At 35.0% G+C, this 57,758-nt stretch overlaps 1 protein-coding gene across 1 annotated transcript; it reads right to left on the reverse strand.

Moving 5' to 3' along the window:
* Window positions 1-6,671: 6,671 nt before the first annotated feature.
* LOC128231286 (somatomedin-B and thrombospondin type-1 domain-containing protein-like) lies at window positions 6,672-54,167 on the reverse strand. The gene is made up of 4 exons (XM_052943911.1): window positions 53,675-54,167; window positions 34,257-34,466; window positions 19,237-19,363; window positions 6,672-9,501 (listed from the first exon to the last, which is right to left on the reverse strand). Exons 1-4 carry the CDS (start codon window positions 53,922-53,924, stop codon window positions 9,225-9,227), a joined length of 864 nt encoding a protein of 287 aa, XP_052799871.1. The 5' UTR covers window positions 53,925-54,167; the 3' UTR covers window positions 6,672-9,224.
* Between the last annotated feature and the right edge of the window lie 3,591 nt (window positions 54,168-57,758).

Consider the following 57,758-nt stretch of genomic DNA (forward strand, 5'->3'; position numbering starts at 1 on the left):
TTTTATCACGGACCTATTGACCGTTTAAACATTTCCGTGTATTTTTTATTATAATGATTAGTAGTGGTAGCAGCAGCAGCAGCAGCAGCAGCAGCAGCTTAAGTAGTAGTAGTAGTAGTAGTAGTAGTAGTAGTAGTAGTAGTAGTAGTAGTGGTGGTGGTGGTGGTGGTGGTGGTGGTGGTGGTGGTGGTAGTAGCAGCAGCAGCAACAGCAGCAGCAGCAGTAGCAATAACAGTAGTAGTTAATTAAATAAATTGTTTTCCCTCAATCGGACACCTCGGCCACTATCCAACATAATTATCTCGAAGCTTGCGGGAGATTTCCGAGGTGTTACGATCGGTTTTCCCTGCCTATCTGGCCTGTTATGCAACAGGAACCAGAACATTATCTCTGTTTGACCTTCAATATAGTGACGAACAAAACATCTGGCATAGTTTTGCACGATGACATAAGACATTAAGAATAAAGGACGAGTCGGTTGCGTGCAGAAGAGGATCAAAATTGGCGAAGGTCCTTGTTATACCAGACCCGGTTGGTTGTTCACAGATCATTCATTGTCGTCGGGCGTGGGACAGTCATTACGGGCCATGGCATGCAATCTTAACAACTCGGCCATCTCCGACAAGCTCGGGATATTTCGTGAAAAAGTCGGCCGTGTTCCGTTTGGGATCACGGCGGAGAAAGGGCTGAGGGTAAAGGTTTAAGCGGTCGGCGTCTGCTTGGTTAATGATCAAATTGGTAGTAAATCATGTAACGAACACAGTTCGACCACTTTGCTTGTCATAGTGATAAAACCCTCAAGATACCTAGCATGTTGTGTTCACTAACGGATCCGGGGGAGGGAGGGGGCACCCGGCGCGCCACTCCTAATATCATCCATGTTTACTTTAATTTCAATACAGGAGAGAGAAAGTATTAAAACACCCCAAAATGCATCTGTTCGTATTAGAACTTGTTAAAATTATCTTTGGGAGTAATCCCAACCCATCTGCCAACACTTTAAACAAAATAGTTTCGGTTCTGAGGAAGAGGCAAAAGTAGATTACCCCCCCCCCCCCCCCCACACACACACACACACCATGCCAACAATTTAAACACAACATATTTCGGTTCTGATGAAGATAAAAACCGTAAGTTACACTCCCTCTAACATCGCAATCTGGATCCGCCCATGGTGTTGATGCATCGTTGGAAGCCCATCCAAAAGGATGACTAGTGTACAACGAGGTTCTGTTCTGTTCTGTTCTATTCTGTTCTGTTCTATTCTGTTCTGTTCTGTTCTGTTCTGTTACCCCTCCCCGAACCCATACAATTTACGAGACATGCGTATAAACGTCTTCTGTGTGACAGCTATATTGAGCACTTGCGAAACATTTCTTCAATGGGAATTCACGGAATTCTTATGTTCCTGGCAATCTTCTATCTCATTCAAGTTAATAACTCTGCGTTGACGTCAGCAGTCAGTCTGAGAAAACCCGTAACAACATCAAAGTCGTGTTTTATGTCCCTACCCTTGTACTTTATGCCCCTTTGTAAAAGTCGGCATGTTTGTGGTTTGTCTGAGTGTCTGGGGCTGTATTCATGCATAATCATTCATCAGAGGTTTGATAAATTTCAGCATTAACGCCCTGGTGTACGAGAATATATTCATAAAACATCGAAATGAAAATTATGTGTTTTTTTTTCTAAGTTTAAGGTAAAGAAAACTAACAATGTCAGTACACCAAAAATATGAAAATGCGGACGAAAATCAGTGGTCGAAATAAGCACAAGCCCGTAAGCCCTGCACTGGTAAAATGTCTTCCAGGCTTGCTCAAATTCTGAATTTTATATAGCAGGGCTTGTTCAAAAATATGATTCCATGCAATAGTATAAGAATTCGGGCTTGTTCATCAGAAAGTCTAATTTCAATGACTGGAAAATAGAATTAATTATACATGCATATTATGAATAATTTCGATAAAAAGTAGAGGGTATTACAAATAATCGTTGTCAAATAAGAATAAGAAGATTTTCACTAAGTTAAAAATGACCATCAAGATGCTTAATGAAAATCACCCTCACCACCTGATATTCGTTCCTCTCGTTTCAAAATGGTTAACATCAAACGTTCAAAATAACTGAATATGTATTTTAAACACATTAAAAGCAGAATAATGCTCACGTTATATTTATAATTTATGTTATTTTCGCATATCATAAAAATGCGGACGTATATATTCATCATTCTCCTGCGTCAGTTCAAGTTCGAGGTCGCACTTTAGGGTTAAGGTCAGAAATAAAATAAAAATAATTGGCCCAACACCGACTCCTTTATGCACCAGTCAATTGTAACCATACCCCCCCCCCCAGGTCCGGGGAATAGCGGGGACTTTGACTTTCGGTCCCGGCTAAAATCCTCGTCCTGCGGGAATAAACTGATGGCGAAATCCACTCAAATGCCCCCGCACCCAAGGAATCTTAGGCTAGGCCCATTCCCCGCTATATTTTGCGCGAAGACAAAACCACCGCATTCACCCGGCACTGCGGGGCCACCTGAAAGGTAAAAACAAGACCCATTTCCCCGGCTATCCCCGGTATACCCCCGGACCTTGGTGGCCGTGGTTACAATCGACTGGTGCATTAGCTTAATGATGCACACATGATTACCATGGCGTGGTGACGTACTGTATGCATGTTTCAGACCGTTAAGTCCGTTTGTAGCTGTCAGATATCCGAGGGCTAGCTCCTGTGTCCATCTCTTTAACCACTTGAAGGATTCAAAATTAATTGCTACAAATGTTTAACGCTTTTGGCGGCGTGCAGAGTACATATTTTAGCTATATCCCCATTCAACCTTAATTCTCAAGACATTTCATATAGTAATTTGTTCGTTCTTGGACGACGCAAGAAACACAGTTTTAATTACATGTATGTATTCAAGGGTAGGTCAAGGAATGTCTGTTTTAAATTTCCAACATTAACTTAGGCTTCTCTTTCAATATTTCGTTTATTTCCACGAGCTGTCTGATCAAGACATCTTCGTCCGATGGCCGTCTGTAAAGCTTTTGTCATGACCAACGCGAGGAATATTTGTTCGAACATTTTTTACATAGTAAGGAACCCGACTTAATGTTTTGTTTTGTTTAAATAAATCAGTGTGAATGTCTTTCTTATTTTTTTTATCAACACCACACTTAAATAAGATGATGTTGGTTTGTTTCATAACGAGCACACAGGGTTATGGCCCTTGACCTCTTTGTATCAACACCACACTTAATTACGATGACTTTCAGTCATGTTGCTAAGGTTGATTTGTTCCGTAACGAGCACGCAGGGTTATGACCCTTGACTTTTTATCAACACCACTTAAATAAGATGACGTACAAAACTGTGGTTAACGTTGGTTTGTTTCATAACGAGCAGGCAGGGTTATGGCCCTTGACTTTTTATCAACACCACTTAAATAAGATGACTTACTGTACTGTGGCTAACGTTGATTTGTTCCATAACGAGCACACTAGGTTATGGACCTTGACTTTTTTTATCAACACCACTTAAATAAGATGACTTACTGTACTGTGGCTAACGTTGATTTATTCCGTAACGAGCACACTAGGTTATGGACCTTGACTTTTTTTATCAACACCACTTAAATAAGATGACTAACAGTACTGTGGTTAACGTTGATTTGTTTCATAACTAGCACGCATGGTTATGGCCCTTGATTTTTTTTATCAACACCACTTAAATAAGATGGCTTACAGAACTGTGGCTAACGTTGGTTTGTTTGATAACTAGCACGTAGGTTTATGACCCCTGGAACACCAGATTTAAAGCAGATGACTTTCGGTACTAAGGCTAACGTTGGTTTGTTCGCAACAAGCACGTAGGGTTATAGCTCTTGTCTTAGTAAATTACCATAAATTGAACTAAATGACTTTTGTTAACTGCTTGTTTTCGACGCCCCAAAGACAAACAATGCCCCCTACAGACAAGAAAAGTTTTCAAGCAAGCGTTCATGGTCTCCTAATGCCTCAATAGTTGTGGATGTCTGGAAGATATTACCATCATTATTCAATTAATGATCCAAAAACTCACCAACTATTTTTTATGCCATTTCCTTTGTCTGGTCGGATATTTCCTGACAATCGGCAGATACAGCGCAATTAGTAGAGCATGATTCCAGTTATTTCTGGTCTGAAAGTCAAGGTGCGTTTACCTTTTTGAAAAAGACCTCACGGTTCGGGCAGTTTGAATCACTTTCAGATTTAAATATCGGCATTCATCTACCCTCTTTGAAGATAGATTTGATTCTTACAGCGGATCTGAATTGAAATGAGAAAACTGCTTGCATGGCAATTTTTTGGTATTAACGTAAACATTGATTCCAGGTACACTATATGTACAAGTAAACACTTTTCAAGGTATATGTATACAAGGTAAATTCCCGATGATAGAAACTCCGATCATGAAGAGTTTGACGTTAGAACTTGTCTATACTATTCTCAAACACCCTTCTTGTCTGGATTCTTTTCTAACATAATAACAATATTAGGTGTTCCAGTAGTCATAATGACCTGTCACACACTACCAAAGTACCTCACCGGGTCTAAAACTATGGACACAATTAACAACGGCGAGAAAATCGGCGGAGTTCCGTCGAGAAATCACTTGAAAAATCACAATTGGGCGTAACAATACCGGTGTAGTAACACCGTTGCGCTGCCGTTGTTCTAACCGAAGCGCCACCGCGGAGTTATAGCGGAGTAATACCGTTGCGCTGTCGTTGTTCTAACCGAAGCGCCACCGCGGAGTTATAGCGGAGTAATACCGTTGCGCTGCCGTTGTACTACCGATGTACGGAAATAGTACGGTATCACATCTCTAAGAACGGTTGTACATCGTTAGTACCTCGGCAGGACTGCGGTATCACATCTGTACCAGTACGGTACAAATCGAGGCAACCGATCCATTACGGGGCGCTACCGGTGTTCTATCGACATAGACGAAGCCACAACAGAATGATGTCGTTGTACTGCCGTTATAGTCCCGTGAATCGCCCCGGCACCGTTACGGCAGATTGTTCTGACGAAGTCCTGAAGACGTACTACCGTCTTTGATACGATTTGATACCGTTGCGCTGCCATACTAGTACAGATTCACGAAAATTGACAAATCTGTGTCGACTTGTACCCTCATTATCTTTTAACTAAAAAGTAACGTAGTGTACCAGTTTGAATCTGTGCTCCAATATAGCCCTGGCGAACAAAAACAGTTAGTTGTTCTAGCCTGTTTTACCCCGTTAATAAAGTGAGATACTCCAAATGTATTTAAACCAGAGTGGGAGGTCTTTTTTTGTTTATGCATAGTATCAATATCATCATGAGAGTTCCAAGCATTCTGTACAAAATTACAAACTTATACATATTCAGACATTCTAGCCCGTTTCCCCGTTATTGAGCGAAAATACATGTAACTTCGCGTGTATTTAAATCAGAGTGATAGAACTTTCTTGGTATTTGCATATCGTCAATATCGACATGAAAGTACCAAGTATTCTGTAAAAAATTGTGTATATTCAGACATTCTAGCCTGTTCACGATACATATTCAGACATTCTAGCCTGTTCACGATACATTTTCAGACATTCTAGCCTGTTCACGATACATATTCAGACATTCTAGCCTGTTCACGATACATTTTCAGACATTCTAGCCTGTTCACGATACATATTCAGACATTCTAGCCTGTTCACGATACATATTCAAACATTCTAGCCTGTTCACGATACATATTCAAACATTCTAGCCTGTTCACGATGCATATTCAAACATTCTAGCCTGTTCACGATACATATTTAAACATTCTAACCTGTTCACGATACATATTCAAACATTCTAACCTGTTCACGATACATATTCAGACATTCTAGCCTGTTTCCCCCCGTTATCGAAGGGAGACATCTCTGCACATATTTACACAAGTGACAGGGCCTTCTTTGTGTGTGCATGTCGTCAATATCATCATGAGAGTACCAAGCATTCTGTAAAAATGATACATATTCAAACATTCTAGCCTGTTTTCCCGTTATTGAAGGGAAATAACTCCACATGTAATTAAACCGGAGTGAAAGGGCTTCCTTGGTGTTTTCATATTGTCAATATCGACACAAGGGTACCAAGCATTCTGTTAAAATATGATACATACATCAGACATTGTTGTCTGTCCCCCATAGCTGTTAATCAAGGGACATAACTCCATATGCATTCAGATCAGAGTGAAAAATCTTTCTTGATGTGTGCATATTGTGAATATTGACATGAGAGTACCAAGCGTTCTGTAAATATTGATAGTTTCAGACATTCTAGCCCCTCTCACAAAGCATTTTTTTTTTAAAATTGATACAGTTTCAGAATTCTAGCGTGTCTAGCCATCTCCCCTGTTGTTCGAAGGATATAACTCCATATGTACTTAAACCAGAGTGAATCGACTTTCCTTGCGCATGCATATTGTTTATGTTGACATTAGAGTACCAATGGTTTTGTAAACAATGATATGCCAGGTTTCAGTAATTCTAGCCTTCATATGGAATTACCAACCCCACTTATAACACAATACCGGTACTTTCACATTGAGATTACCATTTCAAAGATACCCAACAAATACAGTAAAGAATAACAAGAACAAAATAGTAAATAGGTATTTTATTGTAAAACTGGGCAAATTTTGTACAAGAAATAGAAAAAAATGCCAAGATTGCTTTGCATTTAAAAATGCAACCTTGACGTCAGATATAAAATTATCACAAAACAAAATGTCTAATAAGTAAAACAAAACTTTGGCTTTATCAAAGAAAAACAAAATGCTTTAATAAAAAAAGTGATTCTGCGATAAAATTACAGCTGATGAGTTATGACTAATGAAGTTTTCAGGTCACCTTAGTTGAAGTTTACACTAATTTCTCGTAGCTTGATTGTGACGTAAGCCGATAGCTTATAGATTCACATTTGAGTCTGTTTTTTTTTGTAAAAACCAGTAATTGTGTCCATTTTGAGAGGCCCTGAAAAAGTGCCCTGGTCGGGGTCGAACCCACAACGTCTTGGTGACCGTTGGACTCCTATACCAATAGACCATTCAGGCCATTTTATTCTCTGCAATTCAGCAGAATAATAAAAATAGATCTAAAAATTTGCAGAATTAACTTAATTTGGCATAGAATGTCATGTATGTATTTTCAAACATGCATTTACAGTCGTAAATAGTTTTCATGCTTGTTTATTGCTTGATTTAAATGTAATGTTAATAGACCTATTTACATAAATGGTACTTTAATATTTGAAAGCAAACCTATCAAAATGAGGTCTGTATCTATAAATACATTATTCGCGTACATATAAGATACTACATATTTTTTGCAAGCATGCACATTTAAAACCGAAAGATTTTTCCTACAAATAACATTACACAAAACTTTCAAAAAAAAGGTATTCTAATTCACATTTATATCTTCAATTTTACAGAAAACTGTATGAAACAATGATTACAGCGTGGATAAATGAAATGGAGTCTGGCACATTGATGCTGTACTTTTAATGTGGCGTAGGCATTGGCATTGGCATTAGCCTCGCAAAAATGTCCTCGGAGCTAAAAGCGGCAATAGCAGAAAAAAATGTATGTACACCAAAAATCTGAAAATCTGCATATCTGATAAATAGTACATGTTCTGTCAAGCTTGGAAATGATCTCTCGATAAGAAATATTTTTATCAGTGAAAATTACTGATACAGATGGGTCTAGTTTTCATATTTTTTCAGAAATGCATTAATATTTTGGCAGTAAAATCGGCCAATTTATGAAATGACAGATAATACAATTGATCAATGCCCTGATTCAGGTGGTTGCATGAATGAAAACATTTATCATTTCAACAAAATACGAAATAAGGCTTTAAATATTTACATACATTAGTACATGTGTAAGTTTAAGATGCAAGCAACATGCTACATATAGAAATATCTCTCTGCAGTCATTCATAAAGCTATTCTGGCCATCTGAACCTGAGTTAAAAACAAGAGTTACGGTTCGTTGGTGAAATTCTGGATGTTATATGTAAATAAATAAACGTAATATAGAAATTTAACTAAGCTTAAGAGACATCTGTTAATTTTATTTAGTGCAGACAAATATATGTATGGTCCTTCGAATTTTGTTTCTAAGTTTGCACATACAGTTGGCCCTTAAAATAACGATGTGAAAATGGACATTTTTTAATGAACATTTTTTAAGCATTTTCGTTTTCTAATGTATTCCAATGACACCTCAGCAAAAATTGTGTAGTTCTTATATACTAATTATTATTAGATCATTTTACTTCATTTGATAAAGAATTTTCTTCTCACACCAACCATATACCATGAAACAAAGTAACTTTTACTGGCCATGAAAAATCAAATTTACAAAGATGATAGGTTATTAAATATGTCGATATAGAATTGCTTACAAAAATGTGTGAGAATACAGGTTATATTATAGAGAATATTTACAAACATATCCATTGAAAGCACATTAACACAGTTGTGACAAATCATTCATGATAAGAGCTTGTCCCTAATGCAAAATAAGTCATTTAACAAATCATTTTTTGCCGTATATATCCTAAAAGCCTACAATGAAGATAAGCCGACAATATGGTACAATACAGTCTTTGTAGGAAAGCAATCAACTGCTTTATAAGATTCATCCCGATTCATATCATATGTTCGCATAATACTCGCGTTACACACAAAAAAACATCGAACAAATCAGCACCCCGCTCAACCAACTTCGCAAAACACAGAAACCTTTGAAGACCTATCACAAATGCATACAATGTACCATGTGTTACTTGAATTTGTCAGTGATATCATCAAGGTTTCTGATTTTACTGCAAACTATGTGATCTTCAAAGTTCTTGTATACCCATAAATTTCCAATTTCATTTTTGAGACTTTTTCGCGTTGGTAAGATTTAGGTACCAATCTTTTCACTTTTTCATAATTTAACAATGTTTTCATATAATTGGTAAAATATCCAACAAATTTTGACGAATTAACACAAACTTTCTGATATTTTTTACATATGTGTAAACTCTCTAAAGCTTTGCTAACAAGATATATTGCATCGAAAACCATAAGACCACAATACTTCTAGAATTGTATGACTCAAAAGGCGTACGTCTAGCCATTTTCCCGCTCAGGGAAACATTATACGAGCACAAACGAGTGGTCACTGAGTTTGCAAAGAGAAGTGTCATCATGGGGGCTGATCATCTTCCACTTGCCATGGCAGTGTCGCACTTCGATGGCCTTCCATGTGGTGTTCTGGCCGTACACGCCGTGTCCGCGGCACCTTTCGAGACGCTTGTTCATGGACGTGGGCTGGCACTCGACACATACCTGATCTCCGACACGTAGAACATTGGCCCAGGGGGAATTCTGACACCCAACACCGGAATGGGTTACCTTAAACACTGCCTTGTACCTGGAAACAGAGACACAACGATATGATTAATTAGGTATAAATAAAGGTCAATCTCAAAATAAGGCTGTAAGTCTCGCAGAAAGACCAGCACATAGTATCATTTAGCAAGGAAAATATGAATTTTGCCGATCTAATTTTGCATTGTTTACAAATATGAACACAGTGGAATTGAAATAATTTGATTTTGTTTTTTGATCCTTCAAAATGGCATGATTTTTTTTTTTTATTCTGGAGATGGGGAATTTCAGAGGCTACTATGGGGAAAAGTTAAGGCGGGGGGTACTAGCTATGACAAAGCAGGTCAAAAAGGCCCAAGCTATTACTATAGTGAGTAATAAAAGTTTCCTACAACTTCTAAAAGATTCATTTTGGTAATCGAATATTCAATCGAAAGAATTACCGAAATTTCGAATATCAATTTTGCCATTCGTTTGCATCCCTATATTATTATTTATGATTAATATTTGAAATAATCTTTGCTATATCTTCATAGTTATATTCATGCACTAATTTTAATGATCCTCATGAATTTCAACAATAAACTTTAAGCTGTCACTCCATTGGAAAAAGTTGTTATTTAATTTGTAATACGGTACATGAGCTTACTATATATCTATGATCTATACTTATAAGTGGTCAACATCATGTTTTGTCTAATGAGAAGGAAGTATTTCTGAACACGTTTATTTCAGTCAATCAGCAGTCAGGCATTATTGATTTTAATTTCAGGTGAAGCAGTAGATATATACTGTGGCTGGCCAATTCAGTTAATGGGTAGTTTACACAATATAATGTAAACCACTTAAAACTTGAAGATTGTAAGATTTGTCACAAAATAAATGGTTATGTGACTGCTGCAGATTAAATAATTTTTTGTTTTTTTTATTGCTGTGAATCACGATTTATGAAATGAAAAATAAGTATGCTATAATTTATTAAACATTATATGAATCATATGACATAATCCAATATGATATGAAAACGATACTAAAAGACCTTTCATCTTTTAAGAGGCAATCATTTAACCCATTTTCTGCTATATTTGTATCATTAACTGACATGATAAAGATAATATGAAACTATAAATTTCTTATAACTGTGAAAAATATGGATATGGCTCATTACATGTTATGAAATCTTACGATTTTGACAGCAATGAAATTGTAAGTATACATATGGTCTTTAGTGTACGATGTATCCATTCATAAATTTATGGTACATTTACTTTCCAACGATCAATTATGAACAAATGACCTGTTTCTCCATATGCTTCTATTCAAAATTTACAAATTAGAACTAGACATTATATTTCACATACAATCTGAACTTACTTATTAAAAGGAACCGTGAAATGTGGAATAATGAAAGTTAAAAGATCAGTAACCTATGGTTGGTCCAACATGTCAAAATAGGTCATAAATAAAAAGTGATCACTAATAAAATGTCAACTAATCTTCGGTCTACTAAAATACCAATATATCTTACCAAAGCCGGGCACCATGCCCTCAGAGTTTTTAACAGCACTTTTACAATCTGAGAGGCATTTTTAATCAAGACATTGCTAACAGATGAAAGATAGGGTGTACGATTGTCCAACGCCATAATACAATAGCAGCTTTTCAGGCGTATAATACACACGAAAAAATTGTATTCGCTTAAACTTTTGCTCCAATGCATTTTTAACACAAATATTTTCGATACAATACATAGGCTGCTTAATTACCCCAACATCTAAGGCTAAAAAATCATAACCACTGAATTAAATTTTAACGGGCAATTTGTCAATTTTTGCATACCCCATATATTATAACGATCAAAGGGCAAAAAAGTCTATTCAATATGATCATGCAATAATTAAAATGATTTACTGTCTTTCATGTAATAAGGTATTGTTTAAAGGGAACAGCTACTCATATCAGAATCTAAAATATGCAATATATTCGATACTTGGTAGACAGACCCTTTGACATACTATTGCTGTGCCGTTGACAATTTAAGTAGTCAATTTCACGCTTCAATTTTTATTGGCTATAAGGTTTCCGCCTTTGACTTCGTTATTACCAAATGCCAATAAAAGGCAGGTTATGTGGGTAATTATCACAGCCCCCTGCTTGCTATTGCTCATTTTTGTTTTAACTGCAAAAATATATGATAGTTTTTCCTTAGTGCATCAAGGGACATGACCCAAGATTATTTTTAAAACAAAAATACACGATTTTTTTAAAAATAATCTCAGTCAACCATTTTTTAGACAAATACATGATTATTTCTTATCTTGGTCAACCAAGGGAATTTTTAGACAATAAAAACCATATAACTTTTCTTACACAACCAAGGGACCTAACTCCAGATTTTTTTTTAAACAAATCTATATGCCATTTATCTACATGTACCAAGTTAACATGTTGATGTCTTTAACTCACTAGTACAAATTATAACCATGTATAAGATTTTGATATCTGAAGTTCTATATATATATTTTTTGAATTAGTAATAGTGGTATTTAACCTTCGACCAGTTATCCCCCTTCGTTATAAATTGCACATTAATATTATGATGCTCTGCTTTTCAAAGAGAAGGGACAAAATGGAACAGATAAGTTAAATAAATAAATAAATAGGGTAGAATTTTCATTGCAGTTTGCCGCTTGCTACAAAAGGAAGACATTTTCCTGATGGTGATATTTTTAAATCATCGGGATTTAAATTTAATATTCAAATGCTTGGAATTCTTGAACTGAAGACATTAAACATAAAATACTGCAATGAATGATAACCTTTTTCAGTTCAAACTGATGAAGAGATTAAACAGTCTTGTTCTGGGAATTAAACTCTGGAGAAAGCACTTGAAAATCTTGAATCAGATAGCAATATTAATGATGTAGTTTGTTCCAATGAGATTAATTCCTGTGATAATCTGGTTTAATAGAAAAACCAAGCTGTTCACAGAAACCATGATTGATTCACCTGGTACCACAGAATGATAATTTGTCCATTACATCAAGAAAAACATAACCTTACAAGTCTTAGAACATTACATAAACATACAGAATTCAAAACATTTACAACGGATGCCACAAAAACTACCAGACGATGGAGAGATTACAAGAAAGCAGCCAAACCGTTAGGCCCAGGAGACCAGCATCTAAGCACCTGACTCGTTGGTTTACAAGAATGTTAATGCAGAAAACATAAGTTTTACATCTAATGCAATCTTGGTATATATCCATGGGACCTAGTTACGATAACCACTTTTTTCATAACCTTCTGAAAAATCCCAGTGTTATATATTTAACAATAGTTGTTTGATACTTCTTACATATAATGGTACTAATTATAATGTCTTGCTTTGAGCTAATTTGTAAAAGCTTAAACAGCATTACAGTTAAATGTCAGATTATAGTGCAAGAGGTTGTTTTATCAGATTCGATCCCCATTATATTCAAAGAGCATTTTATGTGGTCTGAGTTACAATATTAAAGTGTTGGTTGTCTGTTGAGCCCAGTGGTAAGCGCACTTGCTTCTCAGCAAGACATCCTGGGCGCATGCGAGTTTTGTTTGTGGTCACCATGTCCAACAAGCGGGTTTTCTCCGGGTACTCCGGTTTTCCCCACAACACAAGACCACACTCTCACTTAAGACTGAGCCAATACAAGTGACAAATATCATTTTGTAACAACTCGTTTCACAATCATTGTAAAACAAATAAGTTTAAACTTGTATAAATGTGTATTTATTATAAGAACATCACTATACAAGAATTCTTATTAGACCTTTCCCTCTGCTGAACTGATAAAATAACAATTTCACTGAGGGCAAAAATATGCCAATGCCAGAAAAATGTTGGCCACATGTCGGAAAACCAAATTACCAACTCCTTCAAAAGAGTTCCAAAACTCATGAGTTAATCAATGTTCAGTGACTTTTGATCAGGCCATGATCTCGGCCATAATCTTGATGGTTTGAGATCTTGAAACGAGATAAACTTGAAACGATGAATGAGTTTTGGCACAGGCCAGCCCTTCTATAATAGGCAAAGAATACCTGACAGCCTTCAATTTAACACCTGACCTGTTCAGATCAACATGGTATTTGCAGGGTTTGACAGATAGGCACAAAGGTCACACTGGTTAAAAGATTGGCCAAGGACAAAAATTAGAAACCTTTATTTGACCACTGTCTAACTTGATCATCATCAAAAGAGAAGATTAGATTAATATGATACATACAAACATTTCAAGTTCTTGTCCGGTTAAAAAGTTACTGACAGAGACAACCGGCGGGTTTGAAAGTACAGTGTTAAACCCACTTGCTGCTGACTGAGCCAACCTGAGGGTTTAAAAGTACAGTGGTAAACCCACTTGCTGCTAACTGAGGCAATCTGAGGGTTTAGAAGTACAGTGGTAAACCCACTTGCTACTGGTTGAGACAACTGCTGACTGAGCCTAGCTGAGGGTTTAGATGTACAGTGGTAAACCCACTTGCTGCTGATTGAGGTAACTGCTAACTGAGACAAGCTGAGGGTTTAGAAATACAGTGGTAAACCCACATGCTACTGACTGAGGCAATTGCTGACTGAGCCAACCAGAGGGTTTAGTAAGTACTATGGTAAACCCACTTGCTACTGATGGAGGCTGAACCTGAGGGTTTAGAAGTACCGTGGTAAACCTACTTGCTGCTGATGGAGGCTGAACCTGAGGGTTTAGAAGTACCGTGGTAAACCTACTTGCTGCTGATGGAGGCTGAACCTGAGGGTTTAGAAGTACCGTGGTAAACCTACTTGCTGCTGATGGAGGCTGAACCTGAGGGTTTAGAAGTACCGTGGTAAACCTACTTGCTGCTGATGGAGGCTGAACCTGAGGGTTTAGAAGTACCGTGGTAAACCCACTTGCTACTGATGGAGGCTGAACCTGAGGGTTTAGAAGTACCGTGGTAAACCTACTTGCTGCTGATGGAGGCTTAACCTGAGGGTTTAGAAGTACCGTAGTAAACCTACTTGCTGCTAACGGTTTAGAAGTACAGTGGTAAACCCACTTGCTACTGACTTTGAAGACATCATCAGAGCATATTGTAAACTCCCTCCTTCTATTGGTACAAACAAACTATGGGAGTTAAGATATTAGGTCTTAATTCCTTTCCCTTTCAATATATATGGTTTCCAAAAACAAAACTATTTAACAAGATTCCATGCACTACAAAGTGTGCTGTGCGGATGAATTTCAACAATATATTTATGCTACTTATTGATGGGTAAGCTTGCATATTAAATTCCGCCTACTGGTTACCCATCAGAAATGAAAAATATTGTCAATATCAAAACAAAGAAAACACTTCATCATTTTCTCAACAAGGTTGACTGATTACTAAGATTAATTAATGTTGACAATCAGTTGCTGATCTTTTTGTTGGTCAATATTTACCCTCATATAATTATGCAAACAAATAAGTGATAGTTGCTTTTGAAATGAAACTTATAATATCGCAAACTGATTTTCATGGTGTTGTGTCATTAGCTTTAGTCATAAGGCAATATCTTTCATAAAATCACAAAGAAGCAGCGAACGAAATTGAGCAGTTTCAAACAATAGGTTCACACTATTAATTTACATTTATATGAAGTATGATACCAAGTTTCAGTTTCAAGGCCACCCAACACCTTAATTTCATTTCACCTGACCTCACTGGATGGGCTGCGAAATGACAGCTGGACAGAAGAGTCACGATCATTAAAGCTAAAGTCTAATTTATGACCGCGATCAAAAGTCACCAACTTAATTCTACACAAAACATAACACACTTGAGGATTGCTTTGAAGTTTGAAGTTTTATTCTCATTTAATGTATTCATAGCTTTTCAGTCATGTCCAGTTTCGGAGACATTAAATATAATAGTGAAAATAATAGGTCCACCGTTTAGATATTAAACAAGCTTTTAAGATCTAAATTTGGGCCAACTACACTTATCAATGTCTCGCCATTATACAAAATATTGACCTTAAATTTTTTCATCCAAAGCAAACTTGGTGGAATTTTTTTTTGAAGATTTTTGTTTGTGTTTTAAGTTCTTTGCAATGAATATAGAATTAAAGGATTTAAAATCATTTTTAGCAAAAATGAAACCACTCGACAAAACTTAACTTTCAATTAATGAATTCAAGTGTGTTTTAACAACTGTAAAACTAGAGTCATCAAATTTACAACTGTTTGTAAAAAAAAACTTTGCAAAACATGTTCATCGTTTAGTTAAACAAATAAAGCATGTTCATATTGCAATGTAACCAGCGCTGATGACAAGGGCTTATTATACTGCTGAACTAGTCCATGCAGTCATCACCCATCATTTCAAACTGGTTTGATAAGTTGCATTTCAAATCCTTGTCACACAATTCTGCCTATTGTTGGCTGTCAATCAAAACCGAAATGCCTAAAATTTCAGTTTCAGCGTAGTCAGCGGTTTTGTCTTGTGATAGTGTCAGCGGTTTTGACTTGTGATAGTGTTGGCGGTTTTGTCTTGTGATAGTGTCAGCGTTTTTGTCTTTTGATAGTGTCAACGGTTTTGTCTTGTGATAGTGTTGGCGGTTTTGTCTCGTGATACTTTCGCATTCATTATACTGGCAAACTTTAATTATTACGGAAACATCAGAAGACAGGCATGGATTTGGGGCCCAGAAATAACTGCTGCTATTCAAAGCTTTAAAACCACAAAATGCTAATTCTATTTGCAATCAGCCAGTACTAGCATGTATAACAATATAAAAAGTAACGATTTACAGATTTTCTTCATTAAATAAAAATCAAGCAACTTATGACCTTTAATATCTGATGTATCAAATATGTTCTGAGCCCTCATTAAAATGCAAACATGTATTAACCCTTTTAAAAAAAGCCACTTTCTTATCTTCAAACTTAATCAGAATGTTGCCCTCCCTCTGGTCAATAAAGTCATCACAAATGTTGCATTGTAAGCAATTGCTTAAAACGCCACAAAGTCATGTTATCAGGGATTTAGGAGGGACCACAAGCTGACATGAGCAGATGTGTCAACAAAAAATATAATACGACATTATCCTGTCAAAATTTAAGCCTTTGCGTTTTTTGCAAAAAAGTACCATTAGATCAGATACTATTTCAACAACTTGAAGTCTTATTTGAAACTCTTGTCACTTAAAATTTTGCGCTATGAATGAAATTCATTATACCAAACTGTATATCTATAGCAATACAAGAATGCAGAAATGAGGCCCTTCCATGCTGAAATAGCTTAAGGATTAATGAGGCCCTTCCATGCTAAAATAGCGAAAGAATTAATACAAAATTAATCACATATTTTTTTATGTTTTTCAAATGTATGTATTTAAATCATTTCAGTATATAGAACTATTTCAGAAAATATATTTTTATCTGGCATACACATATACATGTTAAAAAAAATATGCAGGCCAAAGATATTCACCATTTTATCTAATTATCAACTTTCCAGGTCTTTTAAAATAACTGCAATTAAAATACCTCAATCTGACATCAATTACCAACGACAAGCTAGCCAGCAGCGGGCAGCCAGGAATCCATTTACCACCAATCACATAGCCAGTAATTTAAGGTTGAAATTTCAGCCTCTCAACATGGACACTGGCCTTTACCCTCCAACAAATAAATCACCTGACAACCAATTTAAACCAGTAGCCACCAAAAAAGTAAAAACATTTATTTTGTGAGACCTACATTAAAGCATGAAAAGTAAATTGAAACATGAGTAATTTTCAATGTGAATGACATTTTTGGTTAGAAGAAAGAAGTCAAATAAAGGTGAACATTAACTTCACAAGAGAACCCTATACGGATGCCAAAGCTCACCTGTTTGTTTTTTTGTCATTTGATTAAGGGTGCATAACTGGACAAATCTTTAACCAGATTTATTGGACTTGCAAGCTATGAGTGGTTAACCCGTGCATACTTAATACCACAAATGCTACCCAAATCCTGTGCAACAAATATTATCAAATGATTTATGAGTCAGTCAACCAAACTTGAGTTTCTTCGTTCCATATTGCTGTGACTCTCATAGTATTCATTGAAAAGCCCCTTAATACTTCCTATCAAAATGGGGCGTTTCAGTCTCAATTATGGTCCAATGTTCCTGCAACATGATACCAGCAAGTCTGATGACTATACCAAAGATGTGACAATACCTCCACATTTTATTTCCGACAAAAAAACCCTGACATATGCATTAGCAATTTCTATAGCATCTTGATGTTGAACTATCATTACCAAAACTTCAGAAATGGTAAAAAGGGTGTCTCAAATTCGGAAACAGTCAAAACACCAAAGACAATGCTGACACACACTAGATGAGTAATAAAAGAGAGAGTCGTATGCATCATAGATCATAAGTTAATGGATTCATACGCTACTGTTTGATATAGAAACTGTGAATTTGTCATCAATGATTCATGAACTGTTTATAGGAAGTTTTAAAAAGGACATAATCTTAAGATTTATGGATGGATTTATGGATGTCAGTAGGTACATTATAAAGAAAACATCATTAATGACCAAATAGATATTTCAAAAAAAGAGAATTTATGAAGTTTAATTTTCCCATGTTTAGAAGTGGCTATCGTATTTTAACTGACAATGTGTGTGGTTCATTGTTGGTTTCACGCGGCTTTGTTTAGGCACCCTGTCTGCAGCGTTCCATAACCACACGAAACACCAACTGCGGTAACCTTATCACTATCATTAAAGCCACAATCACAAGCTCCTTATCATTTGAACACTATCATCAAGTTTGCACTACGATGAACAAGATTAAATAAGTGAAATACGCTGTTTCTTCAGCTATGTATTTACAAACAAATCGTAAACCTATTTAAGAGAGAAACACAAAATTTTGATACAATTTGATAACCAGTGCAAAACTAGACAGCTTAGCGACTAATTTGTACCATCTGAACCTTTAATAGGGTATCACCTTAAAAAGATGCACTTTTGCTAAATCGAGATTTAATCGGTTATTCAGAACTTAACAATTCAAAAGCACAAGAGACAGCCGAATTTGGCCGACCTTGCATAGAATAGCATCAAACTTGTCATAAATCTTCAGCAGGTTCTGCACTTTGTCTTTGGTTTTTATCTGCAAGATCAGGAAGCCAGACGGCATGATTGATTTACTGCACTTGGTGGAATTCTAAACCATTTCAAGAGTATACATAACGCCACGTACACCTGGTAATTACGTAATTATGAAGTAACCATTGCCACCTATATATTTTCTGCAGATATTAAGAAATCATAGCTAAGTTGATATCTTGCCGTCAACTCAGGTTTCATTATAAGTTGCAAAAAAATGCAAAAAGTAAAATTATAAATAATCTCTATTAATCTCGACTGGCATTTCAGTTTTATCCCATATAATTCAAGTTATCAGTTTCTCAGTTCGCATGAACTCAGGTTATTCTCTTTTGGAGCCGACAAAACAAGGTACAGCTGCACTCTAACGAATTGACAGTTAAATTGGCACAAATATGTAGCAAAATATGACAAAACTGGTCTTCCATCTTTATTCAAATGGGCCCCAGGATTATAACTATGTTGAGCAATCATATGAACAGTTATACATTAATGTTTTAAAAGAGAGTAGTTTCCAGAAACAAGATGGACACATTTGGATAGACAACGACATAAGATAATAGGTCCCATCTAAAAACTATGGTATAAAATTGATTTATACTTACGCGACTCTCCTCGGTATAATATTATCAAAGTTTTTGAAGAAAAGGTTTTTGCGGATGTCGTGCTGGGGGCTGTAAGCTTCGCTCACACGGTAGTGGGAGAAGTTGGCCGGCATGATGTAACCCACCTCTGCAAATAGAAAAAATGTTCTGAAAACATGAAACCATGCTAAAAATTGTTAATAGTTACCGCAGTACAAATGTCATTGGAATGCCAGAGGAAAACCATTAATTTCCAGTGGTAAAGATTAATACACTGGTATTCCAGTGAAATACCACATAATACCATGTACCTCTGGAATACCACTGCATTTCAGTGGTAAACATAAATACCCTGGTATTCCAGTGGAATACCACACCATTGAAATACCAAATATGGTAATACTCCTGGAACACCACTACATTTTAGTGGTAAAAATAAATACATTAGTAATCCGGTGAAATACTGCATAATACCAGTGGAATACCACTGCATTTCAGTGGTAAACATAAATACCCTGGTTATCCAGTGAAATACCACTGGTTACCAATCATCTGGCCCCAATTTCTCGAAAATTCTTAAGCTTAACATACTTAAGTAGCTTATTTCAATTAGCCAAACTACATACTAAAATTGAATCTTGATAAATTAAAAATGGTTCAATATGATTTTCGTAATGATAATACCACTAGATTTCCAGTGACATAGAGATTTGAATAGGGCAAATTTGAAGTAGACTTATTTCTATCCAATAGTACATTATACCACCTGAAATAAGGTTCAATCAGAATTTCATTGATGATAGTTTCTTATATTTGAGGTTAGAAAATGATTTTATAGTGTAAACATCAGAATCAAAATATGGTAATTTTTGCATACCATACCGCATTTCTTAAATATTATGATTGCGGATGCAGATGCACGTCTAAAAAAATAGGTCGCGCATATATATACAAACAGTGAAGCTGAGCTGAATAGAAACTGCTTTTAATGACACTTTTATCACTTCAGGATTAGATTTTTTTATGTCTAAAAGTTTTTCACCATAACCTTCGGGATGCAAGCGAAAAGGTTCCAAGTGATATTTAGTAAAGAATCTTTTGACTATCAACTCTTGCTTTATTTGCTTCCTATTGCATACAAATGCAACCAACGCCAAATGTATAAAAAACATGTTAATTGCATCTTCTGAAAGACAGCCATAAATTCATATTCAATTTCTGATATCATATTAATCGTACACAATTAAAATTTTGTAAGCGATTGTTACAGGTTCAACAAAAAATATGTAGTGCTACAGTATATGGAGAACTAGGTTGGTATTCTTTTATATATTTATAGATATGTAAGAATGATTAAATACTGGTTTAAAATTTACAACAGTAATAATATTATATTACAGTCTGTATATAAACAGGGCATTTAAATAACTGTAATAAAGGTTGTGTTAACTGGGTTTCTGATTTTAGAAAACTGTTAAATGATTATGGTTATGCATATGTATTTCAATTTGATAACCCAAATATTGTAAATATTAATGAATTAATAAAAAATTCATAATCACACAATTTCTTTTCCTTATTAAATTCTTTCAAATAATATATTTAAGTTTAGATATGTTTATATTTAACTATATGTATTATGACAATGTTCACTTTTATAAGTCAAATAAACTGTCTGATTTGTTTAAATCAAGCAATATCATACTGTTGTTAACAGGTTATAATATAGAAAGTAACAATATTATACAATTGTTAACATGTTTTATAATAATCATTAACAAAATCACACTGTTGTTAACATATTGTGATTATAGTAGGAAATAATATAATACTGTTGTTAACAGGTTTTGATATAGAAAGTAACAATATAATACAGTTGTTAACATGTTGTAATACAGTCATTAACAATATTATACAGTTGTTAACACGTTGTAATATAGTCATTAACTTTGTTTTTATGCTGTTAACCATATGTTGTGGTGTAGTGACTAACTTTAATTCACTGTTAATAATATGTTGTGGTAGTATTTAACTATGTTACATACATTTATAAATCATTGTTAATAATATTGTGGTGTAGTCATGAACAACAAATGTATTTATGGTATTATAAATGGAGTGTTATATGCTTATGAGAAAAAGAAACGCCTCATTCAAACTGTTTGTACTATATTTTGTAAAAAGTTCATGGTGACACGTGCTACGTGGGGCCGCGCGTTGTCTTGCTGGAATACCAGGCCCTGACGTTGGCGAAGCATAGGGACAACTACAGGACGTAATATCTGGTCAATGTAACGCCTTGGCAAACGACAAGTTGGGACTTATATCTATGGTTGATAGCTGCCCAGACCATAACTCCGCACCCACCGTAACGGTTGTGCTGCAGAACCCATTTGTTAGCGTAGCTTTCATGACGTCGCCTGTAGACACGAATACGTCCGTCGGCGTTCGACAAGTTGAAACGTGACTCGTCACTAAACACTACATTTTGCCAGCACTGACCGCGATGGTTGCGGGCCCAATTAACACGTTGTTGATGATGACGTCGCGTAAGCACTAGACCACGGTACGGCCTGCGGAATCTAATCCCCCATTCTCGTAGTCGATTTCTCACCGTATGTCGACTAACAGGGCGTCCATGGTTACCTACTACTACGCGTGACGTTGATTCAGCAGTCACAAATCTGTCACATAGATGGCGTTGACGTACGTAATTATCCTGCTGTACTGACGTTACACGGGGTCTGCCTGAACGTGGCCTATCGGCAAACGTTCCCGTGTCTCTGACACGTCAAATGAGACGTAATATTGTCGAACGAGAGATGTTAAAACGTCTAGCGACTTGTTTTTGCGTTCACCCACATTCAAGCATTGCCAAAACCCTGGCTCTCTCTTCACTATTTAGCTTCGGCATTATCAAAAACTGGGTAATTGTCAAAAAAGACACGGATATATGGTTGTATGTCGACTAGCACGTATCGGTGTAGATTTTACTTGATAAAGCCACATGGTTAAAACGTACGGAGTGCACGAGGAAATCGTGAGCAGGTACGTGAATTTAACAATTGGCTGAATTAAATCGTGCGAGTTTCGGTTGGTTGGATTTGTTGGTCAGAATACATGTACATTTTGGACGTTTGCATATAAATGTAAACTTGGCAACAAAATAAACGCCACTTTTTGATGAGGCTTTCTTTTTCTTGTCAGTATACATTATAAGTTACAGGGTTACAGTATGTGACTCGATATGGGTTAAATGGGGCAAAGGAAACCATATTGGGTTCGAAGCTCGAACCAGAATGTGGTTTCCTGTGCCCAGTATATCCCATATTGGGTCACCTACAGTCGAACCCCCCAGGCTCGAAATTGCTTGGCTCGAACTACTCGTTTGCTCGAACTAGATGTAAAGGACCGATTTATTTCTATTGAAGGTAAACAATCCCGCTTGGCTCGAATTTTTCAAGGCTCGAGGTATTTTTGCTGGTTCCTGGGAGTTCGAGCCATCGGTGTTCGACTGTACTAACCCCGTAACGTATATATCACGTCAACAACCTGTTTACATGTTCAAATGTTTCATTTATTCATCGAAATATTCATCAGAATGGGAAAATAAATGCCATTTTTGGTACAATATAAATTTCGTGACCCAATAAGGAAACATGGGGTCACTGCATGACCAGTCCTGGACCAATGGCATTGAATCATTTATGTTGAAAGTGTGATATAGTCATGTACAGTGCCAACCAGTTCATACTTATTAAAAATGTGGTGTAACCGTCATGAACAACGCTAATATCATACTACAAACTATTAGTGATTTATATATTAAAAAGTAAAAATGCTGCTTACAGACTGCATTTTGAGTACAATGTACAATATAACCCATTACATCAGAAAATATTAATTATTTGATTAGTATTTTTTGAATAACAAAATCTTTTTTTGAATAACAAATCTTATTTTTTTAAATAAATAATATTTACATGATTTTGCTATTTCAAATTAACCATTGTGGTCTAGTAATACTATATAACAATTCTAACAATATAATATGTGATACTCTTAATGAACATATTAAAGTGTTGCAATAAATTACCATTTATATCAGTAAATCCTAAATGATTCGCGGCAGTTCCTGGGAAAACCAAAATAACAAAACACAGAATCCCTTTTCTTAAATATTCACATTCCATCACTAGCACTTAAAAGTCTTGGTCTTAAACTATGGCTGTGTAAAACTGGGCATTATAACACCAAATGACACATTTCTGATAAATTGTGAAAAACTGCATAACATTATACTGTTGATTTTATCATTGTTATACTTTAATCTTCTTACATGATTTCAGATTTGTAAATCTTGTGATAAACATTTGCCAAGTCAGGAAGGGCTTCATCTATTTTTATTCAATCTGTATTTTGTCTCATGGATGGTCACAGATTTAAGCTATTAATTAAATGGATATACAAGTAAAAGTTTTTATTTATGAAAGAATAAGAGCTGTCACAGGAATGTGACAAATGCCCCCAGTTGGGCCTTGTCAGTCAGATCATCATCTATTTGCATACCATAACAAATAAAAAATAACTATTTTGATTAAAAGGTTTGATTTTAGTTCAGTTTTTTTTAATTTCAACAAATACAGTGCTCTACAAATCTGTGAAGTTTGATTGAATTCTCATTATATGTTAAAAGGCCAAGTATTGCGATTTCATGAAAGAATATATTTTTCATAAACTAAGTTGACTGAGTAATGCATTCTGCTAAACAATATGACATAAGGTTAATTATGTGGAATAGATTACTATTATTAAGTGCCCTACAATTAATCAGTAGTATTAATTTGTACAAATGTAGGTTATGATTATTCAGCAGAAAATATGATCATGTCATGATATACTTAAAATGAATTACATTGCATTTCAAGAGTCTTGTACTTAAACTTGTTCTTCAGATGTGCTAAAATTTATATATCTGCTGACATTTTAGCTGAGGAGAGAGGGCTGATCAATAAATAATGTAATACAAAGATTAGAGTGGTGCAGTGGAGAGGGTGTCTGCCTCTCGGCCAATAGGTCATGAGTTCAGGTCCTACCAACTTAATTGGCATTATCACATGACTTTTCAGAAAGAGGGCTGATCAATAAACAATGTAATACAAAAATTAGAGTGGTGCAGAGGAACTGGTGTCTGCCTCTCAGCCAATGGGTCATGAGTTCAAGTCCTACCAACTTAGCACTATCACACAACTTTTCAGAAAGAGGGCTGATCAATAAATAATGTAATACAAAAATTAGAGTGGTGCAGAGGAAATGGTGTCTGCCTCTCAGCCTATGGGCCTTGAGTTTAAGTCTTAACCAATTTGGCACTATTACATGGCTTCTCTGAGAAAGAGGGCTGATCAATAAACAACGACGAGAGTGGTGCAGAAGAAATGGTGTCTTCCCCTCAACCAATGGGTCTTGAGTTTAAGTCCTACCAACTTGAAACTATCATATCACCTCTCAAAATGATGAAAAAGACTTGAGCGTGATTCTGATAGCAACTTTCGTAACAATTGAGCTAAAAAAAATTAGAATAAATTAAATTAATGCATAGCAATCATTCTGATATTCATAATCAGAAATAATCTAAATTAACAAGCACTTTATATTAAAACTATTCTATCGAGATATATGACTTCCAACTGCATAAACATATCGTAGCTCATTTCTGCAAGTAATTAAGATGATTAGCTGTCTGCATTCTCGCCTTGCTATTTGGAGCAATTTTTTGCCCATCCACTTCGCACATTCTTGCTTCTTGGCGCGTATTCACATGCACCCTTACCGTATTATATCATGCATAGGACGCACTTTTTTACCTCCAATTCTTGTCTTAAAAAGGGCCTGCGTCCTTTCTATGCTATTAGAATTGCATCTGTTTTTTTCCAAGTCCATTTCAGGTCGAAAATATCGGACCGGGGAAGAACGCGGTAAAAGTAAGTATCTGTACTGCGTCACCGAAGAGAACAACTGACATAGGTAAAATCACGCAAGTTAACACACGCAGAAATGTTTACTTTAAAATGATTTATTGAGAAATAAATTGAAAACAAACATGAGTGTTTACTTTTTTACAAAAGGGACGCTACTCACAAAAACTCGATGTGAGTCAGCACTTTAACTGGTTTGAGTTATAACGGCAACGGAAAATCGGGAAAGGAGGTAAATATCAATTAATCGTTGTTCATGATTTTAATGTTTCGATATTTTACAAAACATTTTGTTGTATCTTACTGTTTTTAAAAAATAATAAAAGAATGTGCATAACGCAAAGTAGCATTATTGTCACTATCAAATCTTTTTCAAATGTGCGAAGGTGTGAAAAACACCCGCTGTCTGTCATTAGAAAAACATCCATAGAACGAACTATTGAGATGTTAATACCGTATGGTTGTTTGTTCGCACTTTACCCGTCGTGCCTTCCGCTGGCAAGGATAATTACCGACACGCATTAATTATGCCTGACATGCTTTAATCCGCGCAGCGACAAGCCTTATCAAAACAATCATCAGTTTTGACAATACACAGTTTTGCAACGGTTGCAACGGTTGACTGTCATTCAGAACGCATGTCGGAACTATTGCAACGGTTGACTGTCAGTCAGAAGGCATGTGGAACTATTGCAACGGTTGCAACGGTTGACTGTCATTCAAAAGGCATGTGGAACTATTGCAACGGTTGACTGTCAGTCAGAAGGCGTTTCAGGACTATTACAGCATTTGTATAAGTCTTATAATATGCGTGAATGTTCTCAAAATGTCAAGACTTATATCATTGTTGTGTACACTAAATTACCGAAATACGACGATAATTATCGAAATACACAAGACAGTTATCGAAATATGCCTTATATACATTTTTTTTTTACTTCAATAAATGTTATAAATTCTTTACCAACCTCAATTTTTCGGCTCCGATTTTGACATTTTTTCGCTGCGTCCTATCTTATATATTAAGGGTTTTTACCCGTTTTTTCAACTATTTTTTTGCCTGCGTCCTATCTATGCTAGCGTCCTATACATGATATAATACGGTAATATCCAACGAAAAAGCAGAAATCAGGTTCCATATAAAAATTATTATTGCAAGATGTTCTTCAAATGATGCATTGATATTTACTTTATGAACAGCCCTCGCAAGAACTTAAAACAATGGTGAGCACTGACACTTAAGTTTGTTAATCAGATCTAGCAGGTAACAATGCAACAATTATGCTATAATCTGTCAATTTAGAAGAATTAGGTTTATAAAATTTTGTATCTTGTGATAATACCTCAACGATATGATCTGGCATAAAACGATTTGTCAGCTCAAAGGTCAGTCAGACAATTGACATTTATACCTCTGTCACTATAACTTAAATTAAACTCAATAAGCCTTTTATAATGTGTTATTATAGACTGTAATTTACAAAAAATATTTAATCATGTGTTACCGCACACAAGCAAATAAATTCCACTTGATTTTATAGATTATAATCCTACAGCAAGTGCTTAATATTAATCATTGTAAAAAAACAACAAACACGACAATTGTAACTGAATGTGATGTCCCTAACTAAATAGATTATAGCTTGTTTTTGGACTTAAGGGTTTTTTAACCTGGCCATGGTCTATACGTAGGGAACAGGGATTCAGTACCTCATCAAACTGACCTATATAATTAAGGGTAAACCACTTAGTATTGAAGACAGTTTTAATTATAAGATTGTCAGATTTTAACATGTTTACTTAAAAAATGCACATTTTTTTGGAAATTATGAAGAAAAAAAAATCCAAATTGCAGCAAAAAAAGTTCAGGGGAAATATGTTTTATATTTGGCGGTTAATGGAATCATTGTTTTTACGCCTAAGCTACATTATACATGATATTGTGTATTTTAACTATAAAATAAAAATAAATCTCGCCTAAAAGTTAAAAAGAAAATATTCTGAAATACAGCACTAAATAATTAGGTAACGGTGGATATTCTGCTGAGGTATACATTTTGGTAAATTAATAAATTGATCAGTGTCAAATTAAGACGATTTTTGCGTGGAAATTGTGCATATAGTGCATGGGTTTAAGTTTTAAAAAGCAATGTTAATCTATTTCCCTGCGCACTTGCCATCGTTCAGTTTACAAAATGGAAGAACAAAATAATATCTAAACTTCACCATCCTGATGTAGTCATATCAAGAAAGTCCAAAAACACTTAATTGATTGATTTCATTCGTTGTGATTGATCAAAATATGAATTTTTTGTATACATTTTTGTATCTTATATTTTGGTTACTAATTCACATAAATTCTAGCTCATGCTTAACCCTCATATAGCTATACTTCAAATTGTGAACTGTAATGTTGGCAAAGTACTGTCAGGAAGATATACAATATTTATGTTGTGTCTTTATACGTGTACCTAACGAATAAAAATCTACCTGAACCACCATATCTTTTCCGTAGCTTTCCATGACGTCTTCTGCCTACAAACATTCACTGTTCTTCATAAAAAGTCTGCATAAAATATGTCTCTAACATTTAGATCGCTGCAACGCTCATATGTAATTTCCAGCCAAACAAGGGAGATAACTTGACATTATAAAAGCCAGAGTTATGGGCCTTGCTACTAAATTCCATATATACATTTTGAACTGATTTAGAGCCAATGTTAAACTTTTCGTACTACTACGCGGATGCAGAAGACACCAAGAGGCTATGTCAATTTATATACTTCAGTGTTTTTCTTCAAAAAACCCAGAGAAGCTTGCTAAAATAGGTCAAATCAACTTTGACCTTGCAGTTCAAGGTCAAGTTTCATTTAATCAACATTCATTATGGGCAGCCTGCTTATTTGTACTATGCAATGGCTATGGCTTATGCATATTCAGAGACAGGCAACCTTGTCCTAAGCAAGATCTATGCCATCAGCATCTTACTAAGGGACAGACTGCCTTTTCCAAACTTAAGCATCTTAAGGGTCAGGCTGCTTTGTCCTTGTATGCAAGACTTGAGCATCTTTAGGGACAGGCAGCCTTGTCCTAAACATTGTCTTTGACTTAAGCATCTTATTAGGGATGCTGCCTTCACCTAAGCAATGTTTATGACTTAAGCATCTTGAGGGAAAGGCTGCCTTGTCCTAAGCAATGTCCATGACATAAGCATACTAAAGGCTGCATTGTCTAAGCAATGTCCATAAGCAATGTCAATGACTTAACATCTTTAGGGATAGCTAGGCTGCTTTGTCCTAAGAAATATCCATGCCAAAATCATCTTAAGGGACAGGCTGCTTTGTCCTTATAAGCAATGACTTAGCTGAGCATCTTCAGAGACATGCAACCTTGTCCTAACAAGGTCTATAGATGCCATCAGCATCTTAAGGTACAGACTTATGTACCTTTAGGGACAGACTGCCTAAATGTCCTAAGCTATTTTCATGAATTGAGTTTAATCCAACAAGGGAGATAAATACATTGACAAATATTGAGATACCAGTTTAATGTAATTAAAAATGACAGATTCAATTGTTATATGTGTGTTTCTTGCCAGACAAACAAGATGTTCATCTATAAATGCACATCTATAGGACTACTGTTTCATGTAACCTAATGCCCTAGTTGCTTCCAAACAGAACACGTTTACAGTTGTAAGCTCAGGTGCATAGTTTAACACATGGCAAACCTTGAACACACAGACAGACTACCAGGCCATCCTTAAATAATTATTTCTTTGTAGTGGCCGAGCCAAATGAGATAGTTAGTTGGATTTATTTTTACGACCAAAAAACAAAATACAAAAGAGCAGTGGGTCCAAAACACATGACAAAGGAGTTTTTTGTTTACTCCAAGGCTGTTACGTATTTGAGTAGGGGTATATTTGGCGAGTTGGTTGGAGTCACTGCCGACAAAAAAACATTTTACATATTATATGGCCTACTAAAATACAAGTATAATGTAACCTAGCAGATGAGAATTTGAAAGCCAGCTTTGAGAATGTGTAGCCTAGCAGATGAGGATAGGAAAGCCATCTTTGGAAACATGTAGCAATGTTAGTTGTATTATGAAGCAATTTTGTGTCAAATTGTCTTCGTAATATTTGATATCTTTTATTTAATAGTTCTTAATGTTTTTGTCCCGTAAGTCTGATGTACATATTGTCTCTTTTGCTGTTCAGATGTAAATCTTTTATTCATATGAAATATATGATATTTGGTATGAAAATTAATGTTATCTTATGAGGAATTCATTTATATTCTTTATAACATAGAACCTTTAAATTATATGCAATATTTCATACATTTTCTTTATTTCCTTTTACATCTGAAGGGTTTCATAATGGTTTTTAATTCTTCAACAAACTGTTATTTCTTGTGTCTACATGTTTCCTTTAATTTTAGCACCTTCATTATTTTATGTTCTAACTAATCTTTATGCAACAGGCTTAGCTAGACAAGTTTTGATAGCTAAGCCTCAGTGAGACATTTCAGACATTCTTGTTACTTCTTAACCTTTTAAAACAACAATATTTTTCATATAAAAGCCTAAGGATCACTTTTATTAAGGACTTCGAATTGTATGGTGTTCCATTACATTATTTTATACTTTGTGTGTTACCAAAGTCAGGACGTTGTGTTACAAATATTATTTTCGACTTTGTGTGTGTTACCAAAGTTATAATAAAGGACATTGTGTTACAAATATACATTTCTAGGAACAGTTTAATAAGTGTGTTTAATAATTTGTGTTACAAATTTAAAATACTTAAACACTTGTGTTACAAGAATCATTGATGACACTGTATAAATTACTTCTACTGGTGTTCCATAGAACTGTATACATGTGATTATATTCTGGACGTTATTAAAACTTTAAAACATTCATTGTGAGTTGCGTCAGGATTTGAACCCACACATTCACGTCATTATAGTTGCACTGATGAGGATTGGAAAGTCTGCTTTGGAAACATGTGGCTTAGCATAAATTTTGAGGAAAAAAAAAGCCTGCTTTGGAAAGGTGTTGCCAGTAGCAGATGAGAATAGGAAAGCCATCTTTGGAAACGTAGCAATGTTAGCTGCACTGATGAGGATAGGAAAGCCTGCTTTGTAAGCATGTGGCCATGAATATGAAAGCCTGCTTTGGAAACATGTAACCTGGCTAGCAGATGCTTCTGAATCATGTAGCCATGAAAGCCTGCTTCGAAAACATGTAGCATTGCATTGAACAGCCAGTAAATACTTCCATAACATGTAACCTAGCCGATCTGGGGGGAGAAAAGCAGCAGTTATGGATCACACCTGGGCTTAGTCTGGGATGAGATAGCTCAGAGTAGATCTCTCATAAACACCTATCATGTTCATATCTACACCTGATTGCTGGTAAATCATAACCAGAAATTGCAAGACAAGCCGTCTAAGAAGGTGCATTAGGATTGATGAATTAGAGGTTACTGAGAATTCCACAAAATATATCCTACTGAAGTCCCGGTTGATGAGCATTGTGCATTGTGAACTGCAAGCAATTAATGGATGAATCACACTATAAGACTATTTTGTCCATTAATTTACAATAGGGCTTGGCTTATCAGCTTTTGAACATTGTAACATTCATACTAATGCTAGCAATTAATAAAATAATCACTTTAAGACTATTGTCCATTAATTTCCAAAAGGGCTTGGCTTATCAGCTGTTGAACATCGTAACATTATTATGATGTCATACTAATGCTAGCAAGTAACAGAAGAATCACTCTAAGACTATTTTGTCTATTAGTTTCCAATAAGGCTTGGCTTATCAGCTCTTGAACCTTGTAACATTATGATGTCATACTAATGCTAGCAATTAATGAAATAATCACTATAAGACTATTTTATCCATTAATTTCCAATAAGGCTTATCAGCAGCTGCTTAAAACCCTGAAGGATAAACAGAAGAAATTTTACTTATCAGCAAAATAGAAGGCTTTAATATAATTCAAGGATGTTCACTTTTTTGCAATAGTTTCAAACCATTTCAAAGACATTTTACATTGTAAAATTTGACTTATTTCCTAGAATTCACACATCCTGCTGTTCAGGCCTACTAAATTTGAGCCAGTATTCAATCAGCCCAACCCTCAGCTGCCTATGGATCCAAAACTGCTAAAATCTCTTTAAACTGTGGAATCTGGACCTCTTGTGGCTAATTATCTTTGTGAGGAATAGCAGCAAATTATTATAAACTTATCCTTAGGCTTATTTTTTTCTTCACAAAGATTTGAAGTGTTTAGTGTTAAATGATGCATCTCAAGAAGTTTAGCACTATAAATGAAGCATCTATAAGATGAGATATTATCAATGGAGAGTTTATAAATTAAACGCCTCATTTTTTGTCATTTAAAATTGAATATTTTAATTTGAATATCTTTCCAGCATTGTAGTGCCTGACCTACAGATTGTATGTGGGGCACTGTTACGTAAATCATCATCATCATCATCTTCATCCACCTGCGGATTGGGAGAGGGGGGCTTGGCTCATCCAGCGGGGCCTTCTTCAAACGTCCAAGTGTTCTTTTTTATGTTAACATAAGAGAAAAAGGTAATAAAACATGCGCACCTTTTTGGACAAGAAAATATTAAAATTTTCTTGAGGGAGTAGCCCCAAACCTCTGTGCAAACATTTAATGCCATATACATTTGGGTTTTGAGGGAGGAAAGCATGTCAAAAGTTTGCGCCTATAAGTTATGCACCGAGTCTTATGTTAATTCCTGAATCCGCCCCTATCATCATCATCAGCACCACCACCACCACCACAACCACCACCATCATCTTCATCATCATTATCATCATCACCATCATCATCATCATCATCATCATCACCATCACCATCATCATCATCATTATGATGAACATACCCATTGCTATAATCATTATCATTGTTAACCATAACTTTAATGTAGCAAACTGTATGCGGTGATGAAAGGTATGTGGCCAAAGGTGCTCGTCACATTGCCTGGATACAGTTTTTTATAAAAAAAAAATGTAATTTAATTTTAATTATTATTTATTTTGATCAAAATAGTGAATATATAAATAAATATTTATTTATATATAATACTAATTTTCTTTCATGAAAAATTGTGGAATAATTTTTTAAATGACATATATTCACTATCTTGACCGAAATAAATAAATAAAAAAAATAGTAAAAATAAAAAAAAATATTTAAAAAAAGAATGTATTACTGTATCCAGGCTATGTGACGAACACCTGTGTATGTGGCACTACGCAACACCACAAATTAAACGATGCAATATCTTAAATATGATTATGTTCTAAAGTCTTGATTTCGTTATTTTATCAATTAAAGTGCACACTATAAACATGTTCATAATTTCCTTTCTTTTCATTTCTAAAAGCTTTTAAAAGTCATTGAAATCTTACTCAAAAGGAAAAAGGAATTCAGCTTCATACCATTTTGAAAATGAATCAAGTTGGACTTTAACGTTGCACAAGTTATTCAAATCGCGAACAAAAATGCATAAATCAAATATTCAACTTTTCAATCATCATTGGCTGCCAGTAATTTATAACATAGATTATTGAAGAGTTTGGCAAATAATTATGAGCCATGTTAAGACTTAAACAAGATTTACAAACTGGGTAAATATGCCGATCTCTCCCACCCATGGTTGTTTTTAAACATCTGTATTTGTATTTTAAAAGCGCTGATCTAGAATATTGTTGAGACTGGGGTAAAATTTTGACCTTAATGATTATAATTTCTTTAAAAAAAACCATTCAAGATCTCAAAAGTTGCTAATAATGAAAATGTAAGCTGACATCATAATGGCTGTGATGAATGGATCTTGCGTCAATGGTTAAGTACTCCAGGCGGAGGTCTATTATAAGCTAGCTATTATTTTAGTATATTTTGTTCAAATCTCAAGAAGTTACAGAGGTGGATACATGATTTGAGTGGCGTAAGCTATTGACTGCCCCTCCCTAACAACCAATATTTATTTGGATTAATGTGTTGGCAGGGGGATTTGTGGTACTCCCCCCAAAAAAATTAAGCAATTTTTTCTTCGAAATGGTGCATTTTTGGCGTATTTTATTACATTTTTTCTCCTATATAGAAATAAAAAATTAAGTTGGACTATTTAAGGGGGTGCGGGTGCCAGGTGTGCCCCCCTCCCCCACCACCTGGATCTGCTTATGTTTTAAAAAAAGATACATTCCTTATATCTGTATACCCCTCTTGAAGAATTCCTGACATTCTTTATAAGTTTTTGTAAGGTGTTTCCATTTTTTTGTTACCGTATCAATCATTCCTTAATTTGTGCCACTGATTTAGATGGCAAAAACCTATTGTGGCCGAGAACATTTCTCACACCTGACCGTCAACTTGTCAAATTGTTATTTGCATGCCAGGACATTAAAGACGGGGACAGTAACTTGATCTCGCGCCTGTGGTTTCACGGGTCCTGGATTTTTGCAAGATCTTTTCAAATTGCTTCAAATCGGTAGATCATGAAATTTATACACTATAAAACAATCAGTCGTCAACTTTTACCCTTTGATAACAGGTTACATTTTATTTCATTGTAATCAAATCACTAATTATTAGCGAATCAAGGGGGTCTCATAATGCAGGCAGCGTATCATAATATCTTAATAATTTAATACCCCGATTCTTTTGTATGAAAATTAATGACCAAAATGCTGGTGCAAATTGTCCAAGCACCGTGTAATCATGTTTTAAGAATGAAATATTTTGCCTTTATATATTGGGAGAACCTGTTTACCTTTTTCGCATGAATTTTTAAATTTTATTCATTTGAATTTTCATAAGTGAAAAGTTGCTGTTTGTTTGTGATTTTTTTTTTCGTTATTAAATTTAAAAAAGAAAATTGTGTGTGTTTAGGCAAGTGCATTTTATGTCAACTATTGAGTGGACTTTTGACAAGATTTTTTTTGGGGAAAGGGGGTGGGTTACATTTTTTTCATCCTTCTCCAACATGTATAATGCATTAAACTTACCCTGCATTTCCTCTCGAGAATACTCTACGCTTTGTTGCAAGCAGGTAGAATCCCCGTGACACACTTTCTTGGCTTTAGTGTTTCCGGGGCAGTGTTTCCCGCCGAAGGCTTGGTGCTGGATGACATGACGTTTTCGCGTCATTCTCCCTCGGCCGCAAGTGTTGCTGCATCCCGTCCATGGCGTCCATTCACTTAAGATGCAATCTTTGGCTGAAAGAAGGAAGACAAACAATATGTTAGCAACAAGATCTTTCGGCGAATATTTTGTGATTTTATCATATCCAACATAATTGATCCTCCTCATCTAACTAACAAACACATAAAATTGTTCATGCAGCTTGAAAAGAGCACAGCAACAGACCAGTACCATGCCCAGAAAACATTCTTAATGTTCAGCTTATTTCCATGACCCCGAATGGCGGGGAAACACGCTCGCTGTTTGGTCGTCTAAGTACATTTTTTTTTACTGTCCGTTTTTTATATCTAGGCGAAAAACGATATATTTGAACATTATAACAATAGACTTTTAATACATGAGAAGAGATGCAACATTGTCATATTTGTATTCTTTTTATTTTGTCAAACAGGTGGGTGGTCGTTGCTTGATATTACATCATGTGCAAATGTAAACGAATTTCAACAGTGGTGAACAAATCAAATCTGTAATATTCAGTTACCATTGTTCATGGACAGAGTTTCGTATTTGTGGTGGGTTAAACAAATATTTAACTCAAATTATCTACACGAAATTACATCTCACCAGTTGGAGCAGCCACAAGGGAGGTAATTACATCATTATATACGCCGTCATTATCTTACAGAAAATACTACCTGATAGCCCCCAAAAAATATCAATGTGTTAACCTAATTTAGTTCAATATATCAGCCAATTTGTCTCGATCAAACAAGTTCTAAAATTTTATGAATGAACATTGACACAGCAAGATTGCACCAGACCGGCTCACGATTAATTGTTATCTCGTTATCTATTTTCTACAACTGTTGGCATTGTTAAACCCACGGACCACCTCTCTGCCATCTCAAGGCTTATCAGTTAAGCTGGGGGTCCAATACTGTCTCATGTTCCCAGGACATAAAGGGGTCTCCTTGATAAAATGTACTATTGAGAAGCACTTAATTAACCCGATTATAATGAATAATACCTACATTTGAGTCAATACCAAAAGAAGATCTTTTAATTATAATTAACTGCCCATCATGACACTTTATGAATTAATATTTATCATTCTTAATAACACTAACATTATTAACTCAACATTCATAAATTTGATATCACTGAAATTAATAACAGTTCATAAAATTGACATCATGAACTCATCCTTCATAAGTGACAGCATTTACTCAGCTTTCCTTCCTGAAAGCATTAACTCAGCTTTCCTTTTTGACAGCATTACTTAGCATCTGTAATTGACAGCATCAATAGTTTATATATTATGTGTATTAACTCAGCATTCTTATTAACAGCACTATTTAAATGAGCATTTATATTTTTTTGACAGCATTTAAGTTGACAGTTCAACTCAGTGTTTTTAGTTGACAACACTTAATTAAGCATTACTTATTGACAGCATTCCTTCCTGACAGCACTAAATCAGCATATATATAATTGACTGCATTTAATCAGTGTTTATAATTTACAGCATTATTTCAGCATTCTTTATTGTATTCAATGAGCATACATAATTTGACTCAGTATTTACACCTGACAGCATCAATTCAAGTAAATATCATTGAAAGAAAGACTATACAGAGTCATATCACAAGATTTTTCTATTAATTTTGGTTAATAAGTAAATGATATAAATAATTAGTTCAAGTTCATTCCTTATTTTTTTTCCAAAGTGAGACTTCTGAGACTTACAGCCAAAATCTGGTGATGTCAAATATATAGGTGAACTTGCCATGCAAACAATTTTATCATGAACTTCCGAAAATGTTGTCAAATTATAAACATTGCAACATCGTTGAAAGGAAAATCTACCATAACAACTTCTATCATATGAATAACATTATGAAACAGAGCACTTCACTGTGTCAAACGCAAGACCAAGAGATCAACTAATTTGTCTTTTTCAGTCTTCTTTTGTGAAGAGTTACCCGTTCTCAGCATGTGTTACCCCCTCGTTTTATCATCAAAACTTTCAACGATAACCTACCCCCGATATTAAAGAGCAAAGATCACTGAACTGGAGTACCCTTAACAGGTATTCGAAACCTCTTGAAAATCTAATTAAATTTTACCATTATTTTTACGAAATTTCTAACTACACAGACACCTGGTTGAAAGGCATATAGTGTTGCTATTACAACCAAGATCGAGAAAGAGCATTGACCAAGCGTTCATGCCCCGAGGAAAATAATGTCGCAGAAGTAAATTAGAGGTATATTTTGTTGGTAATGAGGGATAATATACTGTTAAGCTATCATCCCAATGGACAACGCCTCCACAAATTGGTCAGTTATGTTGTTGTTTCATTATTACTAATATTTACAAGCAATTTCGGCAAACAAAGCTCAAAGGTTTGAGAAGAATGTTCAACGCCCCCTATTATGGGAATTCGGAATAAAACAATTTACAAAATAAGTACCAGTCCAGCTATTTATGGTAGCATCCTGTTTATAAGTGGCTTCTAAATGTCTGCCATTATTCAGAGCCCGTTTTGACCAACCGAAAACTAGAACTGTAAGCCATAGGCTAACGAATACCCCCCACCCCTCCATGTCTAGGTTGTTTGCCCTGGAGTTAGGCCGGACAAAGCTAATTTTGCCTACAAGGGGAGATAACTCCAGTCAGGGTCATGTGACCTGTACCAAATTCACAGAGGCGAAAGTTTACAACATGGCCATTAATTTCTGAAAGTTTGATAAAGATTTGTTGAATAATAACAAAGATGAATCCCGGACAGGGCTTATTTTGCCTACTTTAACACATCAAGGGGAGATAACTCCAGTCAGGGCCATGTGACCTGTACCAAATTCACAGAGGCGAAAGTTTACAACATGGCCATTAATTTCTGAAAGTTTGATAAAGATTTGTTGAATAATAACAAAGATGAATCCCGGACAGGGCTTATTTTGCCTACTTTAACACATCAAGGGAAGATAACTCCAGTCAGGGTCATGTGACCTGTACCAATTTCACAGAGGCGCAAGTTTACATCATGGCCATTAATTTCTGAAAGTTTGAAAAAGATTTGTTGAATAATAACAAAGATGAATCCCGGACAGGGCTTATTTTGCCTACTTTAACACATCAAGGGGAGATAACTCTGGTCAGGGTCATGTGACCCGTACCAATTTCACAGAGGCGCAAGTTTACAACATGGCCATTAATTTCTGAAAGTTTGATAAAGATTTGTTGAATAATAACAAAGATGAATCCCGGACAGGGCTTATTTTGCCTTCTTTAACACATCAAGGGGAGATAACTCTGGTCAGGGTCATGTGACCTGTACCAAATTCACAGAGGCGAAAGTTTACAACATGGCCATTAATTTCTGAAAGTTTGATAAAGATTTGTTGAATAATAACAAAGATGAATCCCGGACAGGGCTTATTTTGCCTACTTTAACACATCAAGGGGAGATAACTCCAGTCAGGGTCATGTGACCTGTACCAATTTCACAGAGGCGCAAGTTTACATCATGGCCATTAATTTCTGAAAGTTTGAAAAAGATTTGTTGAATAATAACAAAGATGAATCCCGGACAGGGCTTATTTTGCCTACTTTAACACATCAAGGGGAGATAACTCTGGTCAGGGTCATGTGACCCGTACCAATTTCACAGAGGCGCAAGTTTACATCATGGCCATTAATATCTGAAAGTTTGAAAAAGATTTGTTCAATAACGACAAAGATGAATCCCGGACAAAAAAAAAACGGACGGACAGACGGACGGACAACCCGATTCCAGTATACCCCCCCAAACTTTGTTTTGGGGGGTATAATAATATTCTAAAGCCACCCCACTTTTCTTGCATATATCTTTTTTTTTAATTGAGGATTTACACTTTATTTTGTAAACTGAGTGAAAACAAAAAAATTGGACACATTTTTTCTCAGGACTAGGACACAACTGTTTCTCATGTATGTTGGTCAACCAGTCTGGTATTAGCACAATAGTTAGCCGACTCGCTTCTCATCAAGGCGACCCAGTTTCGATTCCCAGCCTTGGTGCGTATGAGTTTGGTTAGTGGTCACCAAGTCAAGAGTTTCTCCTCAGCAGGTATTCGTTTCCCCCACAACACATGACCACAGTCACTCGCGAGGAACATCGTGCAACCAAGAGTGAAGTATAAGTTATCATAAACTTTCTTCACAATTGTTTTAAAATATATAATGTTTAATCAAACCAGGAATCCATCGAGGATTAAATCCGTTGCTTTTTGGTACTGACTAATTATCAAAGGGCTTTTTCCAAACAAATACAATATGCAGAAACTCATTTGTTTAGTTTTCAAATATTTTTTTTTCACAAGATTTGGGTAGAAATGAGTATCTGATATGCAAGGAAGAAAGAGAGAGGGGGGGAGGAAATGGGGGGGGGGGGAGGGGGTGTTGCTCTCAACAATCATGTCTTCGTTAATTAAATTCTGTTTAACACCACTCAAATAGATCTGCCACTGATCTGAAGACTACAATTTTCAGCACCTGATAATTTTCCAATAAAATTAATTGCAATCTGAATTTTATTTCCTTTTTGTGCGCTCGGTATTGTGCCATGTCACCGAGCAACAGCGAAAAGGTTTTAAGTAATATTTCACAGCAAGATACTTGACACAGTTTCCCTTTTACCACTTTATGTGCAAGCCGCTTGGACCACAAACAAAAGCTTTTTATCAGACAGATGATGATAGCTGAAGATTGTCATGTGCATGTTCGATGGGGGAGAGTTTTATTGCTGTTTTTATAGGAGTAAGATTTATTGCTTCTTTAAAACAACTTGAACTTTGTGCCAGTTTTATGTCTTAAACATATCGAATAAAATTTGACTTTAAATATTAGAGAAATCTTTTTGGCATAATAATTATACATATGCAATATTTCTTTAAGAGTTTATGTAATTAAGACAAAATATTAATCAATTTAGTAATATTTTTTATTCTATGAGAACAAATATGGCAAAGTGAATATCAATGCCAAGTTAAACACAATATTTAATGGAACAGACGTTATAAAATCAAGCATGCAATTTGGATTGGGCTACGAGTTTTGCAAACATCAGTTACAGCCTTCTCTCTGATTTTTTTTATAATTTCAAACATCTTAATTTCCCCAGTGTAATGTTACTTTATAGTACTTTCCAAACCAAAATCATTGGTTCATGAACGCCATGAACTTTTGCGGTCATGGACTGTCTGTAAATACAATCAGATTGCAAGAAATGTTCAAGATCTTATTAAAAACAAATGTTGATGAATTTTTAAACACAATCAATGACATTTTATGCACTTAAGTTTAAATTCCATACAAACAAATTATCTTAAGCCTGATTTTACAACATCAGCATATTTATAACTGCCAAAAAAACTTAATTAAAACAAATTAACTCCATTCCAACCAAACTACTCGAAATTCCAACAGCAGTGTCAGTAGGTGTGATGGTATCAGATTCTGAAGATTAGGTTTACATAGAACATGAGATAATCGCTGAAGAGGTACAAGAAGATGGCTATCACTTTCATTTTGTACTTCTGTACAGGAAGTATCACTAGCAGATTCTTTTGGTGGTGCATCTCACACAGGCACTCCCAAAAGTTATCCAGCTTAGACAAAAAAAAATCTGGAAGAAAAAAAGGGTTGATACTTAGGGATTTTCTTTAATAATGGACAGCATTTATTCTTCTCATTTAAGGACAGATGAGCGAATGTCACACATTTTCTGTCATAACTGCATGTTTGTATATTTGAGGAAAATGAAGGGACCTTGACAGCCCCTAAAACCCACCCACAAAAGCATTCCATGTAAAGAATGACCAACTTTTCGAATATTTTTAAAGGTCCTCTTTCCCTGTGACCGCATTTGGCAATGCTAGGTTTCTCTTAAGCGAATTCAAAGTCATTGGGCTGGAAGATTGGGACATTTCAGGCCATCAGATATCAACAAATTGTCCATCTATCATTATAATGTGCGATGGTCATGTAAAACTCAACAACAGTTACTGTAGTAAAGATAATGTGAGAAAAATAGCAGCATTTCTAAATAACTACAAATTCTATGTAAAAGTTAGTCTTTATTTTCGTTTTCTAAACAAGCAAGTCGGAAGACCGGGCACCCACTAAAATAATAGATAAATTTCTTAGTGTTCAGCAGGAAATGCCTCAAAAATGGAAATGCCTCTACACTAGCCTGCGCTAGTAGCTAATCTAAATAACTCATTTAATGAAACCGATAACAATTTGACTAAATGGGCAGTTGTTTTCGTTACTAAATGGAAATTTTGCGGTTGAAATCTGCTTCATGAATTTTTTTGGTTGTCCGAGCTCTTCTTAATGATAATATGTGAATTTGTCCTGCGATCCTAATCAGCGGTGGCTAAGTGATTTATATAGGCAAACTTTTACCAACAACAAACTTTAAGCATCAACCAAGTTGTAACCTACATGAGGCCATGATTACAGAACAGTCTTAAATCTTAAGTCGGACTCAAATGGTAATTTAACTGCAAATAATCATTTTATTGAAACTTTATATATGAGGTTTTAAGATATAATTTGCTGGCAATTTATTCTTTTTTTATTTTACATTTATTTTTGTGAAGCGAACAAAATCAGGATGATTGTTCAAAATCTAATAAAATTGTTATTCTGAGTCTGAGTCTCGACTCTGAGTCTCGACTCAAGACTTGAGACTGTTCATAATGACACGGCTGTCCGGGAATCCGGGAATCCAAGATGTTATTAAAATACCATGACTGGGTTGATTGGTCATTTGTCTGCTAAAATGCAGCAAACATCACAAGTCAGAGGTTCAAACTTACTTTTTATATAAACTTAAGTCTATTTTAGTGACTCAGAATCCACTGAGCTTGAACGATAATTGAAATAGTTTGATGCTAGTATGATAAAAAATCAATTTGTTTAATGAATAAAGGCACAAAAACATTCACCCCACCAATTTTAAATTATGATTTTTATCTCTTAAAATTAATGTGTTGCAAAATTAATATATCGCATGACAATATCCTACAAATTGAAATGTATCTAAACATGATATTCAATCATTCCTTTTTTAAATTTTAAACATTGAAATGAACATCAATCATAATTAAGGTTAATTTGAGTTTGTAAATCATATCAATAGATAAGGCTATTATATGATAGCTCTTTATGATTAATTTAAAAAATAATGAGTTAACATCTTAAAGCTGCACTCTCAGGGTTCGAATTTAACTTTGAGGAGCACTCGCAAAATGAAAAATCAACTTGCAATTTTAATTTTTTATTTGCTTTATTTCCTTATATATAGTCTAATTAAAGTAGATATAAGACATACTTGAATATTAAAAAGTATCAATCTTGAGTGTTTGACATTTTTCACTTTGAGGGGGACGGGTATATTTTCCCTCGCCATCAGGTAATACTCATTCGGCGAGCACGCTACAGATTTCCTTTTTAAAATTGTATGGTCTAGAAAATTTAGCCACTCACAGAATTTTGCGAGCTTGAATAAAAGTCACTCGCAATTTGCAAATGTCGCTCGCATTTTGCGAGTATGCGAGTCTAAATTCAAACCCTGACTCTCACAGATGGAAGGCTTTGACAACTGTTTTATTTTTTGCTTTGGAACGAGCGAATTACTGTGAAACTCCATGGAAACGAGTTATATAAGACTGCTGACAAAAAATTAGATCGCAGATTTTTATATTTAAGTTATAAAATTGATGTTTTTAAAATGCAATTTTCTTAAACCGTTAGTAATGGTTTAAGCCATTAAACATTAATTTTCGAACAGAAAAATGAAAATCTGCGATCTGATCTTTTGTCAGCAGTCTTATATCAGTAGTTTGTAGATATAATTTACCCAAAAATTTGCTCATTCCAAGACAAAAAAAAAAGTTGTCAAAACGGTAAATCTGTGAGAGTGCAGCTTTAAAGGGACTAGACACCAAATGAACCAAAAATTGGCAAAAAAGTATTTCCTCAAACCAAGCCTAGAATCATCAATTAAAACTAGTATGAAGCCAATAATACATCATTTTACATGATTAAAAGAATATGAGTGTATGGATACAGGAGTAAAAAGGCATATCTATGAGGCTATAAATAGAGGTGTTGAATTGCATATCATTATGACAAAAAGGACGATGCCAGTTTTTTAAGTGTCTTCATAAAATATTAGAAACTTGGAACAATAATTCAATTCTGTCAGATTTCCAAATTGTCCATAATCTTTATCACCTTAAAAAAGTGGGACATCATCGCAATCTATTTCATTACGTCTGAAATGACTCAAGCTTAAATGAGAAATTCACCTACATTTATTTACCAATGCACTAAAAATCTCAGACACTTTCATCATTTTATTATCGTCAAATAGCAATAAAGTATGTTTATTTACTTGATGACAAGTTAAGTTCCAACCTTAAATACGCTTAAGGGATTAAAATGCAGCACGGCAAGGCACTATTTGCATATGCACAGTCTACTTGCAATGAAATCAAATAAGTAGGATACAATTGATAAATAAATCTTTCTCTATTTGGTTTAAGGATTTAATAAGTTCATATTTGCTGCAACAAGTACAAAAATAAACATCCAACCTAATTTGAAACCAAATTTCATCAAAATATCTACTTAGTGTAACTGTACTGGTACTGTATCTAAAAAAGAAACACATTTTAAACAGATAACATTTGAATGGCTTTTTATCTACAAAGGGGGAAAATCCCATTTCAATGATATGAAGCTGACAGGATCATTTTAGAGAAATTGAGGATGAGAAATTGAGGATGCAATATTAAATGTTACAATGTTAGCCATAAAAATGTTTTTTTTTCAATCTTTAATGAAATCAGTACTATATATATACATGAATATTAATACCTCACATAAATTTGTCCCTTCTTTATATATATAACCTCGATCGGTCCTTATCACTGTATTTTGATGAAAATCCTGTTTTATGATGTCAGTGGTCCATATTATATTTTTGGCCGGTCTGGACCTCGCCAAAAATGCAATATGGACCGCTGACGTCATACGATTCGTAAGTGCGGCTTGCTATTTTCACAACGATGAAAACTTGTCGTAAGTAAACATTATCAGGTTTGTTGAATAAAACACATTTGAATCGCTTTAAAGATATTGTCTTGTAATGAAAAGTGTTCGGTATAATATAAGAAATATAACACACCACTTCGGGCCATATGGCATTATAAGGACCGGTCAGTCAGCCCCCGAAGGTGAATGGACCTCGCCTAACGCCTCAGTCCATATACACCTTTGGCGGCTGACAGGCTGGTCCTTATAATGTCATATGACCCTCAGTGGTGTGTAATATTTCTTCAATATTCTAAGTTTTCACTGTTACATATAGGAATGAAAGTTACATGATCACAATTGTGGCACACTTTGTGAAGCCCCAATGTTTTTTTTAAATGCTCAACTTGTTTTAAAATCAACTACTGATAAGATTTATCCATTGATTAAAAAAAGAAATCACGACAAATTACGACTCATAGAGCCTAATAAAAAAAAAATCTGTGAATGGAACAAATTTATTGCAGCTTATTAAAGGGATTAGACACCAGATGGTCCAAAAATCAGCAAATACAGTTTTTCCTCAAAACAAGCCTAGAATTGCTAATGTGAGCTAGTATGAGGCCGATAATACAATGTAACAATTAATCATCATGTTGCTGTCTCATCGGAGTTTCCTTATTTAAAAATAGTGCATAATCCGTTGTGAGTACAGATAAATATACCAATGCTATTTTTAAACCCCAGTAAATTTCGAAATGAAAAATTGCACAAAAAATGCAAAAGATGCATGTGTTGTATGTGACGGGAAACATCAGTAAGTAAGATTCAATGGGTTGTAAAGAATAATGGTAATTTTTTGTAAGATTTTGACAATTTTCTTGCAATTGGTGTCAAGTCCCTTTAATGAGGTTGTCCCTTAAGTTTCTTGTAACAGCATAGAGGTTTGTCTTTAAGATGCATTTAATTTTTTTGTATACATCTAAAGCACACCTTTATCTATACTTTTGACTGGTGTTTTAAGATTTCATTAGCGCAGTGTTTGAGCAATTAAAGCTGGCCGTTAAAACTAACGACCCTTCAAATGGGAGGTGTCCATCCAGGGGTCAACCTAGGGTGACTACCGGACATAACATCCCCTAACTTGGCTAGATCATTAGTTAAGGTGGACAGACAGCTTTGTCACTTTGAAAAATAGATCTTGCACAATTTAACATATCAACCTCAATGTTTGTTGTTGTGATAAATTAAGTTTTTTTTTTACCGTTAACCATTATTCACTTACATCTTTACAACAACAATAGCCTTTTTTAGAACAGTTTTGATGATAATAATGATAATAATAATGATAATAATAATGATAATAATAATTATATTTATCATTTTTAATAATAATCAAATTTGACCTCAAAGTCAAAATAATAACTTTGTACTTTATACAGAGTAATATTGACTATTATGATAAAATGTAATCTAAAAAGTTATGATTGATCAATTTGTAGGCCAATGTACATAAAACATATTTTTTGTGCCATTGTTTGTCCATGATAATTACCCCTGCGAGATATTCCAGAAAAAGTCAATAACTGTTCTAGTATTGTGCACGTATTTCCACTTCCCATGTATCATCTAGTGATATACATCACAATTAAGTTCCTGATTTAGAGGGGGATTCATCACGTGCAAATTTAGAGTGGGATCGATGCATCATTAACGGATTTCGAGGGGAATGTATCACTAGTGGATGTAGAGGGGGGAATTGCCCCATTAGCAGATTAAGAGAGGGATGCATCAATAACAATATAGACGGTGGTGAATCACCAGCAGATTTAGAGGGGGGTATGCATCACTAGCGAGCTCAAAAGGGGGGTGCATCTGGTGCAAGCCAGTGCCCTGTGTACTTTTTCAAGTCAATATTAGAGAAAATATATAAATTTATGAAATACACCTTTTTCAACCAGAGAGAGCAAAAGTCTTTCAGAGGAGGAGCCAAAACCCCACTCACCAGATTTGCATTTTTGTGTGTGCCAATGACAATCATGGATTTTTCTAATTTTCCATTGATTATTTTTAACCAGATTCAACAACATAAACACCAAATAAGTTGAGTCCAATTTTGACAATCAACAGAAAATAGAGCGGGTTACCTGGCTTATAAACACTCATCGATGTTACGCCATTCTTTTTTTTCTGTAAATAGCCCAGACTCCAACAAACAATTAAAACATGCACATATTTTAAGTGTATAACTTTCTGTTGAAGTTTTCTAGTTCATTAAAATGACCCTAAGATATCCATGAATCTAGCCAGATGTGCAGGTCTGAATAAAGAAAGGCTCATCCTTGGACAGCTCATTCAATTAATTTCACACTTTCTATTTACTCACAGTCCCTAAGTTCATAGTAATTCATGTATTCCAAACAAAGCGAGAAGCCAACAACCTTTTAACAAGGTATCAACTTTTCATTATTCTATGAAAAATGATCCTATTTTCCTTAATGATTTACTTATGTGACAGAATGTAAGTCCAAAGGCATCCTCTCTTCTTTTGGATGACGTAGTGTTACAAAAATTTTGGAAAAACAAAATTAATATATTAAGCAAACACATTGAGTTTGAGTTTGAAATTCTTGTGCCCGAGTGCTAATAACATGGACGCCACACATGTACGTCAACATGAGTCTACTCATGGAAGGTTAAGCATCCACAAAATGGGTTGTGATACATCGAGGGGTCAAATAAGGGTGACAAGCAATTGCAACAAGCGTTTTTGGCAATCCTTTGACTACAGAAAAGTTGAATCTCAAAATATTTAGTTATGGACCTTAAAATAATGTGGGCTTGTTATAATTATTGATGCTAAAATAATGTTTAAGCACCTAGATTCCATCCAAACCTATTTTATTTAAGCCATCCACGATGGACAAAAGAAGAAGAAGCTTATTTCACACCTTTCAGGTGCAGACACTTAATTTCGGCTTAATAAAATTATCTGGGTTTGGCAAAATACTTTTCTAGTGGGTCGCTGGGTAAAATAATAATGATGGCCTTATAAGCATAGAATAAGCTTATGATGTTTTTGCAATCTCCTGGCTATATTGATAGGTGTGTTTAAAATTAAAGAAAAACTGTATCATATCCTATTGAATTACTTCTTTTTTTAACAGCTAAGTTAAGATGAATTCACTTATAGAAAACTTGAACTATTACAAACATAAATGAAATATAAATACCACCAAAAAAGCATGAATGAATTCTGGCTGAAAATTAAATACAGCTGTTCGTGAATTGCATTGCTAATGGCGAAATTAGGTGCATATATCTCCAAAGAAATAAATTCAATATCAGCAGTATACTTTCAAATAAAGATTTTTCGGTCTGTCGCTTGCTGATCATGTGGGAAAATTTTGTTAATGAACATAAACTTTAACCACGAGCAGGATGTTAACGGCTGCTTAAAGATACTTAAATTTCAAAGTGCAGGTAAACCTGACTTAATCAAATGACAAAAAAAACATGCAAACATTTTTTCAGAATACGTTTTATTTATTTAAGGAGTAGATTGCCTAAAATCTCAACCAGCGGATCACTTTCATTTCATTTACAGAATATTTTTTATGATGTGCAACAACATTAAAGTGGTGCCCCCCCCCCCCTAAAACCATCATTTCCAACTAGAAATTGTTAAAAATTTCTTCGGGTTTGCATAAATAAACCCAACTCCCCATGCAAATATTTTATGCCCTATACCTTTCGCCCCTCTAATTTTGAATTTCTGGATCTGACCTTGGTTACAATATCGTCATATTAATTAAGCGCAGAGGTATAATTATCATCGCCAATGTTGTCAGCATGATCATGAAATATCGAGCAACATATCAAACTCACAGTTACTCAAAACTATACATTGTTCCATCAATCTGGGTACAATACTTTATGAGTTATTCCCCTTTAGTTTGCTTAAATTTAGCCATATTCTTTATTGATTGGTCAATATTTATCCAATTATAACTGTTGACCAATCAAATTGCTTATATGTGCAATTTAGCCAAAAGATAGCCTGTGGATAAATGATCCAGGTTTATACATTTGACAGTAGTTAAATTATATAATCCATTATATATAATGGTAACGGTCCGCTGTAGGCGGCGGATGTGCGTTCATAGTTTAACATTCTGTTATAGCTGGAAAGTACGTTCATAGTACGTATGTTTACTTGGTTGGTAATGTATCGGTCCGCTGTAGGCGGTGGATGTGCGTTCATAGTATAACATTCCGTTGTAGACGGAAGTACGTTCATATTACATATATGTTAACTTGGTTGGTAATATGCAAATTAGCAATTAAAGCCCGGGTTCTGTGTGAATAGAGAATTTAATGTATATAAAGACCAGTGGACCCCTTCAGGGTCGAGCATGCTTTTCTCTGAAGGGATCTGTTGGTGTTTATTTGGCTCGCACATTACATAATTCTGTACACTTTATGTTAGATAGTAAAATGCAAAACACGAATTACTGTTTTAATCATATCTCTCATCTATAGTGACAGGTATAGTTTTTAAATCAGTCGTACAAATGTATTTTTGATTACCTAATCTTAACTGATAAAAATGAATGGACATTATCTGCTTGACACACTTATCATACATATAAAATAGTTACAATTTCATCTGGTTTATTTCTTTCGTTTTTTTTAGCATTTTTTTCAAATGTTTACGTCATCAAAGGCTTTATCAAGTATTAAAAAAACAGGATGATAATTAATAAACTTGAAACTCCAGACAGTTTTAAAAATGCAGGAAAACGAATGCCTAGCTTCACAATCACTGAATGCTTTAATTATATTGATAAAGGTAGGAAAAAATGAGAATTTAAAATTGGTCGAGACATAAGAACTCATTTGATTTTTACGCATAAAAGTTATAAATGAATTCATTATTTTGGTAATTTCATCATGTCTTTAATTTAGTGATTCAATGTCATCGAATCTTTTAAGTCAATGTTAAGTTTAACAATCGTGCATTCAAAATGATTATCTTGTTAAAATCTTGCAGACGTTTTAATTAAAGTGAATGATAATTAAACAAAATTCAACAGTGATAATTACTTTGCAATTATTGATATATACCCAGGGTTTTAGCCAGGATTTTGAAAGGACAGGGTATCAAAGTGCTGCAGAAGGAGAGAGGAGATATTGTCAACACTAGTACTGGACTGTCTTAAAGGGACTAGACACCAGATGGTCCCAAAATTGGCAAATACAATATGTCCTCAAAAAAAGTCTAGAATTGTCAATACGAGCTTGTATGAGGCAGATAATTCATGACTTTACATTATTAAATGAATATTTTGTCCCTCTCTCGGCTGGGTTTACCCATTTAAAGCATGGTGCATAATGGTTTTCCACATTTTATAGTGTTTATGTTTGGCATATGAAAGTTAGTAGTGATTAGTACAGATACATATATATATACCAATGCTTATTTTAAATTTACATGGTAGACAGACTAAGTAAATTTGAAATTTTGAAAAATACGGAAAAACTGTGAAAGATACATGTGTCATTAGCGTTTCAATACGTTGCACACAATGATATCAATTTCATGTTCGTGTTTGACAATTTTCTTTTTTTTCTTGCAATTGTATCATCTGGTGTCTGGTCCCTTTAAGTCCTTCCAGGTTACAAAAATGCTCCTACATATGATTCTTGATTATACTGCCCCCTGACTTACATTAAGGCTTTAGGTCTGGGTTTGATCCCTGGATTGGCAACATATTTTTCTGTGCCATGATCACATTTATAAAAATTTACAACTATCTCTTATAATTAATTCTAGTCAGCGCATATTTTGTTAAAATTCAAAAAGTTCCCAATTTCAGATAAAAAACTCGAAGCTAATATGGTGCATCTCTTTAAGCAGTAAATGATAAAATTCACAAGTCAAGTAATATACATCAACATACAAGTCAAGTTATATATTATAGAAGAATTTATAAAGACTTTATGAAGTCCCTGAAGGAATTTCAAGTGATCATTTACACGGAAATATCGGGAATTGATTGTTTACCGTCTTGTAAAATCAGTGCTGGCCAATATACCCATAACAGAAAACCATAAAACATCACCAAATATTTGTGTACTTTCAAGAGCTAGTGCAATATAATTTACTGTTCATCAATGTTTATTGTCCAATGTTTATGGACATTAAGATTACTTCACATTACAAATTGTTAGTTTGTACCTACACAAATTGACAAATATCTGAATACTGTGAGGCTTCAGACCCTTGATTTTCAACTAACTTACGCTGGTGTCTGAATTCCATGCTTTAACGTCACAATTAAAATTATTTGTAAGGCGTTTCCAAACATTTTAAGGCGTTGGTAGGTATGTATTTTTTTAATGTTTTTTTTTTTATTTCCTTACCCTCAATTCCGTAATGAAAAAAACAAACTCAGTCAGTGCATAAACAAAAACTTAATAATGACCCCAAGAGAGGCTAAGCGATTTTGGCTTAATGGAACTCACTCGAATTTTGGCACCCATTTTTTCATATTTATGCATCTGAAAATAAAATGTACAATGTACCTATATTATAACTTTATACTCTTTGATACCAAAAATTGCAGAAAGAAAAACACTTAAAGTATAAAAAAATATTCTGGTTTTATATACATTGGGGAGCAAACCCACTACAATACAGCAAATGAAAAACTAGAAAACTGACAACAAAACCAAACTCCCACAAGGACTCATACACAAACATAAGGATATTTTACTTAACCTTTATATAGTTGAACATTACTGAAAGCTTGAAAATTGTGGACTTCAAAGACAATATATCAACATTTAGTGAAGGGTTCAAGCCGTCAGTATCTTAGTCTAAACACTCCTAATCATTTGCCCCACATTTAATTCGTCATAAAAAAGGGTAAAAAACATGAGCAAGTCCCTTGATGGGTTCGTGAATCAGTGTCAGGAAACCCATACCTAGCAATTTATTAAATGTCGCCTACACTCCATAATTAAAAAGTTTTATAAAAAATATCACATTTATAAAAGATGCTTTAATTGACTTACCCTGAAGATATTATTATAAAGCTTGAAAACTTAAAAAAAAAACACAGAACAGCACAGCGCAAAATTTCAGTCGAAATGGTTGCCTGCAGCCTGGGTTGTGACCACGACAATGTTCGTTTTTTTCCTTTTTGTTGTCAATCATGTAAAATGATAAACAATATGTAAACCTGTCTTTTCTTCTTTTTTTCTTTTTTACCAAAAAAGAGTTTGCAAAAACATTTGATTAAATAGGCCTTCTGAATCGAATGAAAAATTTTTCATTAGCAGCTAACAGACATGTAAGAGAAATTGTAAAGGATTGGATCAACTTCATATAAAAGATGGGGGTGGGGTAAGAATTCTATGGGTAGGTTGGAATCAGAGCTAGTACATATTATGGCATGGTATACTAAACAGCACAGGGTGTTAAAGAATAGTGTTCTGCCCAACTGCATTAACAATTACATCAAGTTTACTTCACATTTTAAAAACTGTACGATTAATTACGTCATACGACAGGCCAGGCCCGCTAGACAAATGTTTATGTAACCTCCATGTTACCTGTCAACTGCACACACAAGGAAAGGTGGACCGTCCTGACCCATGACCTGACTACTTAAGTTTAGACACAAAACCTGATATTGCTTGTTACAAGTTACAGTGTGCATTTGAATGAATGTGCATAATTCTATAAATTATATTATGTTGCAATTTTAATAACAGCCAATAATCGGGTCTTTTAACATGACCCTGTATTCCAGTAAAAAATCAGTAAAAAAATAGGCAAATGATTTCTGACCCACCAGAACACATTTCTGCTGCCCATTTGAAACGTAATGCCGGGGACCGGGGTCATGATTATTTTTTATCCCTTATTCCTGTCTACTTTTAGCAATTTTCAAATGAAACCCATGAATAATAAATGCCTCTGAGATGAACATGTAATTTCATTGCATATTGATGATCCCCACCCACCATTTGAAGACAATTTCCCCAGGGTAGTTTTGAAAAACCCCTAATTTACCATGAAATCCTCATTTAAAGATCCACTTGTATGCAGTTGCAAGGTAATAAACCTTTGGTTATCTTGACCACATAATTGGCATAATTTAGGAATTAGTGTATTGAACAGGTGTCTTTGTACCTGACCATCATGTAACTGATTCAATACAATGACCAGTGTCCTGAATACACTGGTCAGCATCTGTCTATGGCTGCAAGGTGTGAAGATCAAGATCTGATATCTCCACATGACATGAAGATGTCCACGGTGATAGCACCCAGGGTGTCATTAAGACTAAAATAATTAATGAACTGATAAATTAATGGCTTAAATATTGACTTAATGCTTGTGATCAAACACATAGTTCAGTCGCCCTTGGAAAACATTGGTGACGAAATATTCATTTTTCTAATCTCAGAAGTGGGTGGAGTTTAAACAATTTAGTAAAGCCATTCATTTTTAAAGTTTTTCAAAATTTTCCCAACACGTTCATTGAAAAAAGACGCTGTTATCTTAAGTTTACTTTTAATGTTTGATATGTTCCTTTAAATTAAACACACACAGACACCGCCAACACTTTTATACAGTATGACCTAATAAATATCAAATCAATTATTTCATTATCTTCGAAAAGTTCAGAACCTGTTCCACAAATTTGAGTCATTGAACTTGGAGACATCGTCAATAGCTCATACCGCTCTGTTTACTTTTTTTTTAAAGTGTAAATACAAAAGATATTTTATCTTCTCCTACGATTCAACGGTCCATCAGAAACGTGCGATTCACAAAAAAGTCTTACAGTCAGCAGAAATTATTTTTACGGACATTGAAGAGAAATGTCAAACTGATTAATGAAACAAATATTATCACTGATAAACTCTGGTTCGCTACTCTTTTGAACGTTCAGTAATTTTTTTTTCGTTCTCATTTGTCAGTAACATTAATAAAAGTTACAATGAGTAAGAGAAAAACTGAAAATCCCTGTGCAGGTGTTTGGCGGTCCAATTTGGCTTAAACTGATATACAAGGTCATGTTATACGAAGTATTAAATGTCTGATTGAAAAAAATTCAGGTGTCAATTTTCCGACTGCCGAAACTTTTTAAGATAACGTTCTAACAGACAGAGAAAGTTTTTTTTAAAGAGCTTAATGATCTTTGCGATTAAATTGAGGATAATAAAGACTGACATGGCTATAATGAATCAAGTAGATATTTGATGTTCTGTTAATTAAAATGATTTTTTAATAACATCATTAACAAAGACCACATTGTCGTAATACCTCAGAGGGTTATGACAAAAATCAACGCAAGCAATTTAAATGAATAGCAATAAATTACGCCATGAAAAGGTTGAGACCCCCATAAAAAATAAACATGACAAAAAGCACAAAGAAAAAATATTTAGTGAACAACTGCTTCATGATCAATTTTGATCAATGGTTCAAGACTTCAAAACTGTACTGAACTCAACAGCTGTACAGAAAAAATAACAGACCCTACATTGTTTTTTCAAACATGCCCCCAAAGCAATAATGCCACTTAGCCCTCAGATCTTCTTAACTCTTTCAAGAAATCATTAGGCCAAGCTTGCCATGTCTTTGAAAAAAACAACAACACCAGCTTTCACCCAATAATGAAATTATCATAAAATCAAAAGATCTGAAAATATGCTTGATTACTCAGCTGCTTTCTGTGCTACAAAGAACATCTATTTTGACCACATTGTTAAATACTTCATTAACACGCTGCTCTACTGATTCACAAACACTGAAAGAAATTCTTGGTACATTTATTGTACATGTACTTCAAAACAAAACTGAAAACGCTACTTTTAAACTTCATGCTACATGTCTTAAAGCAAAAATGTTGAAGATTGCAGCATATAATTTTCCATTTTTTAACTTCCCTTTTTGATAAAACGTATGAAATGGTGAATAAAAAAATAAACAAAACATATATGTATATCATACACAATACGCGTCTACAGTACTACAATTTGCACACACAGCATTCTTTAAAACAGGTGCAATCTATCAAACGAGTTGCACGGAGCACACGAGCATAAAATGATTCTGAGAGCGGTAGATACACAAAATCTGCGTCTAATTACTGACACACCGAGTAGCGCTTACCTTTGCATGTGTCTTGGAAATCTGAACAACAGTCTTTCATTTGAATGCATTTACTATCGCAGAAACAGTTGCCGATAGTTCCATCCATTTTCCGAGAATTTGGTACATAACACGTGTTATTTTTTTCTTGACAACAAAGTCCGGCGGACTCGCAGCCCGTAAAGTGCTTTACTTTTACTTCACTAAATTGTCCAAGAATCGTACCGACCACAGCTAATCCGAACACTAAAACTATTTTACTCAGCTCCATCTTGCCGACGTGTTGATGCTACGGCTGTAAAGAGATTTAAGCTGATAAGCCCAGAGACTCTCACATAAACTTTTTTTTATTTAAAATTAAGCTTTTATCCGAGGAAATCTTTTGCAAACCAAAGCGAACAGACTCTTTTCGCGTTCTGAATCCAACTAATTAGAATTGGACGGCTATCCAGTCTTAATTAATAAAGATCCAAAAACTTCGCCACTTTTAAGTCTGCCGCGGCTCGCTACTTCTGTCGACTACCTAAAATAAATGAATAGACCTGTCCGATATGCGTGCGCATCATCTGTGAGGGGCGTCTCAAAAGGCTTAAACAATACAAAACGAAAGTGAAACTACGATCAGATTTTTATTGTATCAAAGGGAAATAATAAGTAAGGGAACTGTTTAAATTTCATTAAAGTGATTAACGACCTTATTTGTATTATAACTAAGTTCAGGGGCGGCTTCAGGAAATGACGTGAGACGGGACGTACTTTTGGGGCTACACCATCGGAAGTCAATACTGCCCATATATAGCAATGTTATGGCCATTTGACGTTTGAACTGCAGTCTGCAAATAAAATGGTGACAGCACTATAGATCCAGGGTAACATTTTTATAATTTGAACAATTTCATGTTTCGCGGTCAATATAACGAAAATCGTAAAAAAAACTCTCATGGGCGTCTATTTATACAGACTAGATCATTGCTTCTGACAGACTGGACTGTCGCTGTCACGCGGCGCAGACTCAGCGAGGTGAATCAACACAGACCGGCGGCGGATTGTCACCGGCGAGTGAGATATAAGTCACATAACTTTCCCAAGAGGGAGAAATAACTCATTTATCGCCAGATGAAGTGGCTTACTCATTTCCTCTTTTATCTCCTGCAATCTTTTAAGTTGTGTTATTATCCTGATGTCTTTGTCTGAGAGACCGGTACCCACTTCAGAGCAATATTTCTACAATATTTAGTATCACTTATGGTGCATTGACTCATGATGCGAGGGGAAGAAATCGATGACTTTTTAATCACATGGTAAGCGCCTTAAAGGGACTAGACACCAGATGGTCCCTAAATCGTCAAATACAGTATGCCCTCAAAACAAGCCCATAATTGGCAATAAGAGCTAGTATGAGGTCGATAATACATCACTTTACATGATTAAAATGACATTTTGTTGATGTCTCAGCTGAGTTTACCCGTTAAAAAATAGCGCATAACGGTTTCCCAGTTTAGGATGTGTATGTTTAGCATGTGAAAGTCACGAACTGCAATAGTAGTAATACATACACCGACTCTAATTTTAAATTTACTGGTATTTGCGTGGTTGATAGACCTAGTGAACAACGAATAGGAAAAATACGCAAAAACTGCGAAACATATGTGCCATATTGATGATGTGATACATCAGTATGTAACTTTAAATGAGTTGTACAAAACGATATCAGTTTTATGTAAGTTTTTGACAATTTTCTTTTTTCTTGCAATTGTATCATCTGCTGTCCCTTTAATTAGGACGTCCTTAAGTTTCGTGTAAAATAAATTGCAATCGCATCATCTGGGGTCTAGTCCCTTTAATAACTTCCTAGCAAAAAAAATAAATGAGTAACATGTTCTTCTTAAGCCGTACCGCATTGAAACTGGTTTTTATTCTATATATCTTATGAAAGCAATAGTATTCAATGATAGATGAACAAGTTCCATGATAATAAGAAGAAATCCGGACAAAAACAACCCGCAGGGCCTCAAACATAACGTCACAGCATGAAAAATGCAGCTTATCCATGAGGCCCGGTTTCTAATAACAACAAAGCGGTTTGACTTTAAAGACAACAAATGATACAACTGCAAGAAAAAAAATGTCAAAACATACATAAAATTTAATTCGTTGTGTACAACGAATTCAATCTTAACTACTAATGGATCACATCGCTTACGACACATTTTTCGAAGTGTTTGCGTATTTTTCCAATTTCAAAGTTTACTGTTTTTGAGGAAACACTGTATTTGCCGAGTTTGGAACCATCTGGTGTCTAGTCCCTTTTAGCAGTGCTTGCAAACTCAAACTTAAATCATTTTAAGTTAGAGTTCATGTATGATTAAATGGATTTATCAACTTAAATAAACAAACAATATGTCATACAAGCAACACAATCTTGTGCATTTAATTTTTATTTTGAATTGATATGGTGAGCTGTTTTGAGTGAAGTTTGTCGATCGTTCTATGTTTGTCGTCTTTTTCGCTTAAAACACTTTTTTCTAGACCACGTAAAGGCCATTTTCAATACTACTTAACATGATTTAAAGCGGTTCCATACGGAACCTGCTGACAAACTTTCTTTAAACCGGTTTCATGCGGAACCTGTTGACACACTTTCTTTAAAGCGGGTTCATGCGGAATTTGTTAAAACACTTTCTTTAGCGGTTTCGTGCGGAATATGTTGTCATACTTTCTTTAAAGCGTTTTTATGCGGAACCTGTTTACACACTTTCTTTAAAGTGGTTCCATGCGGAAACTGTTAACACACTTTCTTTAAAGCGGTTTCATGCGGAACCTTTTGACACACTTTTTTTAAAGTGGAACCTGTGGACACACTTTCTTTAAAGTGGTTCTATGCGGAAACTGTTAACACACTTTCTTTAAACCGGTTTCATGCGGAACTGTTTGGCACACTTTTTTAAAGCGGTTTCATGCGGAACCTTTGACACACTTTCTTTAAAGCGGTTTCATGCGGAATCTGTTGACACACTTTCTCTAAAGTGATTCCATGCGAAACCTTTTGACACTCTTTCTTTAAAGTGGTAACATGCAGACACTTTTGACACACTTTCTTTAAAGCGGTTTCATGCGGAACTTGTTGACATATTTCCTCTAAAGTGGTTTCATTGGGAACCTTTTGACACACTTTCTTTAAAGCGGTTTCATGTGGAACCTGTTGACACAATTTATTTTAAGTGGTTTCATGCGAAACCGTTTGACACACTTTCTTTAAAGCGGTTCCATGCGGAACCGTTTGGAACACTTTCTTTAAAGCGGTTCCATGCGGAACCGTTTGGCACACTTTCTTTAAAGCGGTTTCATGCGGAACCTTTTGACACACTTTCTTTAATGCGGAACCGTTTGACACACTTTCTTTAAAGCGGTTCCATGCGGAACCGTTTGGAACACTTTCTTTAGAGCGGTTTCATGCGGAACCTTTTGACACACTTTCTTTAATTCGGTTTCATGCGGAACCTATTGACACACTCACTTTAAAGCGGTTTCATGCGTAATCTGTTAACACACTTAAATGGTCCCATGCGGAATCTTTTCACAAAGTATCGTTAAAGTTGTTAAAGTGCTTCCATGCGGAACATGTTGACACACTTTCTTCTAAGTGGTTTCCTGCAGAACCTATTCACACACTTTCTTATTTCCGAAACTACAGGGGGAAAAACAGAAAGGCAATGCTGGTAAAAACAAACAATCATCAGAGCCGGTATTTCTATTTGTTTTACAAAATAATATACCACATTGTTGTTTTTTTCATTTAGGAAGGTTCCCAAAATGATGATAGAAGAAACACTGCAAGTCAGGAGGCAGTATCAACAAGAGTCATTGGAGCAATTCTATATCTATGAAGGATTTAAAACAGTGCAGTATTAAAAAACCCTGTTTGTTTGCACTAACCATACCGACCCCATTTTTCACCTCCCGACCTTACACTTTTAATTACCGTAGTGTGGATTTTTATGGGTAAACGTGATAAAATTTGACCGTTTTATATATTTTTTTTACAGTAGTGAAATAGCCTGATATGTAGGTCGGGCTGTTACAGAATTCTGGTTTCTAAAAAAAC

The sequence above is a fragment of the Mya arenaria genome, chromosome 4 (genome assembly GCF_026914265.1).
Source record: "Mya arenaria isolate MELC-2E11 chromosome 4, ASM2691426v1".
NCBI lineage: Eukaryota > Metazoa > Mollusca > Bivalvia > Myida > Myidae > Mya > Mya arenaria.

Excerpts from the sequence above, each read along its gene's own strand:
- LOC128231286 (XM_052943911.1), bottom strand. The coding sequence starts at position 53,924 with ATGGAGCTGAGTAAAATAGTTTTAGTGTTCGGATTAGCTGTGGTCGGT. Across the intron at positions 34,467-53,674 it reads TTTCCAAGACACATGCAAAG|CCAAAGATTGCATCTTAAGT; the intron begins GTAAGCGCTACT and ends TCCTTCTTTCAG. Across the intron at positions 19,364-34,256 it reads TTCTCGAGAGGAAATGCAGG|AGGTGGGTTACATCATGCCG; the intron begins GTAAGTTTAATG and ends TTCTATTTGCAG.